Below are 72089 nucleotides of genomic sequence, written 5' to 3' on the forward strand. Positions count from 1 at the left end.
AAGGACAACACACTGCTTCCACAGCACACATTCCACTGTAACACTCCAGCATTCCTCCATCCATATTCAACTGTGCTAACCCAGGATTCCAATTACCCACACAACACTGATACTTTCAGTAATTCCAGTGTGCACATTCCACACTGCCCACACAGGCATAACACTAACCACATTTCACTGTGCCACATACATGACTCCCCCTGCAACACACTACTGGGACACTTTGGGTCTCCAAATGAACACACTACTCTGTCACCACTTAGCTCACAGGCTGCACATTCTAATGTGACACTACATAGCCACACATTCCCATAGTCCCATATGACATTGTATGGCTCTCACTTCCCACTCACCACTGTGACACTCCCATGGCTCACACTCTACGTTTTTTAATCTGCTGGGCTCCCAATACCTACTTGCTACTGTAATACCCCAGTGCTCACACTACATGAAACCATTTGTGGCACTTTCAGGCTTTCTAGATCACTCAATACACTGTGAGAACACATGGCTCCCAATGCTAACAAGTCATTGTCTCACCAGGTGGAGAAGATAAAGGATAAGAGACTGGCAGTACAGAAATTGAAGACAGAAAGACAGTGGCTGAAGAACAGAAAAAATGACCCACTCTCTTGGCTATTTCATCATGGGCACAGGGCATCAGTGTGAAAATTAATGGAGTGGAGTCTAAACAGCAGGAGCCCAGGAGGAGGTTATACCTGGAAAAGCAACACATGCAAGTTTAGAAGATGAGCCTCCTCAGGATTGTTTGAGCCCACTGTGAGGAAAATATAACATGGGACTGAATGAGGGGAGGCTTTGAATAGTGACAACCATTGTCATCTCACTGATGGGAAGAGGTGTTTCATGAGGCAAGTACGGAAAACAAAGCTATGGACTAGATCAGCACTGAATTGTTTTTGCTCACTTCAAAAATGATTACACACAAGTGCAGAGATACAAAGCACAACAAAGCAAAGACCAAGATGCAGACACTGGTAAGTATGCTCAATGAACTCCACATGCTCTCCAACCCTGTAATTGCACCACATTCTTCTTGGAACCACCATGTTCAGGACGAGGATCACGTAGCAGGTCAGGCTGTGTTTGGAGACAGCGGAGCTCCTCAGGCTCCTTGGGTCATCTGAATGCCACTAGGGGGCCTTCTGGGGGTAGAAATCCTCCAGCCACCCAGGGCACCACAGGCTGATTGCTCCTTAGAGGTTGGGGCAACTGGGATGGCCCAGGATGCATTTATTTCCACATTGATACAGAAAGTGATGCCCTGGTTGTAAGAGCCGAGACTGTAGTGAGAGCGAAGCTAGGTCTGGATTGGAGGAAATAATGCAGACGGTGGCATTTTTCACAAGGGACAGTAGTTGGCTACTGATGAGGTGATTTGGTGATAACTGGAATTGGGGAAGGCTCCTCCCCTCCTATGGGACACACTCCTCTGGGCCACCAATTCCACCTCCTGGCCCTCCTCCTTTGCCTCCTGGTGATCCTCACACTCTGCCCACTGCTGCATGTCACTCTAGTTATCCTGCCAAAACTGCTCTTCTGTAAGCACATCCTCCTCCCTACCCAACTCAAGATATGGCCATTCCTCCTCACGGGAAGCAAAAATGTGATCCGAGCCACAATCTCCACCACTTGCATAAAATCTCCTATATTCATCCACAGCTCTGTACTCAGCAAAGCCTCTGCCCTTACCTCCTGGGCATCATCACCTTCCTGCACCAACATGAACATAAGAGCATCCTGAGCCATCCCACATGCTCTATCCTGCAGAGAGTAAAACCCTGCAGTACACTTGGTTGCCAGAACTTCCATAGCCTGTGAAGGAATTCTAGCAGCAAATTGAGGACCCAAGAGGCCTGATGAGCCCAGCTCTCTCCAAATCTCCTTGCCTTTCTACCAGGCCTGGACCCTGAACCAGGTGGTGTGAAGAAGCAGGTGGTGCAAGCACAGGGACTGCAAAGCTTGTGGAGTACAGTTTGCATGCTGTCCCCAAGTGCCTGATCGGGGTCCTAGTTGTGGAAAGTTCCCTCACACTGGGCCTCTGTAAATGTGCCAGTGATCTGTGCACCAGGTACCCAAACAGCTGCTCATCACTACCCTAAAGCCCCTGAGCTGGTGGGCGCCTGAAATGTCTTCCAATCAGTGAGAAGACAGTGGGCAACACCCTACACTGCTCTGACCCTCACTGGACGCCCTGGTGTATAGGCTTGTTACCTTGAGACAAATATGCCCAAGGAAATCCACGTTCTGTCTTCACATCTGCTGCTTCCCTGCCTTTGCTGCCCGCTGTGCTCCTGCTCAAGGCTAATCACATTTGCTACTTCCGAATCTGTTTTCTGTACCAATTTCCCACTTTTCCCCAGTGACCCCTGGTGAAACTCACAGGGACCAATGCCCGAGTGCAGTATAAGCTCTCTGGGTAAGTGGAATATCTGAAATGAAGCTACAAGCAAAGGGGAGCACTGAGGCTGGAGGGGACTCTGGCCTTCATTCTGGCAGAGTTGAATGCTCAGCAGAGCATTGACCAAGAAAGTGGCTCATTCCAATTTTTTTAGGAAGAGTCATTTTCTTTCAGTTTCCCATTATCATGTTCTCTCTGTCCTTCCCTCTTTCAAACTCCCTCTACCATCCTCATCTTGACATTCAGTGATCAGTAGGAAGGATGATGTGACATTGCTTAAGGATAACTTTGTTGCTCAAAAAGGATTTGTTCTGAAAGAACCCAGTAAATGAACGATCGAGTTCAAAGGCGCCTTTTTTTATTTATTCATATTTTATTGATCTGAAATTGTGGAAGGGAAAGGAAGACAGAGAGATTAAATCATCAATTATGAGTTATTGACCAGATTTCTGCCATAAGGCCCGCTGTGGAGATCAACCTGCAAGACAGGCATGTGCCCTGAAGGGGAATTCAAAAACAGTTTTCTGAATCATTGGTTGAAGCTCAACAACTCATCCAATCTGGCCAGGCCACAGGAGGCGATTTGCATTTTTTGTAAAAATGTCACTAATGTGCAAGTTGTACTGGCTGGACGAAATAGTTCAATGATTTCCCAACACAACTTCAAACACATGTCTGTGCTTGTGTGTTTGTGTGTGTAGGTGTGGTTGCTGTGTGTGATTGTTGTCTGTGGCTTACTCTACTTCTCATTGTCCTCCTGGTCATTTGCCCTTTTAGGAGGGCATTCTTCCCAGAATGTACATAATATCCCCACTCACTTCCCACGTCTTAGCTCTCTTTCTGACAGTATTTTTCCACCAAATGATTTTATTATGGATGCTGGAAATGCAATCTAACATTTGTCTAAAAGGGGGAAGCATTGTATTCACATATGATGTTTTGGAGATGTTGGGAATGCATTGCCACTGCCAAACACCAGGTGCAGCGCCATTTTTTAGCAATGATTTTATTGCGGATGTCCACAACGCATTTGCACGAATTTCCACCAGGTGGCAGCGTTTTACCACCATATCAGATTATTGGGCATGCTGACAATGCATTCTCAGCCTTATCCTAAAGATGTCAGCATGATCTCACAAGTGATTTATTAGGGAGATTCTGGCAATGCGTCCCTACAAATGTCCATGTTGATGTAGCATTTCACTCCACGTGATTTTATTGTAATTCCTGGTGACTCATTCTCTCAACTGTGCAGCAAATGGCACCATAATCTCACCAGTGAAAGTATTGGGGATGCTGGCAATGCATTCTCCTATTTGTCTATCTGGAGCCAGCACTCTTCCATGAAATTATTGTATCGGAGATGCTGGCAGTGCATTCTCAACTTGTGCACAAGGTGCCAGTATTTGTCCACCAAATGATTTGATTTGATTCTCTGCTTTTCTTTACAAATAAAGTGACTGAGAAGGCTGGCAATGCATATCCACACATGTCCACGAGATGGCAGCATGGCTTCACATGGTATTTCACTGGGAATGATAGCACTGCATTCTCTCGTTTCTCCACCAGGTGGCAGCACTTTTCCACCAAATGATTTCATTGGGCATGCACGGTAGGCATGCTCAGGTATGCCCAAAATGTCATTTACCTCAAAATGTCATTTACCTCAAAATGTCATTTCTTTCGTGATGCTGGTAATGGATTCTCATGCTTAACCAGTCACAACATGCACTTATGTCCCAACCTTCCAAAAGGCTGATTCTAACAGAAAAATGCAGTATGCTCATACTTCTAGAGAGGACACTAGGTTCAACTGTGAAATTCACGCAAGGCCCCCGACCTGGTAGCCTCCTGTCAATGTGCGAGCTGACTTCCTAAAGTGAGGTTGTTGCAAACGCATCATCCTTTAGAACCGAGCACTGCTAATTCCAGCCCTTGCACACAAGGTCTTTCATTGAACTCCCTTCTATCCCAAGGGAAAACGGTAAACTCAATTTATTGAACTTTCACTGATTTCTCAATCCTCCACAGCTTCCAGGACACACAGGAGAATTCTGGCTTCTGATAGCATCACAAAACACAACTTAGCCACTTCTGGAACTATAAGGCCAGGAAGGCCAGCGATACAATTCAGGAAATACATGGTGGTTGTGATGATCAATAGAGGGAAGTTGTGGAACAGTAGCCTCAGTATTTGCATGAAGAGAAATCGTAGAAAATTATGAAGAGTGCTGTAGGAAGCACATAATGGGAGCCTCTGTTTAATGCATAGTAGGTGGTCCTGAGAGTGGGGCTGGTGGCCTGGGTTTCAGGATGAGAGGAGTCTGTCCATGAATCTATTTTCATTCTGAGTGACAGTGGAAATTCACATGACTTCATCATCCCTCAGCCTCCCCCAAGTGAAAAAGATTAGCACTGCATTGCTCTGAAATTCCAGTCTCATCCTGATACCCTGATGACCTGATGTCACAGGTTGTATTCCTCCCAACTTCAGTGTGTTCATGTGAGAAAATAATGTCCCAGGCACCTGGCAATTGAAAGGAGAGAAGTTGATTTCTCTTCATCTGTCCTCACCTATGTCCCCTCTTCTGATACCAACATCCACACATAGTTTTCACTGTTAATCTGGTAAGGAAAAAAGGGATCCACAGGAGAGGGTAGGGATCGAACATGAAACCCAAAAAACAGGGGAACACACCAAACTCTCTAATGACATTTCCTGGAAAGACCCACCTAAGCAATCCTGTCAGATCCCACAACATTGTGGTCAGAGAAGCAGTTGAAGAAGTGAATGCTGTGGTTCTCGTGCCTGCAGTTGCAGGCCTGTCATTCATACTGTGGGTAGCACTGAAAGTGAGTGGAAGGGTCATCCTGTATCCTGCAGCTTGAGGAGTGTGTGGAAAGGTACCACTGAAAGTGAGTGGAATGGGTCACCCTGTATCTTGCAGCTTTAAGAGTATGTGGAAAGGAACCTTTCACCTTCCAACCTTGACTCACTTCTTGCTACAGGCCATGCAGGGAGCCTCCTCTCTCCTGTGATGGTTATGAGAGGGTCCTTCACATTCACAGTATCATGGATTAGGGGTTCTGAAAGAGAGCACAGTCTTGCAGCCACTACTGGCATACCTGGCTTCCTTCACCTGGAAAAAAAATGTGGATGCAGTTGGCGGTGATAAATTATTCCAGACACATGCCTTTTCCTTCCTACAGGGATAGGTTTTCTTCACAAACCCCGTGCCTTCCCAGGCATGTCTGCACAGCCTGACAGTCAAATTGATCATATGACTGAACATGGTTTCATCTTTGTCACTGATCATGGAAGACAATTCCAGATGGTTGAAAAACTGCAATGGGTCAAAAAGCCTGCACATTGCAAGCTGAACATGAAACGGCTAAAAAAAGGAGCAGATCCTTAAAACAGCTTGGCCTGGTCACACCCCTCTCTCCTCTAGCCCCACTCCTCCATAAGATGCAGAAAAAGAGCAGAGTAGCTCTTGAGGCCTTCATGTGTCTATACACACACAGGCACACGCTCTTTCCTGACATCCTTTGACCTCCCCTGCATGCTTGCCTGCTGAAGGGTTAACTGGAACCTTTGTTTCTGGACATGACTTATTCCTCTAAGTGACTTGGATATACAAAGGACTTGGGCATGCAGACCTTCTAGAGTGCAGTATTACCCCACGAAGAACCTGTGTGATGTAGAGCTGTGTAGAGTCAATGGCCCTTGTTCTTCGCATGAGTCTGATTTGAGACTGTGCTCCTGAAGCCCCAGAAAGGGTTTTTGTGGTACTGGTGAGATAAAAGGGTGTCTCTGAGATTTTGAATCAGACTGTTGTCACTATCCTGAACTTCACTCCAATGTGTCTATTTGTTTCTGAGCTACCTATCTCCACTGATACATTTCTCATGCACTAGGGCAGGCATATTGCGTTCCCTTCTGTCCAGGATACACCATTGACCCAGCATCTGGCAATGAACTGAATGTTTGTGCTTTTCAGTTCTAAACAGGGCTGCTGCGTCTTCCAGGTACTGGGCTTGAGCCAGCAGGAGGCTCTGCTAACTTCCAAGTTCACGGGCTACATCTCTAAGTGAAGGGCCTGGAGAACCTCCAGTGGTGCACTTCCCACTTCGCCTGTCTTCTTCAGGTATCTGCTCCACTGGCACTTCTTTGCATGTTTTGTGTCTGCCTGTGCCTCAGGCCCAACATCAACCACCACTGTCACAACCTTTATGACATCCTCTCACCCAGGACAAACTGCTCCCTGCCAATTAATTCCCCCTCAGTCAATTCCTTCTCCTCCCACTGCACCCAGCCTGGCTCTTGTAGAAACTCATGATAGTTTTCCCCCACCAACAGCTCTTCCTTCAGTCTACTTCACATTGTCCCCCTGATAATTTACCCTAAAAACAGGGGATTCTTCCCCAAATGAGCTTAATAGCCTTCCCACATGCCTTTGCTCCTTCCCCACAGTTCCTCCCTGCACTTTATTCCCCCACTTGCTAAATGTGGTTCACAACATGAAGCTCAGGGGCTGATTCTCTCAGCAAACTACAGTGTACTCCTACTTCCAGAGAGGGCATTTTGTTCAACTGTGAAACACACTCTGAAGTCTCCCAATGAAGTCTCCCAGGTCCCCTGCTGTCAGTGTGTGAGCTGACTTCCTACAGGGAGGATTCTTGCAAATCCATCATCCTTTAGTAGTGAGCATTGGACATGTAGGCCCTTGCTCCCAAGGGCCTTGAACTACCTTATCTCCCTAGGTATATCCGTAAGACCCAATTGAATGGGTTTCCTTTTACTTCTTCCCCCTCCCCAACCTCCAACACACAGGAAGGATTCTGGCTTCTGATACCATCCCAAAGCATAACTTACCCACTTCTGCAACTATAAGGCCCAGCCCTCCCATGGACTGGTCAGTCCCGGGCAGGCAATTGTAAAGCTCAGACCAACGCACAAACGACAGATAGACAGACACTGTTGATTCTCTTGATTTATCTTTCCATTTCATTCCATCCAAATGTCTCTGTGTCTCTATGCCTTGCCACAGGGAAATTCTGCAGTTATTTGCTGTGCAGGAAAACAATGTTTGCTTGAAAACACATATTTATCTGAAAAAGCTTCTCATGTGCACTAGTCTTATTGGAAGTAAAACGGACAATCCCTCCTCATCATCTCACAGTGTGGGAGTGTCCCTCAACATAACAAACCTTGTATCATCTACTCTAAGTATTACTAATGAATCTGAATAATCCTGAATCTGTGAAATGGGTCACTGCCACCATTGGGATCTCTTAAGTTTCCTCCAGCCCTGTGTTCAACATGTGCAGCACAACCCATTTATAATGGGCAGTGTTCTCAGGATGGCCTTGCAGGAATAAGGAGACACTTCAGGAAATATATGGTGGTTGTGATGATTAATAGAGGCAAGTGATGACAGAGCAGCCTCAGCCTTTGCATTCTCATGCTCAAACAGCATTTTGTGCTCAAATGATATTGTTGCAGATGCTCACTCTCAATTCTTACTTTTGTCCAGAGGGGGTAGACATTTTATTACAAGTGATTGTTTTGGGGATGCTGGCCATGAATTCTCATCCTGAAACACCAGCGGGAGCATTTGTCCACCAAATGGTTTTATCCGGGTTGGTGGCAATGGGTTCTCACGCTTTTCCAGGACATAACAGCATATTTCCAACAAACGACCTTAGTGGGGAGGCTGGCAATGCATTCTCCCCTTTTTCCACCTGATGGAAGCTGTTTCCATCACCTAATTTTATTAGCGATTCCTACACTTGTCAATTGGTGTCATCATCTTTCAACCAAATCATCTTACATAAAAACCTAGCGATGAACTCTCATGCTCGTCTAACAGATAGCAGCACAAACTCTCAGGTATTTTGGGGGCAGGATGCTGGCAATGCACTCTCACATTTGTCCAGCAGTGTTGTACCACCAAATGATTCCATTTTGTATGATCACAGAGCATTCTCAGGTTTGTCGCCAGATGGCAGCATTTTTCCACCAAAAGATTTTATTGTGGATGCTGTCAAATCATTCACGCGTGTATCCGCCCAGTGGCAGAATTTTCCGTCCAAATGATTGGGGATGCGGACAATGTATTCTATGCTTGTCCAGCAGATGGCAGCAATATATCACAGGAGATTTTATTGGGATGCTGGAAATCCATTTTCACGCTTACCCAATAGATGGCAATATTTCCTTACAGATGATGTGCTGAGGATGTTGCCGATGCATTTTCACCTTTGTCTAAGAGGTGGCAGCAATTTTCCACCATGGGATTTTACCGAGAATGTTAACAATGCATTCTCAAGCGTTTTCAATAGATGACAGCGGTTTTCTTTATAAATAAAGTTATTGACAATACTGACAATACATACTCATACTTTTCCACCATGCGTCGGAATAATTTCACAAATAATTTTTTGGAGATGCTGGGAATGCTTTCACACCCTCCTTCACAACCTAGAAACATTTTCAACCAAGTGAATCTTGTTGAACTTGGAAGTGAATTCTCATGTTTGTCCTCCAGGTGGCAGTATTTTACCAACTGGTGATACTGAATGGGATGCTGGAAAGTCATTCTTATGCTTGTTGAATACTTGGAAGCATTTCCTTCCAAGTGATGTTTGTGGATATGCAAAAAAAAAATGCACTTTCCGTTTGTCCAACAGGGGGCGGCATTTATCCACCAAGAGATTTTCTTGGCGATGCTTACAATGCATGCTGACGTTCGCCAACCAGGCGGCAGAATGATTTTACCAATGATTTCGTTGCAGATGCTTGCAATGGTTTTGTATTTGTTTACCAGTTCCACCGGTTTTCCACTAGTGAATACTGGGAATGTTCTGGGAATGCATTCTTACGTTTTTTTCCACCAGGTTACTGCATTTTTCCACCCCTTACTTTTATTGATGATGATGGCAAGGCATTCTCACGTTTATTCAACAGTTGGCCTCATTTTCCCTCTACTGTCACATTTTGGGAATATTGACAATGCATTCTGGTGCTAGAACATGAAATGGCTGCATTTTTCCACCAATGATTCTACTGGGGATGCTGACACTCCTTTCCCATGCTTGTCTAACAGGTGGAAGCATTTTTACTACCAAATTATATTATTGGGGATGTTGGAAATTCAGTCTCAAGTTTATACAAGACTTGGCACCATTTTCCACAAATATGATTATTTTGTGGATGTTCACAAAGCATTCTCATGTTTTAACAGCCTTTGGCTTCACTTTCCACAACATGATTATATTGGGAATACTGGCACTGCATTTTCACTTTTGTCCAATAGGTGGCAATACTTTCACAACAAATTATTGTTTGGGGAATGCTGGAAGTATATTTTCACAGTCCAGCACCCAGTGGAAGTACTTTTCCACAAAGTGATTTTATTGGGGATGCTGGCAATGCATTCTTCAAACAAGAGGCCACATTTTCCACCAAATGATTACTTTGGTTATGCTGACAATGCATTCCCACGTTTGTCCACCAGGTGGTCACACTTTTTTTACCAACTAATTTTACTGAGAATTCTGGCAATGCATTCCCACGTTTGTCCAACTATTGGCAGTAGTTTTGCCCAAAAGTGATTTTTGTGTGTGGGGGGGGGTAGGTGTTGTTTTTGCATTCTCACACGTGGACATTGGGTATCAGAATTTTCTGCCCAAATGACTTTATTGTGATTCCAGGAGATTCATTCTCACCCTTGCCCACCTAATGGCAGCCTGATCTCATTAGGGATTTCACTGGGGATGCTGGCAAATCATTAAAACCTTTGTCTAGCACCTGGTGGCCTTTTTCTCAAAAAGTGATTTTATTGGGGATGCAATCGATGCATTCTTAGTCTTGTCCACCTGGCGATAGAATATTTCCACTGAGTGTTTTCATTGGAGATGCGATCAATGCTATCTCACATTTGTACAACAGGTGGCAGCAGTTTTAAACCAAAGGATTTTACTGGGGATACAGGGAATGCTTTCCTATGCTTGTCAACAATGTTGCGTAATTTTTTCATTCAAACTTTCTTCGGGGGGATGCTAGAAATGCATTCTCACCCTTGTACACGAGGTGGCAGCATTTTTTCTTCGAATAAATTTACAGGGCATGCTGCAATGGATTTTCGCGTTTGTCCTACAGTTGGCAGCATTTGCCCCAAAGAAAGGTTTTTGCGGGGATGCTGGCAATGCATTCCCACATTCGAAGACAACGTGGCAGCGTTTCGCCCCAAATGATTTTATTGAGGATGCTTGCAATGCAGTCTCAGGTCCCTTTAAGAGGTGGCAGTATTTTTCAATCAAATGATTGGATTCGGGGTGCTCTCAGTGCATTGTCATCCTCGTTCACCGGGTGACAGAATTTTGTCGACAAATAGGTTTACTGGTGATTCTCACAATACATTCTCCCGCTTCTCTGAGAGTTGGCAGTATTTCCTTAGAAATTATCTTAATGGGGATGTTAGCAATGCATTCCCACATTTGTCCACAGATGACAGCATTTTTAATCAAATAATTTTATAGGGGATGCTGCCGAGGCATTCTTACACATGTCAACCAGAAGGCAGCATTTACGTCAGAATGATTTTATTTTTATTGGGCATGCTCGCACAGCATTCTCATGACTTTCCATTAGGAGGCAGCATTTTTTCACAAAATGATTTAATTGGGGAAGCTGGCACTGCATTCTTACATTTTCCCACATAGGTGGAAAAGTTTTCCCCAAAAAACTATTGTTTGGGGGATGCTGGCAATGAATTGTGATTCTCGAGCATCCATTGTCAGCATTTTTTTTAATCTAATGATTATATTTGGGATTCCAGCAATGTCTTCTACCATTTGTGCACCAGTTGCCAAGAGGCTCTTGCGAGTGAATATATTGTTGTTGCTGGAAATGCATTCTCACGTTTGTCTAAAAGGTGGAAGCACTGGTCAAACAACGATTTTACTGGGGGGAATGGCAAGGCATTCTTACACTTGTCCACCAGGGAGAAGCATAGTTCTAGCAAACAATTTTTTGGGGCATGATGGCATTGGTTTCCAAGGTTTGAACATAATGTGGCAGTGAGATCTCACAGTGATTCTATTGAGAAGGTTGCCAATGCAGTCCCAAGGTTTTCATTTTCATCATCCCCAAAAGAATCATTTATAAAAATAAAAATAAAAAAATCCAGCCACCTTTAGACAAAAGAGAGAAGGCACTGCCACCACATCATATCACTTGAGGAGAAAATGCTGCCAAACGGTATTCAAGCCTGAGAATGCATTGCCAGTATACCTAGAGCAATAAATTGTGGCAGCAATTTTGCCACCTAATGTACAAATGTGAGAATGCCTTCGAAGCATCCTCAAAGTAATCACTTTTGGGGAAAATGCGGCCAATGTTTGCAGGGACATGAGAATGTATTACCAGAATCCCCAATAAAATCACTTGGAGGAAAAAGGCTGACACTTGTTTGACCAGCATTAGAGAGCAATGCCAGTATCTCCAGTAAATTGATTTGATGGGGAAATGCTGCCACTTGTGGACAAATGAGAGAACCCAATCCCATCACCCCCAGTAACCTTATTTTGTGGGAAAATGCTGCCCCTGTTGTTTGAGCGTGAGAATTCATAGCCAGCATTTCTAAAAGGATAATTTCTGGAGAAAACATGGCCACCTATTTTACAAAAGTGAGAATACAGTGCCAGCATCCCTGATAAGTTCGGGGAGTGTGTGTAGAAATATCTTGCCATCCGATGGAAAAACATGTGAATGCATTCCCAGCAGCCCAATAAAATCATTCCTCGGAAAAATGATGCCAACTGGTTTTCAAGCATGAGAATGCGTTCCTAGCATTCCTAAAAGAATCACTTTCCGGTGAAAGAGATGTGAAAAACTGTACAAGCTTTAGAACGGGTGCAGTCACCTTCAAGGAATTAATTTGATGGAACACTGCCACTGGTGGACAAACAGGAGACTGCGTGCCAAGTATACCCAATGAAATCATTGGCTGGAGAAATGCAGCCAATTGGTGTTCGAGGAAGAGAATGCACTGCCAGCATCCCCAAAATAATCCTTTTGGGGGAAAATTCTGGCAACTGTTGTACAAATGTGGGAATCCGATTTTAGCATTCCCTATGTATTCACGTGGTGGACTAATGCTGCTTCCTGGTGGACCAAGGTGAGAGTGCATGGACAGCCTTCCCAATAAAATCCTTATGTGGACAAATGCTGCCACCTGGTGGACAAAGTAGTAAAGCATTGCCAGTCTCAATATTATCACTTGTAAGCTCACGCTGTTAAATGGTGGACAAACCTGAGAATATATTTCCAGTATTCCCAATCAAATCATGTCATGAAATATTCTGCAACCTAACGGAAAATCTTGATAATGCATTGCCAGATTTCTCAATATAATCCCTGTGAGATCTCAGTTCCGTATTATGTTCGAACGTTGGAAGCGAATGCCAGGATCCCCAATAAAATTGTTTTGGTCAAAGATGCTGCCTCCATGTGGACAAGCATAAGACTGCCTTGACATTATTCCCAATAAAATCATTCTAGGAATAGTGCTGCCTCTTGATGGAAAATCTTGAGAATGCATTTTCAGCATCTACAAAATAATCACCACAGTGAACATATTGGCCACTGGCTGGACAAATGTAAGAATGCATTCTGAGCCTACCAAATAAACTTGCATAAATGTCCAGTGTTGGGTCCTAAAAAATGATGGATTTCTAAGTATCCTCCCTGTAGGGAGTCGGACACACATTAGGAACAAGCAACCAGGTGGGAGCCTTCAGAGTTGAACAAAAGTCCCTCTCTAGAAGAATGACTTCACAGTGTTTTGCTGAGAGAATCAGTCTCTGAGGCCCAAGATCCCAAGCGACATTTAGCAAGGGGTGGAATAAGGTGCACAGATAACTGTGGGGAATGGAGTCAAGGTTTGTGGGAAGTCAGAAGTATATTAGGTTCATTTGGGGAAGAATCCCCTGCTGGAAGAGTAAACGAGCAGAGGGACAATAAGAAGCAGAGTGTTCCACAGCCCTCACACACAACAAACACAAGCACACAGACACATGTATACACACAAAGGCAAAGGTATGGACATGAATTTGTGTTGGGCAATCTCTGGACTATGATGTCCACAGTCAGTACACCTTGCCCATTTTTGACACTTTTTACATTTCCTCAAATGGACATGGCCTCCTGTGAATATGATTGTTTATTGACTTTGTTCCTTCAGACCAAGCCCTTCTGCAACCAACTAAACCTTAAGCAATATCAAGTCATCCTTGCTACTGGTCACTGAAACCCAAGGACTGGATGAGAGAAAGTCAGAATGAGAGAAAGACCAAAAGAGCAAAAGCAATGGAAACAAATAAAAAGTTACTAATCTAAAAGGAGTCAGACTGAGACCTTATCTTGGTGGTAATAATCCTTATGATCTAACTCTACCAGAATGTAGGCTACAGTCCTCTCCAGCCACAGTTCTTCCCTTTGACTGTCACTTCAGTCTCAGATATCCCTTATACTGGAATAGCCTCTACTGCCCGGGCATTTCTCCCTGTGGATACTACCAGGGGTCCCTCTGGATCTGTGGGAAGTGTTAAAGAAAATGAATTCTGAAGTGGGAAATGTGAGTTGCCTTAAGAAAGAGTCCACTAGACACCAAACCACAGGAAACCTAAAGATGCTAAGGCAAAATAGGACTTCCTTAGGAATATTTGCCTGCAGGTACAAGGCCCATACACTGAGGCTCACAGTAAGGGGCGGGGCTGAATACGATGATGCCTGCTATAGTCTCACAGTTTGGAAGAAATGTCTCAGAAGCCCAACAGCAAAGGGGAGCGAGTGGGGTGTCCAGGAACCTTTTCCACACTAGATGTCCACATCCCAAGCCCCTGTCTGTAGGCTCAGTGTGACCACACTGAGCACAGCAAGAACCCATATCCAGACCTGGTGACAGCATGTGGAGTGCTGTCCCACTTGCTTCTTGACCCCGACCAGCTCAAGGCCAGAGCCGCAGCAAGTCAGGCTGGGGATCTAAAGGCCAAATAGTTAACCTCGGATGTTTTGTTCCATGAACGTGGGGAAGAGGTATATCCCAGGACTCTTTTATGTTCCCATTGTTGCTGGATATTGATGATCCCCAGGAGGTCAGCAAAGAGTAGTAAAGAGAGTAGAGATGCATATTGAGGGCCTCATGCAGGTGCGGGCATTTTTGACTGGGGACTAGAGCTTGTGGGCTGATGAGGATCTTTTGTTTTATATTGAGTTGGGGAAGGAAGAGGGGGTCCTGGCTGAACTGCAGCACGAGCTGAATAACCAGCATGTGCTGGTTACAGCCTTGTCCAGAAGGTGAGGAGTACCAATAGGATGGAGGAGGGACTGGAGAAGGAGTTGGAGGCACAGGAGCACTTTGTCCTTCATGGGGAGAGCCTGATGCAGACAGTGAGGCCAGTGGCAGGGTATGATATGTTTTTGGCCAGGGAGGAGATCTTCCCAGATCCGGAGGTGGGGAGGCAGGAGAAGCTGGTCGCTGAAGAGCTGTGGGTGGGAGAAGAGGATCATACCTCTCTGCAAGGGCCAGACAGGGAGGAGCTGTAGGAGGGCGTGGGGTTGCTTTTGGAGGAATTATTTGGCAGGGAGGAATTTTCCCTGATTTGGGAGGATGTCCTGAAGTTACTGGAGGTGGTCATAGAGGCTCAGCCTGAATCACAGGCAGAAGCAAAAAACCCAGAGGAAGAGCCAGTGAAGCAGGAGCAGGCAGAGCCAGGTTTTCGTGGGAGTCCACCTGGTTGCCACTGGAGGAACTCCATCCCCTTCTGCTAAAGATGGATCCCATGAACCTGTAAAATGGTGGGCCATCCGTTGGCTCAGTTGCAGGACATTGCAAAGGTACTAGCCCTACTTAGAACTGAGGAGTACCAACATTCAGCACATCCTTGCATTCTGGGCTAAAGCAGTATCTTTGATACTCTACAGGCATGAGCACAATGTGCCTGTGCTAGTGAAGGAGAGAGGTATCAGCGGGGATAGGTAGTTCAGAAAAAAAATATACACACTAGAATAAAGTTCAGGATAGCGAGCACAGTGCGATTTCAAGTTTTGCAGACACTCCTTTCTCTTGTAGGTACCACTGAACACTCCCCGAGGATCCAGAAGCACAGTCACAAATCAGAACAAGGGCACTTACTCAACACAGCTCTATGTTCCACAGGTCCTTCTTAGAGTAATACTACACACTACAGGGTGTGTGTATGACCAAGACCTCCATCAAAGTCAGGAAAGCGTGACATGCAGGTGGTTACCTGTTTCTGGTATTCCCACCCAAACCAGTAATAGTATTTGATGGGAAAATGCTGCCACCTGGTGGACCACCGTGAAAGTGCACTGCAGGACCTTTCCAAAAATCATTGGATGGAAAAATAATGCCAACTGGTTGACAAATTGAAAACATTGAAGGAATCTTCAGTGAAATCGTTTGGTAAAATTATGCTGCCACGTGGCTGACAAACGTCAGAAGTCATTGCCAGCATGGCCAGGAAAATCTCATGATGATAAAAAGCTGCCACCTGGTGGGAAAACGCGAGAATGCATTTTCAGCATCCCTGTTAACATCATTTGTAAGGAATGCTTCCATTTGTTCAACAAACGTGAGCATGCCTTTAGAACGATATCATTTGTTAGAGAAATATTGCCACCTGATGGAGACACATGAGAATGTATTTCCAGTATACCTAGCAAAATCACATCGAAAACATGCTGACATCTGGAGGAAAAGCTTGAGGATGCATTGCCAGCATCACCAATAAAAATCACTAGTTTAAAAAAAAGTTGCCACTTGGTGAATGAACCTGAGAATGCATTTCCCGCATCTCCAATAAAATTACGTGTGAAGTCAGGTCTCCACCTGGTGGACAAGTGTGAGTATGCATTGGCAGCATTCTCAGTAATTTAATTTGTGAAAAACTGCTGACATCTATGGGAAAGATTTAGAATGCATTTTCAACCACTTCAACAGAATCATTTGGTGGAAAAATGCTGCCACGTGTTAAAGAACATTGTAAACGCACTTCCAACATCCTCAGCAACATCCTCTGTTAGCAAAGGTTGCTATTAGAGGAACGTGAGAATGTATTTCCAGCATCCCTCTGACATCACCATCTGCTGGACAAACTTTAGAATACACAGCCAGAACTCACAAGAATATCATTTGTTGGAAAAATTCTGCTACCTGACGTTCAAAGATGAGAATGCAAAGGGTGAGGCTGACCCTTCACAACTTCTCTCTGACATCACAAAAATCGCTGACTTTTTAAAGTTTTAATTTAGTTCTAACCCAGCGATCCTAAGAACACAGCTCGTCATAAAGAAATTGTAGTGGGACTTATTGAGCTCAGGACTGGGGCAAATTTAAGTAATCCCATTTCCAACAGTGATGCACTTTCTACTTTAGGGCCTTTATTGTTTATTGAATATTCCTTAGGAATGATCAGAGAGGAATATACAAGGTTTGTTGTGTGTCACTGAGCTCCCACAGTGCAAGATAAATAGGATGGATTGTCCACTTCACTTCAAATAAGAGTAGAACTAATGAGAAAATTTTTCAATCAAATCTCTTTCTGGATGTGAAACAGGTGCAGAATGTCCCTGTGGAAAGGCAATCAAACAAGGAAACATCCAGAGCATGGAAAGAAATGGAAAGTTAAAGCAGGATGATCAAATGAGTTTGGCTGTGTGTTTGTTCCTTAAGAAAGAGAAATCCAGAGCATTAACTGTCTACCTGAGAGTTCTTTGTGGGTTGGATGGAGCCTTACAATTGGTTGACCAGGAACGACTAGTCGCTGTGAGAGCTAATCATATACAGTTGCAGAAGTGGGTGGGTTATGCTTTGGGATGGTATCAGAAGTCAAAATTCTTTCTGTGGGGTGGAGCCTTGGGTGGAGGAAGAAATAAGAAAAGTCCACTCAATTATTTCCTACTGTTTTACATAAGGATATAAAGTAGTTCAAAGAAAGGGCCTTGGGAGAAGTGTCCACTGCTCATCATAAAGGATGATGGATTTGCAGGTATTCTCCCTGCAGAAAATCTGCTCACACATTGACAGCAGTCAACCAGCTGGATGAATAGATATTTGTTTCACAGTGAAACAAAAGCCCTATTGAAAATATGAGAGCACTGTATTTTGCTGATAGAATCAACCAACAAGGCTTTGGATTCTGAACCATATCTAGAAAGTGGGGGAGGGACTATGGGGCCAGGAGCAAAGGCATGTGGGAAGACAGCCAGGATATTAGGTTCATTTGAAGAAGAATCTTATGCTGTAAGGGTAAATAAGCAGAGGGACAATAAGAATAAGTGTGTACCATATACCTCACACACAACACACACACAGAGGAACACAACACAGAGGCACAGGCATGTACACGAAGTTGTGTTGGTCAGTCTCTGAACCACGTTGTAAACAGTCAGTACACCATGCCCATTTTTGAAGCTTTTACATGTCCTCCAATGGAAATGCCTTTCTGTGAACATGATTGTTTCTTTACTACGTTCTTTGGGACCAGTCCTTCTGCAACCAAGTAATCTTTAAATAATATCAAGTCATCCTTGTTACTGGTCACTGAAGCCCCAGGCATGGTTAGAAGACTGAGTATGATTGAGGGAAAGACAAACTGAACAAGAACCCTGGGAAACAAATAGAAAATAATTAATCTAAAGGCAGTCAGAGTGAGCACGTATCTTGGTCACTGTTATCCTGATCATTCAATTACACCAGAAAGGAGGCTACAGAATCCTCCAGCCACAGTCATTCCCTTTGTCTCAGATATCCCATATCCCACTAAAGACTGTAGCTAGAGACTCTGCTGCAAAAACGGTTTGTCCCAATAAATTTTACCAAGGGTCACTGTGGATCAATGGAAAAGTGGTACAGTAAACGGATTTTGTAGTGGGCAATGGCATTAGGTGTGAGGGAGCCTTGCAGTCAGTGAACCACAGGAAATCGGCAGATTAGAGGACATTAGTCGGGCTTCCTGATGAGTGTTGGCCTCCAGGTGCAGGACCCACACACAGGGCACACAGTGAAAGGCAAAAATGTGCCAGGTGATAGTCACAGTGGTCTCACTGATTGGAAGAAATATTTCAGTGGCCCAACAGCTAAGGGGCTTGTTGGACGTGGCCAGGAGCTACTTCCCTGTGACATGCCGATGTCTCCAGAACCTCCATGTAGGCCAAGTGTGTGGGCACTGTGCACACCAAGGAACCGTATTGGAACATGGCCACAGGGAGAGCAGTGGTGTTCACAGTTCCTGAAGTCACCATGATTGTCCCACATGGTTCTCGACACCACCTGGTTCAAGGCAAGGCCCCCATAGAAATCAGGCTGTATTTAAAGGCAGCAGAGCTCAGGCCTCTTGGGTGCCACTCGGGGACCTTGAGGTGCTCAGGATCCTCTGGCCAGCCAACATACGATGGGCCCTTTAATCCACACAATATGGGGCATGTAGGATGACCCAGGATGCTTTTATGTTCACTTTGGTGCAGGAAGGTGATGGTGCCAAGCAGGTAAAGGCAGAGGCAGTTCTGAGATAAAGCTCGGGCTAGAGATGGTGGACCAGAGCAGGTGGTGGAATTTGTGACTTGGGATCAAAAGCTGGAGGCCTTCAATGAGTTTTGGCCTAATACTGAATTGTCGAGGGAGAAGGAGGTGCTGCTTGAAGAGTAGTTTGTGCCAAATGACCAGAATGTGGTGGAGCACGGGTGGAGAGCACCAAGAGGAGGAGGAGGAGGAGGGCCTAAAGGGAAAATTGTGGAAAAGGAGCACTTTGACCTGAAGGGACATAGCCTCCTAGAGGTAGTGCAGGCGGTGGGACGCTATGGCATGTTTTTGGCCATGGAGGAGGCCACCTGAGGTATGGTGGTGGGGAGTCAGGAGGAGCTGGTGGATAAAGGATCATGAGTTTCTGCATGGCCAGACAGGGAGGAGCTGTGAGGGGAGAAGGAGTTGATTGAGAAGAAATAAATTGGGGGGTCGGGGGGAGGGAGGGAATTTCTCTGGAGAAAGAGGACATCCTGAATGTAGTGGAGGTGCTGGGTGAGGCTGAGCCTAATGAGGCAGAAGCAAAGCATCCAGAAGAAGAGTCAGTGGGGCAGGAGCAGTTATTGTCAGGGCACAGTGGGAGGTGCACCTTGTTGCCACTGGAGGTGCACACAAAGACAAGTAGGACTGGTCCCTCTGCCATGTCCTCCACCTGATTCAACAGAAGTCTCTGCTTGCTTGCAAGTCCATATTCTCCATCTCTAACTTATGTGCCTGGAGCACCTCCAGTGGGCACCAGGTGCACTGGTCAACAAATATGAAAATGCATGGCGAGCATTCCCAACAAAATCATTAGCTATAAAATGATGCCAACGGATGCTTGAACATGACAATTCATTGCCAGTATCCCCCAAATAATAAGTTTTTGGGAAAGTTTTGCCACCTATGAAAAAAATTAAGAATGCAGTGCCATCATGCCCAATAAAATCATCCTGGGGAAATCCTGCCTTCTGGTTGACAAGTGCAAGAATGGCTGTGTAGCATCTCCCATAAAATTATTTGATTAAAAATGCTGTCCTCTGTGGACAATCGTGAGAATACATTGCCAACATCCCCAGTAAGGTAATTTGTACAGAAATACTGCCAATTCTCAGAGAAGCCTGAGAATGTATTATCAGAATCACCAATAAACCTCTCTGTTGGCAAAATGTAAAAGGGTGAGAATGCATTGATAGTATCCCCAATCCAATCATGTGGTTGAAAACTACTGCGACATCATGTAGAGACCTGAGACTGCCTTGCAGGCATTCTCAAATAAATCATTTGGGGCGAAACGCTGCCACGCATCCCCGGAAAAATCTTTCTCTGGGGACAAATGCTAACTGTGGGACAAATGTGAGCATCCATTTTCAGCCCCTGTAAAATTATTTGGTTGAAAAACTGCTGCCCCTTTGAGTACAAGGTGATAATGTATTTCTAGCATCTCCCGAAAAAACGTTTGATGAGAAATTACCTGACATTGTGTACAAACGTGAGAGAGCATTCCCTGCATTCCCAATAAAAACATTTGTTTTAAAAATGCTGCCACCTTGTGGAGGTAAGTGAGAGAGCATTAAACATATTCCCTTTAAAAAATCATTTAGTGGAAATATTCTGCCCCCTGGTGGACAAGGTGAAGCATGCATTGAGTGCATCCCCAACAAAATCACTCTTTGAGAAAAAGGCCTCCAGGTGTTAACGACTATATGAATGATTTCCCAGAATCCCCAATGAAACCCCTACTGAGATCAAGATGCCAACTGGTGGACAAGAGTGAGAATGCATGTTCTGGAATCACAATAAAGTGATTTGGGCAGAAAATTCTGATAGGCAATGTCCACGTGTGAGAATTCCAAACCAACATCCACACCCTCACACACAATATCACTTTAGGGGAAAACTGCGGTGAATAGTTGGACAAACGTGAGAATGTACAGCCAGCAGCAATAAAGTCACTTGGTGGAAAAATTCCGCAACTGGCTGAACAAACGTAAAAATGCATTCTCAGCTTACCAAACAAAATCACTTCTGATGTCAAGGTGCCAACAGGTGGACAAGCAGGAGAAACCATTGCCTTTATGTGCAATAACAACATTTGGTGGAAAAATGTGGGCTTGTTGTAAACAGGCTTCACAATGCATTGCCAGCAGCCCCAATAATATCAGTTGTTGGAAAAAGGCTGCCACATGTTTGACAAGTGTGAGAATGCATTGCCAGCATCCTCATGAAAATCCCTTCTGAGATGATGCTGGCTGCCAAATGGCGGACACATTTGAAAATACATTGCAAAGATTCACAATGAAAATCTCTTGTGGCAAAATGCCCTTATCTTGTCGACTTGTGTGAGTGTTCACTGCCAGCATCCCCAGTGAAATCACTTGTGGGAAAATGCTTCCACCTATTGGACAAAAGTGAAAATGCATCGCCAGAAGCCCCAGTGAAGTTACATGGTGGAAAATTGCTGCCACTTGTTCTCCAAGGAGGAGCATGCAGTGCCAGGATCCTCAATAATATCATTTGGTGGGAAAATACTGCACCTGGTGTTTGAGTGTCAGAAGGAATTGCCAGCAGCCTTAAAACAATCATTTGTAAATAAGAAATCAGTCACCTTTCTACAAATGTGAGAATGCAGTTAAAGCATCTCCAATAAGATCACTTGTGGAGAAAATGCTGTCACCTGGTATTCGGGCATGAGAATGCATTGCCAGTGTTCTCAGGAAAATCCCTTGGTAAAAAAAAGTGGCCACCTTGTGGACAGATGTGGGAATGCATTACCAGCACAACCAAAGTAATCGTTTGGTGGAAAAATGTGGCCTCTTGCTTGAGAAACTGAATAATGCATTCCCAGCATCCGCAATAAAATAATTTTGTGGAAAAGTACTTCTACCAGGTATTGGACGAATGTGCTTCCAGCATTCCCCAAACAATACCTTTTGATGAAAATATTGCCACCTATTGGACAAAAGTGAAAGTGCCACACCAGTATTCCCAATAGAATCATTTTTGGGAAAGTAGGTTCAATGGCTGTTAAAACATGAGAATGCCTTGTCAACATCCACAAAATAATCACATTTGTGGAAAACGTAGTCAAGTCTTGTACAAACTTGAGACTGAATTTTCAACACCCCCAAAAATATAATTTGGTAGTAAAAATGCTTCCGCAAAGGTGCTAGACAAACGTGGGAAAGCATTGCCAGCATCCCAAACAGAATCGTTGGTGGAAAAATGCTGCCATCTCATGTTTCAGCTCCAAAATGCATTGCCAATTTCCCCAAAATGGGACAGTGGAGGGAAAATGTAGACAGCTGTAGGAAAAAACCTGGGAATGAATGCCTTGCCAGTATCCTCAGTTAAAGTACTTTGTGGGAAAATTCTGCCACCTAGTGGAAAAGCATGAGAATGCACTTCCAGAACATTCCCGATATTCACTAGTGGAATATTGATTGCAACTGATAAATATAGAACCATTGCAAGCATCTCCAACGAAATCATGCGGTAAAGTAATTCTGCCTCCTGCTTGACGCACTTTAGCTTCCATTGTCAGCATCGCCAATAAAATCTCGAGCTGTAAAAATGCCGCCACCTGGTGGACAAACGAGAGAATTCACCTCCAAAACTATCCCAAATATTATCCTCTGTTCGAACATTACTGCCACCTGGTGGGTAAACGTGAGAATGCATCCACAAGTTCATCAATAGATTCATTCTGTTGAAAATGTTTCCACCTGCTGAATGCAAGTGTGATTGCTTTTCCAGCATCCCCAATAAAATTACTCGTGAAATCATGCCGACACCTGGTGGAAAAGTGTGAGAATGCATTGCCAGCATCCCCAGAACAATCGTTTGTAAGAAACTTTCTGCCGCCTCTGGACAAAAGTAAGAATTCAGAGTGAGCATCTGCAATAATACCATTTGAGGAGAAAATGCTGCCACGTGGTGTTTCAGCATGAGAATGCAAAGGCTGAGGCTGCTCTGGAACCACTTGCCTCTATTGATCATCACAACCACCATATATTTCCTTAAGTGTCTCCTCATTGTCCACAGGTCATCCTGAGTACAGTGCCAGTTAAAAACGGGTTGTGGCGGCACATGTTGAACACAGGGCTGGTGGAAACTTAAGAGATCCCAATAGCGGCAATGACATATTTTACAGATTGGGGATTATTCAGTATTCTTTAGTAATAGTCAGAGGAGATGATAGGAGGTTTGTTGTGTTCAGGGGATCTCACACACTGTGAGATAAATAGGAGGGACTGTCCATTTCACTTCAAAGAACAGTAGTGCACATGAGAAGCTTTCTCAGCAAAATATGTGTTTTCAAGCAAACATTGTTTCCCTGCACAGGAAATAGATGCAGAACGTCCCTGTGGGATGCCATTGAGATGCGGAGACATCCAGAGCATGGCATGAAGTTAGAAAGATAAATTAAGAACAAGTACCGTTTCTGTGTGTGTGTCTGTCTGTTGTTTGTGCATTGGAATGAGCCTTACGATTGGCTGCCTTGGAATAAATGACCAGTCCCTGGGAGGGCTGGACATTACAGTTGCAGAAGTGGGTAAGTTATGCTTTGGGATGGTATCAGAAGTCAGAACCATTCCTGTGTGTTGGAGGTTGGGGAGGGAGAAGAAATAAGAGAAAATCCATTAAGTTGGGTCTTACTGATATACTTAGGGAGATACGGTAGTTCAAGGAATGGACCTTGGAGCAAGGCCTACATGTCCAATGCTCACTACTAAAGGATGATGGATTTGCAAGAATCCTCCCTGCAGGAAGTCAGCTCACACACTGACAGCGGGGAACCTAGTGGGAGATTCAGAGCGTGTTTCACAGTTGAACAAAATGCCCTTTCTGGAAGTAGGAGTATACTATAGTTTGCTGAGAGAATCAGCCCCTGAGCTTCAGGTTGTGAACCACATTTAGCAAGTTTGGGAATAAGGTGCAGGGAGGCACTGTGTGTAAGGAGCCAAGGCATGTGGGAAGGCTATTATGCTCATTTGGGGAAGAATCCCCTGTTTGTAGGGTAAGTTACCAGGGGGACAATGAGAAGCCGACTGCACCATAGCCCTCACACACAACACAACACACACACACACACACACACAGGCATGTATGTGAAGTTGTTTTGGGCAATCTCTGAACCATGTTGTCTGCAGACAGTATACCTTGCCCATTAGGGACCCTTTTAGTTTTCGTTTTCCTTATATCCAAATAGCATCCTGTGAACACATCTTTTATTTTACTGGGGTTTTTGACACCACATCCTTCTTACACAACCAAGTAATTATGTAGCAATAGTAAGTCCTCCTTGCTACGGGTCACTGAAACTCAAGGGGTGGAGTGAAGGGAAATGCGGGATGAGGAAAAGACAGAGAGAAGAAGAGAAATGGGAAACAGAGACCATGACTGACCTTAAGTCAGTCAGGAGGGGCCCGTTTCCTGGCGGTTCTCCTGAGCATTCACCTGTGCCGGAGTGGAGGCTCAAGTCCCCTCCAGTCACAGTCCTCCCTTTGGCTGTAGCTTCTATCTCAGATATCCCATATCCGGGATAGCCTCTACTTCCGGGGACGTTTGTCACTGTGGTTTCTACTGGGGGTCATGCTGCATCAGTGGGAAATGAATCCTGAAGTGGGAAAGGTGATTAGACTTGAGGAGGAGCCCAGCAGGCTGTGAACCCCAGGAGATCCTCAGATAAGAAGACAGAGGGGGGGGTCCTGAGGAATGTTTGGCTGCAGCTGCGAGGCTCATACCCTAGATGACCAGTGACGGGCTGGGCTGTGTAGTGTGAAGGCCACTGTTGTCTCACTGATTGGAACAGATGTTTCAGAAGCCCACCACCTAAGGGGGAGGCAGGGCTTGGCCAGTAGTGACTTTCCTACTGCATGCCCAGGTCACAAGAACCTTAGCTTAGTCTTAGTGTGATGGCACTTTGCACAGCAAGGACCCATATCCAGACCTGGCAATGGCATGCCCCATGAACTCTGCAAGCTCTGCAGTCCCAGTGCTAGACCACCTGCTTCTTGACAGCACCCCGATCACGGTCAGGGGCCCATAGTGAATCAGGCTGTGTTTGGAGACAACAGGGCTCCTCAGGCCCCTTGCATGCTCCCAGTGCCACTAGGTGCCTTGAGGTGTTAGGCATCTTCCAATCATTGAGTGCACCAGGAGCATTTGCTCCTCACAGGACAGGGCAAGTGGGATTTCCCAGGAAGTTTGAGATTCACCTTTTGAGGCAGGTGATGAAGCCCAGGCAGTAAGGGCAGAGGAGGTAGTGAGACTAGACATGGGGCCGCAGATCGAGGACCTAATGCAAGTTGTGGCATTTATGACTGGGGACCAGGGGCTGGCGACTGGTGAAGAGGTTTGGCCACATCACTTAGTGGAGAGAGGAGGATGTGCTGGCTGAAGGGCAGATTGTGCAGGATCACCAGAGTGGGGTGTGGCAGTGGGCAGAGGATGAGCAGAATCTGGAGGAGGACGAGGGCCTGGAAGGAGAGTTGGTGTCACAGGAACAGTTTGTCTCACAGGGAGACAGCCTCACTCACCTAGGCGCTTCAGATGACATGTTTTGGGCAGTGGAGGAGGTGTTCCCAGATCTGGAGGAGGGGAGGCAGGAGTAGGTGGTGGATGAAGAGCTGGTGGCAGAGGAAAAGTATCATGAGTTTCTACAAGGGCCAGACAGGGTGGAGCAGTGAGAGGGGAAGGAATTGATTGAGGAGGAATTAATTGGCAGGGAGCAGTTTGTCCTGGGTGAGAGGACGTTATATAAGTCATGAAAGTTGTGGTTGATGTTGAGCCTGAGGCACAGGCAGAAACAAAACATCCACAAGAAGAGCCAGTCGAGCAGGAGCACGAAGAGGATAGGCTCAGTGGGCAGTGCACCTGGTCCCCACTGGATGTGCTCCGGGCACTTAAGTTAGGAATGTAGCCCGTGAACTTACAAGTGAGCAGATCCTTCTGCTGGCTCAAGCCCAGTACCTGGCAGCGGCAGCAGCCCTGTTTAGAACTGAAAAGCACAAACGTTCAGTGCATTGCCAGATGCTGAGTCAATAGTGTATCCTTGACTCTACAGAAGGGAACGCAATATGCCTGCCCTTGTGCATGAGAAATGTATCAGTGGGGATAGGTAGCTCAGAAACAAATAGACACATTGGAGTGAAGCTCAGGATAGTGAGAACAGTGTGATCCAAAATCTCAGAGACACCCTTTTATCTCACCAGTACCACAAAAACGCTCCCTGGGCTTCAGGAGCATTGTCCCAGATCAGACTCATGCGCAGAACAAGGGCCATTGCCTCCACACTGCTCTGTGTCACTCAGGTTCTTCTTGGGGTAATGCTGCACTCGAGGGGGGCTGCATGTCCAAGTCCTCTGTATATCCAAGTCAGTGAGAGGCAGGAATGAGTGATGTCCACAAATAAAGGTATCCTGTTAAGCACTCAGCAGGCAAGTATGTAGGCGAGGTCAAAGTCTGTCAGGAAAACAGTGTGCCCGTGTGTGTATAAACACATGGAGTCCACAAGAACCACTGTGCTCTCCTATTGCATCTTATGGAGAAGGAGCTGGGCTAGGGGTTAGAGAGGTGGGAGCAATCCAAGCTGCTTTAAGGATCTGCTCATTTTTGTAGCTGTTTTATGTTCAGCTTGCAGCGTGCAGGCATTTTGACCTGCTGCAATTTTATAACAATCTGGAATTGTCAGCCATTGTCAGTGACCAAGATGAAACCATGCTCAGCCACATGATCAGTCTGAAGGTCAGGCTGTGCAGACCACGGCTGGGGAGGGAGAGCTTGTGAAAAAATCCTATCCCTGCAGGAAGAAATAGGCGGGAGTTCTGGAATAGGTTATCACCCCAAACTGGATCCACTTTTCTTTTGCAGGTGAAGGAAGCCTGGCATGGCAGCAAAGGCTGCAAAACTGTGCTGCTCTTTCACAACAACCCCTCCATCCACGATACTGTGATTGTGAAGGATCCTCTCATTACCATCACAGGAGGGAGGAGGATCCCTGCATGGCATGCAGCAAGAAGTGTGTCAAAGTTGGAAGGTGACAGGTTCTTCTCCACACACTCCTCAAGCTGCAGGATACAGGGTCACCCATTTGACTCACATTCAGTGGTACCTGCAGTATGAATGACAGGCCACAACTGCAGGCAGGAGAACCACAGCATTCACTTCTTCAACTGCTTCTCTGACCACAATGTTGTGGAATCTGAAAGGATTGCTTAGGTGGGTCTTTCCAGGAAATGTCATTAGAGAGCTTGTTTTTTGGGTTTGCTGTTTAGACGCCTGCCCTCTCCTGTGGAGCCATTTTTTCCTTACCAGATCAACAGTGAAAACTGTGTGGATGTTGGTATCAGGAGAGGGGACATAGGTGAGGACAGATGAAGAGAAATCAACTTCTCTCCTTTCAATTGCCAGGTGCCTGGGACATTATTTTCTCACATGAACACACTGAAGTTGGGAGGAATACAACCTGTGACATCAGGTCATCAGGGTATCAGGATGAGACTGGAATTTCAGAGCAATGCAGTGCTAATCTTTTTCACTTGGGGGAGGCTGAGGGATGATGAAGTCATGTGAATTTCCACTGTCACTCAGAATGAAAATAGATTCATGGACAGACTCCTCTCATCCTGAAACCCAGGCCACCAACCCCACCCTCAGGACTACCTACTATGCATTACATGGAGGCTCCCATTATGTGCTTCCTACAGCACTCATCATAATTTTCTAGGACTTCTCTTCATGCAAATACTGAGGCTGCTGTTCCACAACTTCCCTCTATTGATCATCACAACCACCATGTATTTCCTGAATTGTATCGCCGGCCTTCCTGGGTATACAGTCCAGGACAGCATTGTTGAGGTGGGAATTATTGAATGCATAGCTGGAGGAAACAGAAGGGATTCCAGTTGTGACAGGTTTTGGCTTGACATGATTATTAAATACTTTTTGTTAATGCTCAGAGGAGATGACACCAGATTTGTTGTCTTAAGTGCACGTATTCAGTGTGTGAGAAATATCGGAGCTGCCTTCCAACATAAGTAGTGCACATGAGAAGCTTTTGGAGATTAAAAGGTGTTTCAAGCAAAGATGCTTTTCCTGCGTAAGAGTTAGGTGCAGAATGTCCCTGTGGGAAGGCATTCAGCCATGGATACATGCAGCACATGGAATAAATGGCAAGATAAAGCAAGAGCATCTAATGTGCCTGTTTATGTATTGTTTGCCTTGACAATGGACTCTGAATTACCTGTCCCTGTGAATTCATGGCCTTTACAATTGCAGAAGTGGCTAAGTTGTGTTTTGTGATGGTATCAGAAGCCAGAATTCTCCTGTGTGTGCTGGAGGCTGTGGTGGATTGAGAAATCAGTGAAAGTCCAATAAATTGAGTTTACCGTTTTCCCTTGGGATAGAAGGGAGTTCAAGGAAAGGCCTTGTGTGTAAGGGCCAGAATTAGCAGTGCTGGGTTCCAAAGGATGATGTGTTTGCAACAACCTCTCTTTAGGAAGTCAGCTCGCACATTGACAGCAGGCTACCAGGTCAGGGTCTTCCGTGCATTTCACAGTTGAACCCATTGCCCTCCCTAGAAGTGTACTGCATTTTTGTGTCAGCTTCTTGGTTCCAAAATCTCATCCACTTTTATCATGTGGGGACAGAGGTGCATGTTGTGACCGTTCAAGCATGAGAGAGCATTGCCAGCATCACGAAAGAAATGATTTTTTAAATTAATGTAGATTGTTGGACATACCTGAGCATGCATACCCAGCATGCACAATGAAATCATTTGGTAGGAAAGTGCTGCCACCTGTTGGTGAAATGAGAGAATGCAGCGCTACCATCCTCAATAAAATAATCTGTGAAACCGTGCTGCCATCTCCTGGACAAGTGAGGATAGGCATTGCCAGCCTGATGAGTAACTTTATATGTAAGGAAAAGCTGCCATGTATTGACAAGCGTGAGAATGAATTGCCAACATCCCCAAAAACATGATTTGAAAGGAAATGTTGCCATCTATTGGATAAGCGTGAGAATGCCTTTCTAGCATTCCCAACATTGTTATTGGCTAGAAAAGTGCTGAGACCTGGTGGACAGGCAGTAGAATACATTGTCAGTATCCCCAAGAAAATTCTTTGTAAGAAAAAGACTGCCACTTGTTGGACTAACTTCAGAGTTCATTGCCAGAATCCCCAATAATACTATTTGGTGGTAAAATGCAGCCAGCTTGTGGAAAAGCGTTAGGATGTATTGCCAACATGACCAAAACAATCATTCATGGAGGTGCACGAGCATGAGAAAGCATTTCCAGCATCCCTACTAAAATCGTTTGTTGAAAAATTCTGTGACCTGGCGTTGGAGGGTGAGAATGCATTAACACCATATGTGAGGAAATGCTACCATCTATTGGGCAAGCATATGAATGTGTTTCAGCCCACTCAATAATATCCCTGTGAAATATTGCTGCCACCTGCTGGACAAACGTGAGAATGTATTTCCAGGCAACCCAATAAAATCATTTGGTGGGAAGATGCTGCCACCATGTGTTCCAGCCTGCAAATGCATTGCCAGCATCCCCTTTAAAATGACTTGGTAAAATGTTGGGGCTACTGGTATACAAACGAGAGAATGCACTGCCATCATCCGCAGTAAAATCCCTTGTGAGGTCATGCTGCCATTATTGGACACGCAAGTGTGACATGCATTGCCAACATTCTCAACAACTATTGTAAGCAAAAGTTGTCATCATATGACAAGCGTGAGAATATATTGCCAACATCCCCAATAACACCAATTGAAACAAAATGCTGCCATCTAATGGACAAGCGTGGGAATGCCTTTCCAGTATCCCTAATAATCTTATTTATACAAAAATGCTGCCAGTTGTTGCACAAAGGTGAGAAATCATTGCCAGCATCCTCAATAATGTCATTAGGTGGTTAAATGCTGCCTGCTCATGGACAAGGCGTAGACTGATTTGCCAGCATTAACGAAAACAATCATTTGTGGGGACATTCCTGCCAACTAATGGAGCTGCACAAGAAAGGATTTCTAGCATCCCTTTAAAAATCATTTGGAGAAAAACGGCTGCCCCTTGCTGTTCGAGCATGAGACTGCATTTCCAGGATGCCTAATAACATCATTTGTAAGGAAATTCTGCCATCTATTGGACAAGAGTAAGAATGCATTTCGAACATCGCCAATTATATCACTTGAAAGATCTTGCTTCCACCATCTGGACAAATATGAGAATGCATTCCCTGCATACCCAATAAAAACAATTTGATGGGAAAAAATGCGGCCACCTGATGTTCGAGAAGGAGAAAGAATTGCCAGCATCCCAAATAAAATTATGCCTTGGAAAAAAGTTGCTATCTGGTGGACTAATGTGGGAATGTTTTACCAGCATTTCCAACACTATTGCTTGGTGGGAAATGCTGCCACCTGGTGGATAAGCGTAAGTGTTTTTGCCAGCATCCCCAATAAAGTTATTTGATGTGAAAATGCTCCCACCTAGCAGACAAATGTGAGAATGCATTGCCAGCATCCCCATAAGATACTTTTAAAGGAACTAATGCCAACTATTTGATAATAGTGAGAATACTTTGTCAGAATTACCGATAAACTACTTTGTTTGAAAAATGCTGCCACCTGTTGGGCAAGTGTTAGAATGCATTGCCAGCATCGTGAGAAAAATCATTTTTGTGAAAAAATGTTGACAACACATGGACAAACATGACAATGTGTTGCCAGCATTTCCCCAAATACCATTTGCTTGGAAAATGTTGCCATCTGTTGAGTAGATGTGAGAATGCTTTGCCAGCATCTCCAAAACAATCACTTGTGAAATCATGCTGACATTTGACAGACAGATTTAAGAATGCATTGCCAGCATTCTCGGGATCCTCATTTGTAAGGAAATTCTGCCACTGATTGGACAAGCATGAGAAAGCATTGTCAGCATGGCCAGTAGAGTGATTTGGTGGGAAAATACTGCCAGATGTCACACAAACGTGAGAATGCATTGCCAGGATCCCCAATAAAATAACTTGTGAGATCAAGCAGCCATCTAGTGGAAAAGCGTGAGAATGCATTGCTGGACATCAAATAAAGTCATTTTGTGCAAATATACTGCCGCCTAGTGGACAATCATGGGAGTGTAATGCCAGCATTCTCAAGAAAATCACTCTGAGATCACACTGCCATCTAATGGACAAATGACAGAATCCCTAGCCAACAAACCCAATAAAATAATTTTTCAGAAAACACTTCCAATTATTGGACAATCATGAGAATGCATTGTCAGAAACACTAATAATATCATTTGATGGGTAACTGTTGCCATCTCATAGATAAGCATGAGAATGCATGGCCAGCATCACTTGTTAAATTTATTTGTTTGAAAATTGTTGCCCCCTTGTGGACAAGCGTGAGAATACATTGCCAACAACCCTTTTAAAACTCATTATTTGGGAAATTGGTGCCAACTTTTGGAAAACCGAGAGAATGCATTGCCAGAATCCCCAATAAAATTATTTGTTGGACAAATCTTGGTACATGTTCTACAATGTTGAGAATGCACTGCCTGAATCCCCAATAAAATCATTTGTGGGACAAATGCTGCCACCTGATGGTCAAGCATGAAAATGTTTTGCCAGTGCTAGTACAGGAGAAAGGTATAAGTGGGGATAGGTAGTTCAGAATAAAAATAGAAACAATGGAGTAAAGCTAGGGGTAGTGATCACAGTCAGATCCAAAATCTTGGAGACCTTCTTATAGCTTATAGCTAAAACTGAAACACAACCTGGAGGTAGTAGCATAGTCCAAAATCAAATTCATGCACAGAATAATAGCTGTTTACTGCACACAACTCTATGTTTCACAGGTTCTCCTCAGAGTATACCGCTTCACTAGATGCGGTACATATATCCAGGTTCTCAGTCTAAGGCAGGAGTGTGTAATGTCTAGGAGTCAGGGTATCCTGTCAAGCTCTCAGCATGCAAGGATGTCGGGAGATCAGACTCGTCAGGAAACAGAGTTTTCCACTGTGGCTCCACACATCTGCATGCCTCAAGAGACACGGTACCCTTTTTTGCTTCCTATAAAGAAGGGCTGAGGTTAGGGTATTAAGAGGTCAAGTAAAGTCAGGTTATTGCCTAGATCTACTCCATTTTCAAGGCATTCCATGTCAGCTTCCAGGAGGTGGTGGAGGAAGAGCTGATGGTGGAGAAAACGATCATGAGTTCCTGCATGAGCCACAGAGGTTGGAGTAGGGGGAGGAGGGGGAGTTGAGTAAAGAGGAATCCATTGGTGGGGAGCAGTCTGTCCTGGATTGGGAGGGCCTCCTGAAGGTAGTGGAAGTGGTGAGTGAGGTTGAGCCTGAGCCTGAGCCTGAGCCTGAATCAGAGGCAGAAGCAAACATCCAGAGATGAGCCAGCGGATCAGGAGCAAGCAAAGTCAGGGCACAGTGGAAGTGCACTTGGTCCTCACTGGAGGTGCTCCAGGCATGTAAGTTAGAGATGGAGCCCATGGACTTGCAAGTAAGCAGAGCCTTCTGTTGAATCAGGTGGAGGACATAGCAGAGGCACCAGCCCTATTTAGAACTGAGAAGCACCAACCTTCGGTGTATCCCTGGATTTGGGCCAAAACTGTAACCTTGATGCTGTACAGGCAGAACCACGATGTGCCTGCCCTTGTGCAGGAAAAAGGTATCAGCAGGGACAGGTAATACAGGAAGAAAATAAACATTTTCCAAGTAAACCTTAAAGTAGTGACCAGAGTCAGATCCAATGTCTTAGAGACACACTTGTATCTAATAGGTATGACTGAAACACTACCTGTGGGTCCCGGATCACAGCCGAAAATCAGACCCACGCAAAGAACAAGGACTGTTTTCTCCACACAGCGATATGTCGCACAGGTTCTTAAAGTAATGCTGCAGTAGAGGGGTCTGTATGTCCAAGTCCTTCAGTCCTAGGCAGGAATGTGAGATGTGCAGAAATCAAGGTATCCTGTCAAGCCCAAAGCAGGCAAGGATATGGGGTAGATCAAAGTCTGTCAGGAAAGAGAGTCTACCTTTAGGGTGCAGACACCTACAAGCCTCAAGAGCCACTATGCTCCTATTTGATTCTTTGGAAAAGAAAGGGTGGTGGGGGAGAGTGGTCAGGTGAAGACAGGCTGTGGTTTAGATATGCTCCATTTTCTATCCATTTCCTGTTCATCTTGCAGCTTGCAGGATCCTTGACCCACAGAAGTTTGTAAACCATATGGAATAGTCAGCCATGATCAGTGACCAAGATGAAACCATGCTCAGCCATAGCATCAGGCTGGATAGACCATGACTGTGGAGGGAGGAGGTGTAGGAAAATGACCTATACTTGCAGACAGGAATAGGTGGGTGTCATGGAGTGAGCTATCACTACCAACTTCGATCAACATATCTTATGCAGGTTAAAAAGTCAGGCATGTCAGGCAGGGCTGGAAGATTATGCTGTTCTTTCACAGCAAACCCTACTTCTACAATACTGTGATTGTGCAGGAAGTCTCATAATCATCACAGGTGAGAGGAGGATCCTCTCCTGGGTGTCAGCAGGTGGTGGGTAAAAGGTGAAAGGTGATGTGTCCCTGCCCACATACTCCTCATCCTGCAGGGTACATGGTGTCCCATTCCAAACACACTCAGTGGTATCAGCATTATGGACACTGGGACTACACATGCAGGCACCAGAACAACAGCCTTAATTTCTTCAGCTGGTTCTCTGACCACAACCTGGCATGATATGGCAGGGTATTGAGGTTGGGCCTCCCTGGCAATGCAGAAAGAGAGCTCTGAATTCCCCTGACCCTTGGATTCATAATGAGATCCCTGTCTTGTCCTGATGAGCCTTGTTTGCCCTACCCTAACATCTGCAAGAAAGGGTGGCCTAATCACTTCAAGTACTATATGAGGAGGTTGGCACCAGGAGAGTGAATGTAGAGGAGTGCAGGTGAGGAGTGCTGGGCACTCCCCCTAGATTGCCAGGTACCTGGGTCATTTTTACTCTCTGGACACTCTGAGGCTAAGAGAAATAGAGCCTGTGACACCAGGTACTCAGGGCATCAGGATGAGAGAGGGAGACTGGAGCACTGCAGTGGGAATCACATTCAGGCAAGGAAGGCAGATGGAGAATGAAGAAGTGTGCATGTCCACAATCACTCAGAATCAAGGCAGGTTCATTGACCCACTCCTCTGAACTCTTACTCGGGGCCACCCACCACTCTCTTAGGCCTGTCTACTATTCCTTAAATGGAGGCTCCCATGATGTTCTTCCAACAACCATTCCCACGGTTGTCCAGGAGTGTTCTTCATGAAAAGGCTGAGGCTGCTGTGCCACCACTTCTTTTTATGGGTCATCGCAACCATCAAATGTTTCCTTAGGTGTCCCCAGATTCCTTACTGGGTGACCCTGAGATAACTGCTCATTTTAAAGGCGCTGTGGTCTGATGCGTCCAACACAAGGCAGCAGGAAATTTAAGAGATCCTAATTTCTGCAATGACCCACTTTCCAGGTTAGGGCCACCAATAATTACACAATACTCTTTAGTAATGCTCATAGGAGATGATTGGCAGTTAGTTGTGTTCAGGGGATCTCCCACAGTGTGAGTTAAATAGGAGGGACCGCCCATTTCACTTCAAATCGAGAAGAGCACATGAGGAGTGTTTGATAGAAGTATGTGTTTTCAAGCAAACATTATTTTCCTGCACAGGACATTGGTGCAGAATGTTTGTGTGACCAGGTATTCAGTCACAGAGAGATCCAGAGCATGGTATGAAATGGAGAATTAAAGCAGAGGCATCAACTCTGTTTGTCTGTGGTGTCACATTAGAATGTGCACTCTGGGAACTGTAGTTGTGACAGAGTAGTGTGTTCATTTGGAGACCTGAGGTGTCACAGTAGTGTGTTGCAGTGGGAGTCATGTATGTGACACTGTGAAATGCAGTTAGTGTTAGACCTGTGTGAGAAGTATGGAATGTGGGCATGGAAATCCTGAAGATATCAGAGTGTTGTGTGGGTAATCAGAACCCTGGGTTCACACAATTGAGAATGGATGGAGCAATGCTGGGGTGTTGCAGTGGAATGTGTGCTGTTGAAGCAGTGTGTTGTCCTTGTGGAGTCTGGATAGGATGCACCCTCGATTGTCATTGTGGAATTTAGACTTTGGAGCACAAGAGAGATCATAGTAGGAAGAAGGCAGTGGGAACCCAGAAGGACACACATGAGTCTTATGCATGAGAGCCCTGAACATTTCATAGTGGAAGGATGACAGTGAGACAACTCAAAAGTAATAGTTGTTTGTTCATGTCAGTAAACTTGGGTGACCCATTGGAGAATGTGCAGTGGGATCAAAAAGGGCAAAGGGGAATATAGGCTGTGAGAAAACAGCAGTATAATGTTGGAGAGTAGATTTTGTGAGCTCTGGAGTGTTACAGTGAAGTGTTGGCTATGGAAGCAATAGGAAGCTCTGGGTGTTACAATGGAGTATGGGAATTGGGAGGGATGGGGTATCACAGTGGAACATGTTTAGTGATACCCTAGGACCCTAGGTTATCAAAGTTGATTTGGTCACTGGAATTTCTGGTGTGTCAAATTAGAGTGTATGTAGCGGGAGTGTGGTAGGTATCACAGTGGAGTGTGGGTAGTGGTAACTCTGTGCCTCTGTCTGTTATGAGATATGGGAAACCTAGGAGTCAGAATGCAACATGGGCTGTAGAATCCTGAAAGTTCAAAATCATATTTTCCCAGTGGGATTGCTCATGGTGTGAGAGTGAAATGCGGACAGTTTTCACCCTGATGTGTCAAGGTAGTGTGTGAGCCTGGGAGATTTACATATGGGAGTGTCCCATAGAGATTGGAAGTGGAATCCTGGGGTATCAAATGGATTCTGGACAGTGGGAACACACAAGTGTCAAAGAAGAGTGTTATCAGCGAGAAGTCTAAGGCTATCACCCTGAAATATGGCTTGTGGTATAATTACAGTTTTAGAGTAAAGAGAGGGTGGTGGGAGCAACGTGATGTTACAGTGAAGAATGGGTCGTGTGAGAGTTGGTGTTGTCAGACTGGAGTGTGGGCAGTGGGAGCCATGGGTTGACACAGCGAAATGTGTGCCCTGGAAGTCTGGAAGGTGTCAATAAAGAGTTTGTGTAGTGTAACAGCTGGGGTATGACAGTGGAATGTGTGTATTTGTATGCCTGCATATTCACAGTGGAGTGTGAGCTCTGGGATACCTTGGGTGTCACAGTGGTGTGTGTTAAGAGAGATCCCTAAAATGTCATACTTGATTGTGGACAGTAGGTGCTCTGGGTGTCACAATGGAGTGTGGCCTGTAGGAGCCACGACACTGGGACAGAGAGTATTGAGGGACACTGGAGCCCTCTGGTGTCATAGCGGTGTGTTGGCAGTGAGAACCTTGGTTTGGCACAGTGGAGGTTTGACAGTGGGAGCCCTAGGCCGGCATAGTGGAATGTGAGCATTGTGAGCTCTGATGTATTACAGTGGAGTGTGGGCCTTGGAAGATTTGGGGTGTCGTGAAAGATAATGGAACGTTGAAAATTTTTGGTGTTCCACTGGTGTGTGGGCATTGGGAGGTGTCACGGTCATTGTGGAATGTGAGCGTGAAAGCCCTATCATGTAGAGTGTGGGTAGCGGAATCCAAGAGATTCACAATACACTATGGTCTTTGGGAAACCTGAAGCACTAAGGGAGGCATGAGGACATTCAGAGCCCTGGGGTATAACATTACAGTATGGGCATCAGTAGCAATTGTGAGTGAGTATGTGCCCTAGTATGTCCAACTGAAATTAAGCAGAGGAATTTCTGGCATATCATAGTAGAGTGTAGTTAGTTGGAGTGAAAAAGGTATCACAGTGGAGTGATGAGAGGTAGAACTGAGGTGTGTTACCAGTGGAAGAATGGAATGTATCACAGTGTAATATCGTCTGTAGTATCACCGTGGTCCCCCAGTATAGAGTGGGATTGGTGTCACAATCAAGACTGTGTAATGGAAGAACCTGAGTTGGCACAGCGTAGTTTGAGCAATGGGAGCCCTGGTTGTTTGGTGTAAAGAGAGGTTACTGGGAGACCAAGCATCGTCACAACAAAGGCTGGGCAATGAGCTGCATTCCTTTGCACAGTGGAATGTGTTCCCTGGAAGTCCTGAAGGTATGACAAATTCTTTTGGTAGTGGACAACCTGCAGTAACATGGTGGAAAGTGGGTATCAAAAGCACAGCAGATTTCCACTAGGCTCTGGGCCCTGGGAGAATAACATGTAACAGTGCAGTGTGGGAAGTGAAATTTCTAAAATATCATTCTTGATTGTGGGCTCTGTGGGCTCTGGCATGTCAAGGGAGATTGTGACCGGTGGGAGCCATGAAGTTCTAACAGATTAATTTGTAGTGTGAGACCAGGGGTGTCACAGGCTTTTGTGAAGACTGAGAGCCTTCCTGTGTCATAGTGGATGGTTGGACCTTGGTGACACACTGGAGTATTGGCAATGGGAGTTCTCTGGTGACAGAATGGTGTTTGTCCACTGAAAGAAACCTCTGCTGTGGCCCAACGCATTTGGGGCCGTGGGAACCCGAGGGTACCACAGTGGACTGTGGGCTTTGTGAGTTGTTTATGGAAGCCAATGGATGCCCTGGAGAACATGGACTTGCAAGCAAGCAGAGCCTTATGTTGAATCAGGTGGAGGACATGGCAGAGGGACCAGCCCTACTTGTCTGTGTGCACCTCCAGTAGCAACAAGGTGCACCTCCCACTGTGCCCTGACAATGACTGCTCCTGCCCCACTGGCTCTTCTTCTGGATGCTTTGCTTCTGCCTCATTCAGGCTCAGTCTTGCCCAGCACCTCCACTACATTCAGGATGTCCTCTTTCTCCAGAAAAACTCCCGCCGCGCCCCCCCCCCCCCCAATTCATTCCTCCTCAATCAACTCCTTCTTCTCTCACTGCTCCTCCCTGTCTGGCCCTTGTAGAAACTCATGATCCTTTATCCACCAGCTCCTCATGACTCCCCACCTCCGTACCTCAGGAGGCCTCCTCCATGGCCAAAAACATGCCATAGCCTCCCACTGCCTGCACTACCTGTATGAGGCTATCTCCCTTCAGGACAAAGTGCTCCTTTTCCACAATTTTCCCTTCAGGCCTTCCTCCTCCTCCTCCTCCACCTCCTCCTCCTCCTCTTGGTTCTCCCCACACTTGTCCCATGCTGCACCACACTCTGGTCATTTGGCACAAACTAATCTTCAACCAGCACCTCCTCCTCCCTCCACAATTCAGTATTAGGCCAAAACTCATTTTTTAATTTGATTGTTTATCTTCCTCTTGCTGAGTTATACGATATCTTGGTATATTTTGGAAAAAAGCACGCATCAGATGCATCCTTGCAAATAAGTTCTCCCAAATCGTGGTTTCCTTTGCATTTTGAAGATTGTCTTTTTTGATGTGCAGAAGTTCTTTAGTTTGATGTAGTCCTATTTGTTTATTTGTTTCCCTTGCCCTATGGGATGTGTCCACAAAACTCTGCTATATGAGATATATGTGACTTTATTGCCTATGTTTTGTCTTAGGGGCTTTGTGACTTACATTTAATTCTTTCTTCCACTTTGAATGTATTTTTGTGAATGATGTAAGTCGCTGGTCTAGTTTCATTGAATTTCATGTATTTGTCGAATTTTCCTAGCACCGTGTATTTAAGGGTCTGTCTTTACTGTATTGTTTATTCTTGCCTCCTTGGTCAAATATTAATTGACCGTAAAGGTGTGGCTGACCATCTGGGGTCTCTGTACTTTTTTATTGATTTGTGTGCCTGTTCCTGTGCCAGAAGCAGGTTGTTGTTTTTTTATTACAGTGGCTTTGTAGTATAGCTGGTTATGCGGTATAGTGATCCTACCACTCTGTTCTTTCTGAAGATTGCTGTGGTTACATGGGCCTTTTTTGGTTCCCTATAAATTTTTGAAATATTTTTTCCAATTCTGTCAAATATAGTATCAGTATTTTAATGACAACTGTGTTGAATGTATGGATTATTTTCGGTAGTATGGACATTTTAATGATGTTAATTGTTTCAATCCATAAACAGGGTACATCCTTCCACTTCTTTGTATCTTCCTCTATTTCTTTTTTCAATGTCCTGTAGTTTTCTAAGTGCACGTCTTTTACATCCTTCTTTGATTTTACTCCTGTGTGTCTTATTTTTTCAGTTGCAATGATAAATGGTATAGTTTTTTCTGAGAGTTATTGATTGGTGTAAAAAAATGCCATCAATGTGTTGATGTTAATTTTGCATCCTGTTTCCTTGCCAAATTCATTAATTATATCCACAAGTACTCAGTGGACTCTTTAGGGGTTTTTTTGTACAATATCATGTCATCTGCAAATGAGGACAACTTACTTTCTCTTTTCCAATATGGATGTCTTTTTTGTTCTCTTTTTGTCTGCTCACTGTGGCTAGGACTTACAGTACTGCACTGAGTAACAGCGGTGAAAGGGGCAACCCTGTCTTATTCCTCTTCTTAGGGGATATAGTTTTAGCTTATGCCCATTGAGTATGATGTTGGCTCTAGGTATGATGTATATGGCCTTTATTATGTTGAGATATATTCACTCTATTCCCATGTTGCTCAGAGTTTTTAAACAAATGGGTGATGGATTTTGTAGAATGACTTTTTGTATCTATTGATATAATCATAAGATTTTTGTCCTTCATTTTGTTTATCTGTCACATTTCTTGATTTGCAAATATTATACCAGCCTTACGTCTCCAGAATAAATCACTCGTGGTCATGGTGTATGATCTTATTTAATGCATTGCTGGATATAATTTGGTAATATATTTTTTGAGGATTTTGGCATCTATGTTCATGAGGGATATTGGTCTGTGATATCCTTTATTTGAAGTATCGTCATCTGGTTTTGGGATTATTATAATATTGGCCTCATAAAAATATCTTCCTCCTCTGGAATTTTCTAAAATATTTTGAGGAGAATGGATTTTAATTCTTCTTTAAATGTTTAATTAAGCTTGACTGTAAATCCATCTGACCCCAGACTCCTGTTACTGAATTTTTTTTTATTACTTTCTCAATTGCATCCGTTGTTACTGGCCTATCCAGGTTTTCTGATTCTTTTTGATTGAGTTTTGGAAGATTGTATGTTTCTAGGATTTTGTCCATTTTACCCAGCTTCCTCACTTTAGTGTTGTGCATAGCATTTTCTTAGGATTCTTCTGTTTCAGTTATGTCAGTTGTTATATTGCCTCTTCCACATCTGATTTTATTTATTTGGGTCTTCACTCTTGTTTTGTGGTGAGTCTGGCTAAAGATTCATCAATCTTATTTCTTTCAAAGAACTAGTTCTTGCTTTCATTGATATTTTGAGGGATTTTTGTGTTTTTATTTTTTAGTCTTCATGCCATTTATCTGCTCTGATCTATATTATTTTCTTTCTAATACATCTCCTGGAATTTTCTTTTTTTCGTTTTTGTTAATTTTCATCCAGAAAATTGTCAACGGGACATTTTTTCCTGTTACTTCTCAGAGAGGGTGGAAGAGAGAGAGATAGAGGGAGAGACACTTCATTGTGGGAGTGACACATTTATTGGTTGTTTCCCATATATCCCCTGACCAGGACCAGAAATCCAGTCTGCGGCTGAGATACTTACTCTTGACTGGAACTGAATCTCAGTCCATTCTATCCAAGGATCAATGTCCTAAACAATGTGCAAATCCTGCCAAGGACTAGCTGCTCTCCTTCTAGTTGTTTAATTCATAATTTTAGGTAATTTATTACAGCTTTACACTTTTCTCTCTTTCTTACTATTTTTATTTATTTATTTATTTGTTTGTTTATTTATTTTATTTTATTTTATTTTTTAATATTACAGATGTCCCTTTTTCTCCCCAATGACCCGCTCCACCTCATCCCTTCCACCTTCCCAATTCCTCTCCCCATCATTGTCTGTGTCCTTGGGTTGTGCACATATGGATATAAATTCTTTGGTTACTCTCTCCCCCTCCACCCACCCGCCTTCCTCCATCCCTCTGATGGTCGTCAGTCTCATCTATGCTTCCATGACATTGAATCTATTCTGCTCATCAGTTTATAAAGTTCTTTAGATTCCCTGTATTAGCGAGATCATGTGATATTTGTCTTTCGCTGCCTGGCTTATTTCACTTAGCATAATATTCTCCAGGACCATCCATACTATCCCAAAGGGTACGAGATTCTTCTTCTTTACAGCTGCGAAGTATTCCATGGTGTAAATGTCCCACAGCTTTTTTATCCTCTCATCAACTGATGGGCACTTGGGCTGTTTCCAGATCTTAGTATTGTAAACTGTGCTGCTATGAACATCGGGGTACATATTTTCTTCCTGATTAATGTTTTAGGATTCTTGGGATACATTCCTAGGAGTGGAATCAGTGGGTCAAAAAGCAGCTCCATTTCTTTTTTGAGGAACCTCCATACTGTTTTCCATAGTGGTTGCACCAGTCTGCATTCCCACCAGCACTGTACTAGGGTTCCCCTTTCTCCATACCCTTACCAGCACATGTCATTTGTTGATTTTTGATGGCAGCCATTCTGACAGGTGCGAAGTGATACCTTATTGTGGTTTTAATTTGCATCTCTCTGATGATTAGCGACGTTGAGCATTTTCTCATGTGTCTCTTGACCATCCGAATGTCCTTTTTGGAGAAGTGTCTTTTTAAGTCCTTTGCCCATTTCTTGACTGGGTTGTTTGTCTTCTCTTGCTGAGTACTATGAGCTCTTTGTACACTTTGGAAATTAGCCACTTATCAGATACATCCTTCGCAAATATGTTTTCCCAGACCATGGGGTTCCTTTGAATTTTGAGGCTGTTTTCTTTTGCTGTCCAGAAGCTTTTTAGTTTGATGTAGTCCCATATGTTTATTTTTTCTTTTGTTTCTCTTGCCCTAGGAGATGTAGAAGTGAAAATCCACTACACGGGATGTCTGTGACTTTATTGCCTATGTTTTCTTCCAGGATTTTTATGGTTTCGTGACTAACATTTAAGTCTTTTATCCATTTTGAGTTTATTTTTGTGTATGGTGAAAGTTGGTGGTCGAGTTTCATTCTTTTGCGTGTATCTGTCCAGTTTTTCCAGCACCATTTATTGAAGAGACTGTCTTTACTCCATTGGATACTCTTGCCTCCTTTGTGAAATATTAACTGACCATAATGGCGTGGGTCCATTTCTGGGGTCTCTGTTCTGTTCCACTGATCTATATGCCTGTTGTTGTACCAATACCAGGGTGTTTTGAGTACAGTGACTTTGCAATACAGTTTGAAGTCTGGTAAAGTGATCCCTCCCACTCTATTACTTTTTCTAAAGATGGCTGCACTTATTTGGGGTCCTTTTTGGTTCCATATAAATTTTTGAAATGTTTGTTCTAGGTCTGTGAATTATGCTGTTGGTATTTAAATAAGAATTGCATTAAATTTATAAATTGCTTTGGGTAGTATGGACATTTTAATGATATTAATTCTTTCAATCCATGAGCATGGTATATTCTTTCACTTGTTTAGATCTTCCTCTATTTCTTTCTTCAGCGTCACGTAGGTTTTCTGAGTACATTGTCTTTTACATCCTTGGTTAAGTTTATTTCTAGGTATCTTATTTTTTTAGTTGCAATGGTAAATGGTACTGCTTTTTTAGTTTCTCTCTCTGAAAATTCATTGTTGGTATATAAGAATGCCATTGATTTCTGGATGTTGATTTTGTATCCAGCTACCTTGCCAAATTTGTTTATCAAATCTAGTAGTACTTTGATGGAGTCTTTAGCGTTTTCTATGTACAATATCATGTCATCTGCAAATAATGACAGTTTTACTTCCTCCTTTCCAATTTGGATACCTTTTATGATTTCTTCCTGTCGGATGGCTAGGGGGAGGACTTCCAGTACTATGTTGAATAAGAGTGGTGAAAGTGGACATCCCTGTCTTGTTCTGGTTTTTAATAGAAATGGTTTTAGTGTTTCCCCATTGAGTATGATGTTGGCTGTAGGTCTATCATATATGGCCTTTATTATGTTGAGGTATGATCCCTCTATTCCCACTTTGCTAAGAATTTTTATCAGAAGTGGGTGCTGGATTTTGTTGAATGCTTTTTCTGCATCTATTGATATGATCATATGATTTTTGTCCTTCACTTTCTTTATGTGATGTATCACATTTATTGATTTGCGGATGTTGTACCCGCCTTGCATCCCCAGAATAAATCCCACTTGGTCATGATGTATGATCTTTTTAATGTATTGCTGTGTCAGGAACCAGCCTGAAGAAGAACAAACCTGAATTCGAGTGGTGGGAATTAAAGACAAACACAGTTATGGGATCAGGAGGGCTGCTCTCTGATGAGGTGCAGCCTCAAATGGCTTCAATGCCTTTATTATATAGTGAGTAACAAACAACTGGTAAGAAAGTGAGGGTGATACAAAGTAGTTCTTCCCAGGCTGCACAAACACACTTTCAGTGTAAACATCCTGCCTCCTGCACCAGCTCAGACCTTTGTAACTATCTTAATTTCAGCTCCCCACAGGAACCTGTGGGGAAGGTTGAGTCCTTGGCTCCAGAGCCTCAGGCTACATGGATCATGTCCAGACACATAGCGGGCTCTCAATATCAAGGGTCATTGTGGGGAGGATCAAGTCCCTGACTCCAGACCCTCAGGTGGCGTGTACCATGCCCAGGCAAGTCACCGGCTCCCAACATCTCCCCCTTCTTTACTTTTTAATTTGAGCCAGTAGACTCCTGTCTGCAGCTCTGAGAGGCTTTGTGTTTTTGTTTGGACACAGACTGGGAATTAACAGGAATATTAACACTACAGCCATTAACATAATGCCAGAATGAAATGATGAAGATAAACTATGTCTAGAGATAATATCAGAAAACTTGTCAAACAGTTCTTTTGCTAAGTGTGCAGGTGAGATATCTAGAGGAGCAGACTCTATAGCATTTATATCAGCATGTAACATCAATAGATACATTTTCTTGACTCCATATCCCCATAAGATGGTCTTTACCCTATCCCACCCCCATTCAGAGTGATTATATGGTTTCTTAGTCTGGTCCCATGTTGGTACAGCTGCCTGTTGAGTCCCTCTTGCTCTTGGGGGTCTTCTCTGGGGGTACGGGCTAGGATTGTGAATATTCAGCTTCTACATTCTTCCAGTTAGATTGATTGGCTCCATGATGTTTTATAAGCCGCTCCAGTAACCACCTAGGTCCGTTCTGATTCCTAGGAAACACACAGACATGACCCCACCCACAGACAAGCACGGGATCTGGTCCATTCCATTCATTGGTGAGTGGATCTCTCCACTTAACCTCAGCATATTTTCCACTGGGGGGTCTCCACTGCCGCTCAGCTGCTGAGAAACCTTCTGCATCTGAATTTAGAAAACTAAGGGTAAATAGAGATTAAGTATATTACTAGGAGAATGGCAGGTATATTCCCCCTTCTTTACTTTTGCAATTTGAGCCTTTAAGGTCCTGTGGGCTCGCTCAATTATTCCCTGGCCCTGAGGATTATAAGGAGTGCCTGTGATATGAGTAATTTGGAAAGTTGCACAAAATTTTGTAGAAGTTTTGCTAGCATATGCAGGCCCATTGTCAGTTTTTATAATTTTTGGAATGCCCAAGATGGCAAAACATGATAATACATGTCAAATAACCTGTTTTGTATTTTCCCCAGTATGTGCGGTTTCCACTAATAATCCAGAATAAGTATGTACTGTGACATGCACAAATGATTGGCAACCGAGTTCAGCTATATGAGTAACATCCATTTGCCAAATATGGCCTGGGAGCAATCCCCATGGATTAACACCATACTGAGGTACCAGGAGCATACGCTCAGGACAGTTCTGACATTCCTTTACTATTTGTCGGGTGGCTTCACGAGTAATGTTAAATTGTTTTCTTAAACCCAAAGCATTTTGATCACGCAGAGCATGTGAGGCTCATGCTTGTTCAATAGAGGAAATAACTAAGAAAGTGCCACAAGTCAACATGTCTGCTTGTGCATTTCCTTCTGCTAAAGGTCCAGGGAGAATTGAGTGAGCTCTAATATGTCCCACAAAACAGGGTGAGGTTCGTTGCTGAATCAGTTGCTGTAAAGACAAGAGAGCAGTTATTACTGTAGAGAGATCACTGTCAGTCAGGGTAGCCGTCTCCAAACCTTGAAGGATAGATACAATGTATTTAGAATCTGTGTACAAATTAAATTTGACATCTTGCAAGCATATAAATACTGCAATGACAGCTACCAACTCTACTCTCTGTACAGAGGTTTCCTTAGTATTCAATGTATGGCCCTGATTATTGATGACATAGCTGGCAATTCCAGACGTAGACCCATCAGTAAACACTAAAAGAGCATTAGACAGAGGTTCTTTAGAGATAATTTTTGGAAATATCGCAGGGGTTTGAATGAATAATTGTAATAATTTATTTGATGGATAATGGCAGTCGATCAGTCCAGTGTAATCTGCAAAAGTGATCTGCCATTAAGTTTCATTTTTCCGCAACCACTGGTGCTGCACAGAAGTGTAAGGCCACCATAATAGTGGCAGGCTGTTTCCCAAACAGCTCTATAGCTCTTTTTCTACCCTGCAGTATTAATTGGGCCACTGATGTGGCATAAGGTGTGATAACCTTTTTTCTGGAGGAAGATAAATGAATCCATTCTATTGGAGCTTCTTGCCAAAACAACCCAGTAGGCAAATAATTGGTAGGTATGATGATTAGTTGCCAGGCTTTTGTGTAATCAACTCTAATTACCTGTTGTTGTGAGATAGCTTTCTCTACCATCTCTAGAGCTCGTTGTCCCTCAATGGTTAATTCTCAAGGACTACAGGGGTCAGAGTCACCACTGAGTATGTTAAATAGTGGTTTTAATTCACCCGTGGTTAAGCCTAAAGAAGGCCTTTTCCAATTAATGTCCCCCAAAAGTTTTTGGAAATCATTCAATGTGGATAGATTGTCTATTCTGAACTGAAATTTTTGTGGCCTTACTTTCCGCCCTTTTATCAATTTCCCTAAGTAATTACAAGGTGTGGTCTGTTGAACATTTTCGGGGGCTATGACAAGGCCAAATCTATTTAGTTGAATTTCTAACTCTGAGTAAATCACTTTTAAGTTTTGTAGATCATGATGAGCCACTAAAACATCATCCATATAATGGATTATATAGGCTTCTGGATGTATCTTTCAATCTCTTTAATAGCTGTAGCCACAAATTTTTGACACAATGTGGGACTATTCGCCATGTCCTGGGGCAAAACTCTCCAGTGATATCTCTGCATTGGTTCCTTAAAATTGGTTGAAGGAACACTGAAGGCAAATCTTTTACAATCTGCATGGTACAATGGGATGGTGAAAAATCAGTCTTTCAAGTCTAATGCTATTAAATGGTATCCTGCAGGAATGGCCACTGGAGAGGGCAAGCCTGGTTGTAAAGACCCCATAATTTCCATAGTCTTATTTACTGCTCTTAAATCCTGCAATAGCCTCCACTTCCCAGATTTTTTTCTTAATGACAAATATAGGTGTATTCCAAGGACTATTAGATTCCTCAATATGCCCCTGAGCTAATTGTTCCTGCACCAATTGCTGTGATGCTCGGATTTTTTCCTCTGTTAAAGGCCACTGCTCCACCCATACAGGATTGTCAGATGTCCAGGTAATAGGGCCTCCTGTAAGGGAGGCAGGAATAGCAGCGACCTTCAGGACAAATTTGAATCATAGCCAAGACCTTGTTTTGTCAGTTGGTCTTTGCAGGGAATGGGTTGTTCTATCCCCTGCCCATATTTGCCTAGTCCCTGCCCTGGCATATAACCTTGGTCTAACATATGATTAGTTACCTTAGTATTTGGGCTATACAATAATACTCCCATATCTTTGAGAACATCTTGGCCCCACAAATTACCTGGCAGAAAAGGCAATACATAAGGTTGAAATTTACCAGACTTTCCTTCTGCATCTTGCCATGTAAGAATCTCTGTGTGCTTTGCAATGGAGATTGAGTCTGTCCAATTCCCTGCAAAGAAGTCATAGCAAGTTTCACAGGCCACTGGGATGGCCAGTATAACTGACTAATTACTGAAACATCAGCTCCTGTATCCAGCAATCCATTAAATTTCTTACCATTAATCAGCAGTTCCCTTTCAGATCTCTCAGACGCCACTGTTTGAATCCAGTAGGCTCTATCAGAAGAGCCAAAGCCATGATTTCCCCTATCCTTTTGAGGTAAAACTTTTCCTGTCTTCTTAAAGGGTAATAATATCAATTGTGCAATTTTCTTTTCAGGGGTTAATGTAATGATATTAAGAGGAGCTATACACATGACCTTTAACTCCCCAGTATAGACAGGATCTATGACCCCTGGAAAAACTTGAAGTCCCTTCATTGTTAACCCGCTACATCCTAATAAGAGGCCTACAGTGTCTCTTGGCAGAGGCTCGTATACCCCTGTGGGTATAGCTTGGGGTCCCATCTCAGGTGTTAATACGTAGCGGGCGGTGGGGCCGAGGTCCAGTCCTGTGCTTCCTGTCATGGCTCTATATAGGTCCTGTATTCCCTGTTTGGTCCCTGGTAATCCTGGGGTGGGTAGACTGACATGGCCCTGATTGTTTGAGGGGGTCGAGGCTGCGCCCTCTTGTAGTTTTCCGACTGCTGTAAGGGTTTCCCATTTATGTCAATTTTTGACCTGCACACATTAGCCCAATGCTTTCCTCTTTTACATCTTGGGAACAATCCTGGTTGTTTTACTTGTTCATTGCTATTATTCCTATTTCTACATTCCTTACTGAAATGCCCTGACTTGCCACAGCTGTAGCAATTACCTCTTCCTTTTCCCTTACTTTTATATTAACTCTACCTTCTTAAGGAAACCAAGGGCAGATTGTCCTATAAATTTTAAAAACTTTAACATCTGTTCTTCAGAAACCTTTGCTCCTCTTGTTCTTAACATAGAATGGAACCTTTGAGCAAAAAGCCTCTGTTGAACTAGATTGCCCCTTATTATTTTACTCCTGACTATAAAACAAAAATGCTCCTCTTACCTCAATTCTTCTGGTGTCACCACTTACCTATAGAGGAGTTCCTCACCTTATCTTCAGCTGCGTCTCGAGTACTCAGGTCCCTGTTTGGATGCCACTTGTCAGGAACCAGCCTGAAAGACAAACAAACCTGAGTTCGAGTGGTGGGAATTAAAGACAAACACAGTTATGGGATCAGGAGGGCTGCTCTCCGATGAGGTGCAGCCTCAAATGACTTCAACACCTTTATTATATAGTGAGTAACAAACAACTGGTAAGAAAGTGAGGGTGATACAAAGTAGTTCTTCCCAGGCTGCACAAACACACTTTCAGCATAAACATCCTGCCTCCTGCATGAGCTCAGACCTTCGTAACTATCTTAATTTCGGCTCCCCACAGGAACCTGTGGGGAGGGTTGAGTCCTTGGCTCCAGAGCCTCAGGCTATGTGGACCATGTCCAGACACATAGTGGGCTCTCAAAATCACAGGTCATTGTGGGGAGGGGAGGGTCCCTGACTCCAGACCTTCAGGTGGCGTGGACCATGTCCAGGCATGTCACCGGCTCCCAACATTGCTGGATCTGGTTTGCTAGTATTTTAGTGAGGATTTTAGTATCAATGTTCATCAGGGATATTGGTCCGTAATTTCTCTCTTTGTAGTATCTTTATCTGGTTTGGGGATTAGAATAATGCTGGTCTCATAAAAAGAGTTTGGGAGTTTTCCCTCTTGAATTTTCTAGAATAGTTTGAATAGAATAGGTGTTAATTCTTCTTTGAATGTTTGGTAATATCGCCTGTAAATCCATCTGGTCCAGGACTTTCGTTTGCTGGGAGTTTTTGATTACTGCTTCAATTTCATTAGTTGTTAACAGCCTATTCAGGTTTTCTGCCTTTTCTTGATTCAACTTTGGAAGGTTGTATGTTTCTAGGAATTTGTCCATTTCCCCCATGTTTTTCAATTTGTTGGCATATAGTTGCTCATAATATTTTCTTACAATCCTTTGTATTTCTGTTGGGTCAGTTGTTATATCGCCTCTTTAATTTCTGATTTTATTTATTTGGGCCCTCTCTCTTTGTTCCCTAGTGAGTCTAACTAAAGGTGCATCAACCTTGTTTACCTTCTCAAAGAACCAGCTCTTGGTTTCATTGATTTTTTGTATTGTTTTTTTAGTCTTTATGTCATTAATCTCTGCTCTGATTTTTATTATTTCCTTCCTTCTACATCCTCGGCGCTTTTCTTGTTGTTCTCATTCTAGTTTTAGTTGTTGTGTTAGATGGTTCATTAGATTTTTTTCTTCTTTCTTGAGATAGGCTTGTAACGCTATGAATTTTCTTCTCAGGACTGCTTCTGCCCTGTCCCCTAGGTTTTGTGGTGTTGTCTGTTCATTTACATGACTTTCTGTGAAGTGTTTGATTTCTTCCTTGATCTCCTTGGTAACCCACTCATTGTTTAATAACATGCTATTTAGCCTCCATGTGTTTGAATATTTTTTAGTTTTTTTGTAGTGGTTGATTTCTAGCTTCATGGCATTGTGATCTGAGAAGATGTTTGATATGATTTCAATCTTCTTATATTTGTAGAGACTTGCCTTGTGCCCTAACATGTGGTTGACTTTTGAGAATGTTCCATGTGCCCTTGAGAAGAATGTGCATTCTGCTGCTTTGGAGTGAAATGCTCTATAAATGTCAATTAAATCCATTATGTCTAGTGATTCATTTAAGGTCTGTGTTTCCCTGTTGATTTTTTGTCTTGATGATCTGTCCAATGCTGGCAGTGGGGTGTTAAACTCCCCCACCATGATTGTGTTGCTGTCAATCTTCCCTTTAAAGTCCTCCAAGAATTTTTTTATATATTTAGGTGCTCCTTTATTGGGTGCATAAATATTTATAAGGGTTATTTCCTCCTGTTGGATTAATCCCTTTAGTAATATGTAGTGACCATCTTTATCTCTTGTTATGGTCTTTATTTTGAAGTCTGTTTTGTCTGAAATAAGAATTGCTAATCCAGCTTTCTTTTCCTTTCCATTTGCATGGAATATTTTACTCCACCCCTTCACTATTCACCTGTGTGAATCCTTTGCTCTCAGGTGGGTCTCTTGTAGACAGCATATATTTGGGTCCTGTTTTCTTATCCATTCAGCTACCCTTTGTCTTTTGATTGCACCATTTATTCCATTTACCTTTAAGGTTACTATTGATAACAATTTACTTAATGCCATTTTTTCCTTTTATGCTAATATACCTTTCTCTCACTATTCCTTCTTTTTCTATAGCATTCCTTTTAGCATTTCTTGCAATGCTGGTTTAGTGGTACTGAACTCCTTTAGCCCTTTTTTCTTTTTGTCTGGGAAGCTTTTTATTTCACCTTCAAATTTAAGTGATAGCCTTGCTGGATAAAGCAATCTTGGTAGCATGTTCTTGCTTTTCATTACTTGCAGAACTTCATGCCACTCACTTCAGGCTGGAAAAGTCTCTGTTGAGAAATCAGCTGTCAACCTTATGGGGATTCCCTGGTAGGTCACTGCTTGTCTCTCTCTTACAGCCCTTAATGTTTTCTCTTTGTCCTTGACATTTTCCATTTTAATTATGATGTGTCTTGGAGTGGGTCTCTTTGGGTCCCTCTTGTTTGAAACCCTCTGCTTCTGGAGCTTCTGTGGCTTTCTCCTTCACCAGCCTAGGGAAGTTTTCTGTAATTATTTTCTCCACCAAGTTCTCTATCCCTTGCTCTCTTGTCTCCCCCTCTGGCACTCCTATAATGCGAATGTTGTTTTGCTTCATGTTGTCCCAAATTTCCCTTCGATTGTCCTCATGCTTTTTAAGTGGTTTTTCTTTTTGCTGCTCTGACTGTGTGATTTTTTCTACCTTGTCTTCTAAGTCACTTATTCTATCCTCTGCTTCATTGAGCCTGCTTTTAATTCCTTCCAGTGCATTCTTGATATCAGATACAGCATTCTTTATCTCTGACTGAGTTTTATTTATGGTATGTATCTCTTTTTTCATGTTTTCATTAAGGTCCTCAATCTTATCATCTAGAGTCTTCTTACATTCCTTGAACACCTTCGTCATCCACACTCTGAACTCCATATCTGATAACTTGCTTAATTCTACCTCATCAAAGTCTTTTTCTGGCAATGTTTCCTTTTCTTTAATTTGGGGGTTTCTTTGTCTCCCCATTTTGGTAGGTCTTAGTGTTTGTATCTATATATTAGATATATTTGCTGTCCCCCAGTTTGTAGAACGGAATTTTGTCTTGTGGGTCCAGTGAAGCCCAGAGGTGTGTTTTCCTTATACCTCTGAGCTCTTTGCTCTATGTGTGTCCCTCTTGTGAGTGCCCCTTTTGTGGTTTCTTTATGTTCTCCTCTTATGGTTGGGTATAGATTGTTTTTCCTCAGTCCTTGGGAGGACCCTCCTCCCAGGTTGGCTAACTGTGTCTCAGCCCCAACCTCAATGTGTAAGATGTCGTACAGGTGCTGGCCAGGCAGGACAATACACAACTAAAATTCCAGGAAACAAGAGGTATCTTACAAAATATCTTGACAGTCACAATGAAATCAACCCATGTGAAAATAGAATTGGGAGAGTGAAAGGAGAATACACACACACACATGAAAAAAACTGTTTTAAAAAAGAGAGAGAGAAAGAAAAGTAATGCTTAGAGAGAGAGAGATGTATATTGTTGTTAATACTGGTGAAAATTTAGAAAATAATAATAAACTAAAATGTAAAAAATGGAGAAACTACTGGGAGATAACAGAAGCAGAGAAAAGATTCTGAAAGAAGGTCCAGCAAAAAATTAAGGGAGAGAGTAGGAATTGGATAATAGTTGAAAATGAGAAAACAAAAATACAATAAAGAGAATAAGAGAAACTAACAATCGGATAGGACGAAAGAAGGGGGTGTAATGAAAGAATGAAAGAAAAGTAGAAAAGGAAAAAAGAAAAAGAAGAAAAAAGTTATGCCAATGGATTGAGAGGAGCAAGAGAGATATAGCCCAGGCCGGGAGTTAGTCCAGTAAGAGATTTCAGGGAAACTATAGAGGAAAACAGTAAACTTGGTTATAATGATAAAGTCCCTGTCATTAAGCAGGGATAGAAAGAAAGTCTTGATATTAGAAACAAGGATAAAACAAAACAAAGCAAATGAAAACAAAACTAAAAACTAGATAAACAAGACAAAATTCTTTTATGAAAAGGCAAAAAAAAATTAGTTAAAAAAAGTTTTGAAAGAAAAGAAAAATTATTATAAAATTTAAAAAAAGAGGAAAAAACAAATATTCTCCCCTTTCTCTTTTTTCAGACTCTGTGATGTTTCTTCAGTGCTCCCCACTCACACTCCATCCACTCAGGTATGGTTTTCTGTTTTTTTCAAGCTGGTTACGTAGGATTTTAGGAGTAAATCGAGTCTGTGGCTGGGATTGGGGGGCGCTCTGCTGCTTCTCACAGTGCCACCATCTTCAAACCTCCTACATTTTTCTTGAGGTAGGACTGTTATTCTATGAATTTATCACTTGGGATTGCTTTTTGTGTGTCTCATAGTATTTGTGTTGATGTGTGTTCATTTTCATGTTTCCAAGGAGTTTTGATTTACTCCTTGATCTCATTGGTTACCCATTCATTGTTCAATAACATGCCATTTTGTCTCCATGTATATGAATACTTTTGAGTGTTTTTGTAGTGATTGACTTCTAGTTTCATTTTTCTGTGATCTGAGAAGATACTTGACATGATTTCAACCTTCTTGGACTTGTAGAAACCTGTTTTTGTCCTAACATGTTGTCTATCTTTGAGAATGTTCCATGTGGACTTGAGAAGAATGTATATCCCACTGCTTTGGGGTGAAAATGTTATGCAAATGTCAATTAAATCTATTAGATCTAGTGTGTCATTTAAGGTCTATATTTCCATCTTGACTATTTTCCTAGAAGATCTATCCTACTGTTGGATGGACCCTTTTAGTATTATGTAGTGACCTTTTTTGTCTCTTGTTATGATCTTTATTTTGAAGTCTGTTTTGTCAAAAATAAGTATTGCTACAGCTGTTGTTGTTTTTATTTGTTCCCTTTTCTTTCCATTGGAGATGTTTCTGTGTTACCCCATTTCACCTGTCGCTTTGCTTCTGTTCCTATGTGTAAGATACAACTACTATGATTCTGAGTGTTTATGGGTAACCTTAAATAGTAAGTGTTCTGTTAGACATGGTGGTAAAGTATCCGAATTCCTGAGCTGAATGCTCTGGCAGTGTCCTTTGTGTAAGTATGTGAACCCTCCTATCATAATTAGATTCCTGTTTGTTTATTCATGGGTGGGACTGGCTATCACCCCATTGAAGTGAGCTTAGCAGGGTGCGTCTAGCTGGAAATCGGAGAACAAATCCAATCCTCTTTTTGGGGTGACATAAGCACTTAGACCTCAAAAGGGGAGCTGGCTACTAGCCTTTTACTTCAGCAGGCTCATGTTAGAGACCCTGAGGTGAACCTTTGAGGGTGCTGCGCAAAATGACCCAACTCTGGTATCTCGCCTTTGCCTGCAAGGCTGCATCCACAGGGTACCCTTGGTAGCTCTTGGATAAAGAGAACAAAGTGACCTCAAACCCTCAAAATGGGGTCTTGCCTGTCCTTGGGGAGGAGAGAGCAAGCTGTTCACTTTCTCCTATATCTGCAGTGCTCTGCCAGAGGTCCTGTTGGAATGCTCCAAGTGAGTCACATCCAATTCCATAGCACTGGTTTCAACCCTCTTACACAAATGGGTATGAGATTATCATGGCAGGCCCAGCAGAATCTTGGGATGCTAATCTAATGCACACTTTGACAGAAGTGATGTTTGTTCTTAGCTTTTTAGAAGCGAGGTTGGTGCTCACTTTTAAAATCCACACCAGAGCTCTGGAAGGGAAGTTCCAAGGTGGATGCACCAGATTTTAGAGCTCTAATTTGTGACCTTTTAACCCTTTGAGGTACCACCTGCAGGACAGTGCAGGTGGGGCTTGGATTAATATACCAATGCTGACCCTCTGCTTGAGGCAGAACTGCCTCTTCTTGGGGATGAGAGAGAGATTTTAACCACATCTCTCCACCCAGGTCATTGCCAGAGGCCATGATTTGACTTCCAAAAAGATAGTTCCAGATGCCACAGTTATGACATGAAAATCTTCCCCACTTTGGGTTTGCACTCAGATGGTTGTGCCAGCTGGTTTGGGGAATGCAAATCCAGGTGACCTCTAGGGAGTGGTTCTGGTGGTGCAGGTCCTCAGCCTAAAAGAAAGCAGCTAGTCACTTGCCCTACTGCTCACTGGAGCCCTTCCAGAGCTCTTGAAGGGAACTTAGCAGGTTGCTTTTTGTGCAGTCAGGTTTTGGATGCAAATCCAGGCAGCTCCTTGTTGGGTATGGTGAAGGTCCTCAGCCCTCAAGAAGTTAGCTAGGGACTTATGGTACAGCTCATTGATACCCCCCTACAGCTCTTGAAGGGAGGCTCATAGGAAGACACACCTGATTTCATAGTTCTGATTTGAGTAACACTTTTCTTACCATTTCATGAAGTGGTCGTGCTGCTTCCCATAATGGCTATATCAGTTTACATTTTAACCAGCAGTGAATGGGGGCTTCTTTTTCTCCACAACCTCTCTAACCCTTATTAGGACATGTGATATTGAAGAGAGTTATTAAAACAGAAATGAGGTGGTATCTTGCTGTAATTTTGATTTGCATTTCCCAAAGAGCGAGTAAAATTGGGCATCTTGTTACATATCTGTTGGCCATTTCTGTGTCTCTTTGGAGAGAAATGCTCAGGTCCTCTTCCCTTTTTAATATTGTATTGTTCTTTTGTTTTATTATTTCCATAAGAAATAAAAATGCCTTTCTATTCTGAATCCTAACTGTGTTTTATTTTAATCTATGATAGCAAATTTATGCCTCTTCTGAAACTGATGTAAAATATACACAATCTAAAACTAAACATTTTAAACTGTACACTTCTGTAATTTTAAAATTGGAATAATGTACAACTGTTACAGCATAACAAGAATCTTGGAAAATTCCAGCACAAGCTGAAAGGGAAACTGAGACAGATTTTTAAACAGCAGTTTGAGTAGGACCTATCTTCCCTAAACCAAGGACACATGAGAGTAACTGGTTTATATTACATGGGCCAGATACACATAAACAGGTAAAGAAGCTGGGTACAGTAATTCACCAGAGCAGGAACTCCCAGAGGCCTAAAATAGGCAAAGAGTGGGAAGAGAAGAATTTTGTCCCCAGGGTAATCTATCCATCCATAGGATGCCACGGGTCATGTGGTTTAGACCCCCTAAGCATTCCTCCTTAAAATTATCATCTAGGCCACAGTTGTATTTCAGCTCCAGGCCCATAAAAGCATCAAGACAAGACAAGTGTCACTGGGGCTCACTCACAACCAGGTACATTGACAAGTTAAGCCCTGCCTGGTATGGACCAATCAGTGGAGATCAGGACCCTGACAGGCCTCCCCTGGGAAGCTGATGAATAATCTATTTAGAACTCCCCTTAAACCTCTTCTAAGATTTTTCACCTGCAAGAAAGATAAATATGCTCAGGCCAAAGTACCCAGTGTGAGCTCCTCAGAACCACAGAAAAGCACGGCAGTGTCAATCTCCTCCATCCTTCTGTGGGCACCCTATGATACTTTCAATCAGGGGAGCAATGGGCAGTGGCAGCTCATCCCAGGCTTACCTCCTGAAAATGTCTGCAAAGTCCCTGGACCTGTCTGCAAGGCTCACTTTTCCCACTTGTCTCTGACTTGCCAATGAATTAAGGCAGCCCAGCCTAGGCTATCTTGTTACTTTGTCTACACACCCTCCTTGTTTCACCACCCTAAGTATATTTTTATTACAGTCATTAAAGTCTTGCTTTTTTTCCTTCATTTTCTCTCTTGATTGAATCTTTCCATCAAGTGGACAAGAACCAAGGTCTTCTACTTGTCTCCCCTGTAACACAACCATCAGCTTTCTAGTTCTTAAGCCTTAGTGACACCAAAAAAGAATGCCCCATACTATTTAGAGAGCATTTCCAGTTCTACTCTAGACCATTTCCTCGTTTATACTACTGTTTTTCCCATCACTATGACTATGCTATTGTTGTTGTTGTTGTCGTTAAACCTCACTGGAGGATATTTTTTTCTTGACTTCCAGAGAGAGTGGAATGGAAGATGGGGTAGAGAGAAATAGAGATACATCGATGTGAGAGAGAAACCGACATTGGTTGCCCTCCTAATTCATTGCCCCCAAAACTGGAATGAAGAATGAACCTACAACCTTGGTATGTGCAGTTCACTGGGAATCAAACCTGAGACGCTTCAGTGTGCAGACCAACACTATACCAGTGAGCCACCCTGCCTAGGGTAGATATGCCTTCTTAAATATAAAGTGTATGGGTATATTTAACTTGTAATTGATAGAGCTTTTAAAATCATTTCTTTTGTTTTACTCTTGTTTTAATTGGTGATTTGCTAGTATTATATTACTGGCATTAATTTTGAAACAGTTTGTATGTAGTAGGGAGGAAACACTTTTAGATCAGGGTCCAAATAGAGTAGTGTATACATACTTTATTTGTTAAAAACTTCTATAGCAATGAGACTTTGTTTCTCTGTGTGTGTGTCTGTCTCTCTTTTGGGGTTACAGTATAAGTAGCAGGACTATAGTTTATTTTAAATGAATAAAATTTATGGAGGGAGGAGGAAACGCTGGCTGAATGCCACATATAATTGATAGGAGGCCATCCTTTTTGTGATGTCACAGCACCTCAGGATGAGATCCATTGTGATGGTGTGAACAGTATATGTGTGTAGATTTTTCAAGACTGTATTTGAAGGTACAGTGTTCAACATTATGCAGATGTGAAAGAAGGTGAAGAAAAGTCTACATGGAAAAAAGTTTACATGAGATTCCACAGCTTACTAATTAATTCAAGACAATTCTCCTACAGATCAAGCCCATGATTCAGAAACCATTAATAGATCTGTGTTTTGTGATCCAACAAACTCTGGGGAATAGGACTTAAGGTCTATGATGGAGGGAGAACTTTAGGGCTTTGTATGAAGAAACCTTGATAGGAAGACCATGTTACACATTTTGTGTTTCCAAATTGAATGACGATAATTATTTCTGCTCCATGACTTTTCCCAGAAAATTGTGGGAAACCATTAAAAGTGGTCAATTTATGTGTTTGGTGTACTGAGAATAAAACTGATGTAGTTATCAATGAATAATTTTTTTTAAATGCTAGAAAGAAAGGATCCCTTCATAATTTTCAAACCTCATAATATTAAAACATTGGTTCAACAGCTTAAAACTTATGGATTTAATAAAATGTGGCCAAAATTTTAAAGATTTGCTTCCCTAATGGACACTCTGGGAGAAGAAAAAGTAGTTGCACCCTGGGCCATGTGGCTTAGTGTTTAGAGAGTCAGCCTGTGAATCAGGATCAATTCCCATTAAAGGACATGACTTGGGTTGCAGGTTTGATCTCCAGACCTGGTTGGGATGAATGAGGGGGACAACCAACAAATTTGTCTCTCTCACATTGATGTTTCTCTCTCTTTCTCTTCCCCTCCCTCCTTCTCTGTCTTTAAAAGCAATGGGAAAAACATCTTGAGTGAGGTTTAATGAAAAAGAGTAAGATGTCACTGTATTTAGCAAGGTATACAGAAATTTTGTTGCAATCAGATAAGTAATATATATGACTTTATTATGTGCATCTATATCTTCATATAAACAAAATAAAACCAGAGTTTTAAAAGTATATTAAATACTGTTAAATATTTATTTTCCAAAATTTGGGATACTGTGGGCATAAACTTTCAGAAGCATGATAAGTTTTGCTAGTATCTTTCACCTTTACCCATAAACTTTAAATAAAGCCTCTGAAATCATTAGAAGTGGTATTCACAGTTACTGTTAATATACAATACATTTTTTTCTTGACAACCATAATTAAATGCCTGTACCTCTTAAGTAGACTTTTAAATATAGTAACAGCTTAGATGTATTACTTAACAACAATATGTTTATGTTATAAAAGCTAAATCATATTTTATAGACTGGATTTGTTACATTCACACATCTTTTGTTATAATTTCTGTAATAACTTTCTCTTTGGATTTAGTTACAGATTTTTCATAATGCCAATTTTTTGGGGGGAGGGGTTGCAAGGGAAGGGATGTTAATTTTTTTTAATTTTATTTTTTTACTTTTTAAATTTTATTTTTGTTTAAAATATTACAGATGTCCCTTTCTCTCCTGAATGACCCATTTCCCCCCCCCCATTCCTGCCCGCTCCCCAGTTCCTCTCCCCACCATTGTCCGTGTCCTTGGGTTGTGCATATATGCATATAAATTCTTTGGTTACTCTCTCCCCCTCCATTCACCAACCCTCCTCCATCTCTCTAAATTCATCAGTCTCATCTATGCTTCCATGTCATTGAATCTATTCTGCTCATCAGTTTATTAAGTTCTTTAGATTCCACGTATAAGCAAGATCATGTGATATTTGTTTCACTGCCTGGTTTATTTCACTTATGATAATATTCTCCAGGTCCATCCATACTGTCCCAAAGGGTATGAGATTCTTCTTCTTTACAGCTGCATAGTGCTCCATGGTGTAAATATTGCACAGCTTTTTAATCCACTCCTCTACTGATGGGCACTTGGGCTGTTTCCAGATCTTAGCTATTTTAAACTGTGCTGCTATGAACATAGGGGTGCACATATCCTTTCTGATGAATGTTGCAGGATTCTTAGGATACATTCCTAGGAGTGGAATCACTGGGTCAAATGTCAGCTCCATTTTTAATTTTTTGAGGAACCTCCATACTGTTTTCCATAGTGGCTGCACCCGTCTACATTCCCACCAGCAGTGTACTCTAGGGTTCCCCTTTCTCCACACCCTCGCCAGCACATGTTGTTTGTTGATTTGTTGATGGCAGCCATTCTGAGAGGTGCGAAGTGATACCTCATTGTGGTTTTAATTTGCATCTCTCTGATGATTAGTGATGTCAAGCAACAACAGGCATATAGATCAATGGAACAGAACAGAGGCCCCAGAAATGGACCCATGCCATTATGGTCAGTCAATATTTGACAGAGGAGGCAAGAGTATCCAATGGAGTAAGGGCAGTCTCTTCAATAAGTGGCGGTGGGAAACTTGGACAGATGCATGCAAAAGAATGAAACTACACCACCAACTTTCACCATACACAAAAATAAACTCAAAATGGATGAAAGACTTAAATGTAAGTCACAAAACCATAAAAATCCTGGAAGAAAACATAGGCAGTAAAGTCACAGACACCCCGCGTAGTGGACTTTTCACTGATACAACTCCTAGGGCAAGAGAAACAAAAGAAAAAATAAACATATGGGACTACATCAAACTAAAAACCTCTGCACAGTAAAAAAAAAAAAACAAAAAAAAACAGCCTCAAAATACAAGGGAACCCCACGGTTTGTGAAAACATATTTGCCAATGATGAATCTGATAAGGGGCTAATTTCCAAAGTGTACAAAGAACTCATAGCACTCAGCAAGAGGAAGACAAACAACCCAAATAATAAATGGGCAACAGTCTTGAATAGACACTTCTCCAAAGAGGACATGCGGATGGCCAAGAGACACATAATGCCAATTTTAAACAAGGACGTCCACAACTGCTAGTAAAAAGAGAAAGAATTGTGGGGGTTAAAAAAGCTTCTCCAACATCTTTATTATTTCAAGACTTAAACAAAAAGCACGTTGGGGCAGAGGCTCATGTGGATCCACATAAATCTGGCTTTGTTGTTGAAACAATTGGAGAAACTATACTTTGAAATAAAAAGGATTAATATCAGTCTGAAGTAAAATGGCTCCCAGCCAGATAATTGCAAAACTCACTGACAGACTTGGAAATGACTTTTCTCCTCCATCGTTCACTAGAGTTACACCATCAGAACAAATTGAAACTGATTGGTATGCTACTGCAAATGAGTTGACCACTTTTCCTGTGCATTCACATAACACTACACTCAAGCAAATACCCACATGATGCTTTTCATTACAATCAACACTTGTGCTTATAAGAGCCATATTATTTTTCCCTACAAAAAAGGTATTTTGAAAGGATGGTACAACTTCTACTTTTCCAAAAATAAATAGTTATTCATCAGTCATTGATGATCTTCCTTCTACCTGGCAACCAGCAGGCAACCCAAGCTTCCCCATGCCAATATTAGTTGTTATACCCACTGCCATTGCTTCAAGGTCAACTTCTCAACACTTTTCTTATACAAATACCATCCCAGCTACAACCCATCCACCAAAGAATAACCAGATGAAGCAAGATTGCAAAAATTACAGTCCTGAGGGAAAATATCATCAAAATGCTGGCAAACTTTTTCTGAACCATAAACATAATGTTTACCTTTATCATTGCATTGGTTTCATTTTTAAAGTAGTTAAGGATACAACACTGATTTATTTCTAAGACAGGCTATTTTTTTTATTATTAACATATGCTTTTGGTAATTAGACAGAAACACAGAACATTCCTCCTTCTGAGTATATTATACCAAATTGACTGTTTGGAAAAATAAAATCAGAGGCATTTAGGATAAAGAAGAAACTACACTTAAATATTCCCAGAAAGAGTTCAGGATGAATCAAACATATGCATAAATAAAGATGTTGTTAAATGTTAGAAACAAATAATATACAGAAAATACAATTATGCCAGATTACCATTTTCTCAATCACATTGCACTCTCTCAGTTATAAAATTTCTGTACTTATATTTTAATTGGAAGAAATTGTCTTTATTAATATACATTTCATTTCAAAAATATTACATACTAAGTGCCCAGCAAATCCCGCCGCCTCTGTGAGCAGAGCACAGCATCTGTCCCAGGCCAGCCATCTGGAGGGCATCCCACCAATCCTGCACAATGAGCATGAGCTGAGCTTGTAATTCTTTCCCCACACTCCATCAGTGTTTCACCCGACCTCCCCCTCCAGCAGCACTTGCTCTGGTCTACCCCAACTCTTCCACTAGTACAGCACATGTCCTGCCCCACCATCTTTACATATGTCTGCCTTGGCAACCAGACCATGCCTCATCTCGCACCCCTGGGAAACTGGACCCTCTACCTTGTTGTGGAGTACCTGGCACTGCTGTCATGACTCAGTGATCTCAGAAGCACACACCAGCCTCTGTGACCCATTGTGCATGACCTGGCACCCTGGAAAAATGGCCCAACTGCCTGACAATGGTCAAGTAGCCATAAAATGAAGCACCCACACAGACCTGCCTCCACAACCATGCAAGCCTGACCCATCACCCCATGAAGACCAGGCCTACTGTGACCCCAAACACCAAGACACAGGAACCTGCCACAGTGTAGCAGCATGCCTTACCTGGAGCATGCCTTACCACTGCTGCAACTTGGCATGACCAGTCATGCCTGGTCACACAGAACTGCACTCACAAACTCACCTACCACACCCAGACACCAACTAATGGACTGCTTCAGTGGGGAGACGATGAAACAATATCGAAACAAAAGAAAAGGAGTGATCACCAGAATAGGAACTAATGGGAATGGAGGCAAACAATTTGTGAAATAAAGAATTCAAAGTAATGGTTATAAAGGTGCTCAAACTGCTTAGTGAGAACTACAAGCAACTTAATAAGAACTATTAGCTTAATAAGAACTACACCAGCATGAAACAATAGGTTGAAACAATGAATAAGAAACAATAGGAAATGAAGAATGACATACCTGTAATAAAGAATACCTTGGAAGGATACAAGAGTAGATTAGATGAACCTGAGGCTGGAACCAGTGAAATAGAAGACAAAGTAGAAAAAACACCCATTCAGAGCAGCAACTGGAAAAAAAAAAAAAGCAGGACGAGAGGATAAGGGAGCTTTGGGATAACACAAAATATAAAATCTTTCACATCATAGGGGTGAGAGGAGAAGATGAGCAACCTATTTAAAGAAACTATGACAGAAAGTTCCCTGACCTGGTAAATAAAAAGCTACACTAGTCTGGAAACAAAGGGTCCCAATCAACATGAACCACAAAGGACCCACACCTACACACATCATAATTACAATGGCAGATGTAAAGGACAAAGGAGGAATCTTAAATGCTGCAAGTGAGAGACCTAAAGATACTTCTATGGCAGCTCCCATTAGACTGTCAACTGATTTCTGAATAGAAACACTTCAGGCCAGAGGGGAGTGTCATGAAATATACAAAGTAATGATTAGCAAGTGTCTTAAACCAAGACTACTTTACCCACAAAGCTACCATTCAAAATTGAAGGTGAAATCAGGAGCTTTGCAGACAAAAAAGCTAAAAGATTTCAGTATTACCAAGCCAGAACTACAAGAAATGCTAAAAAGAATGTTGTAAGAAGAAGAAATAAAAACAGAGGAGAAATAGAAAGAGAGGAATAAAATGTAGTAATGGCAACAAATATGATGCTATTGATAATAACCTAAAATGTACATGGCTTAAGTGCACCAATGAAAATACATAGGCTAGCTGATTGACCCCACAAATATGCCATCTACAAAACGCCCATCTCAGAACAAAGGACTCACACTGGATAAAAGTGAAGGGATGAAAAAAGAAAAAAAAAAAAGGTTCCATGCAAACGGAATTTTAAAAAATCTGAGATAGCCACACCCATATATCACAAATAGACTTCAAAATGAAGGCCATGGAAACAGACAATGAATGCCACTTTATAACACTAAAGGGATCAATACAGAGGGAGATATACAACCCTTGCAGACAGGTACCCACCCAATGTAGGAAAACCCAAAATATGGTAATGTATCTGAAGAACTTAAAGGGGAGAGGTTGATAGTAATACAATCACAGTAGGGAATTTCACATCCCACTAACATCACTGGAAAGATCTTCTATGCAAAAAATCAAAAAGGAAACTGTGACCATACACAACACACTAGGTCAAATTGATTTAATTGATATATTTCATCCCAAAGCTGCAGGATATACATTCTTTTCAAATGCACATGGGACATTTTTCAAGATAGACCACATGCTCAGACATACTCTTAGTTTCCATAAATTCAAGGGGATTGAAATCATATCAAGCATCTTCAAAGACCACAATGACATGAGACTGGAGATAAGCTACAGTAAAACTACTGCAAAAAAATCAAACTCATGGACGCCAAGTAGCATGTTGTTAAACAATGAATGGGGTACCAGTGAGATCAAGGAAGCAATAAAGAGCTTCCTGACAGAAAAGGAAAATGAACACACAAAACACCCACATCTCTGGGACCCAGCAAAAGCTGTCCTGACAATGCAATTCAAAGTACTTCAGACCTATCTCAAGAAACAAAAAAGCCCAGCCGGGCGTGGCTCAGCGGTTAAGCATCGACCTAGGATCCAGGAGATCAGGGTTTGATTCCGGTCAGGGCACATGCCCGAGTTGCTGGCTGCAGCTGATCAATGAGTCTCTCATCATTGATGTTTCTAGCTCTCTCTCTTCCTCTCCTTTCCTCTCTCTGAAATCAATAAAGATATATTAAAAAAAAAAAAGAAACAAGAAAAATTTCTACTAAACTATTTAACACTACAACTTAAAGATTTAGAAGGAGAACAGAAAGAAATCAAAGTCCCGGAGGAAGTAAAAGGAAGGAAATAATAAAGATCAGAGCATCAATAAATAACATAGAGACCAAAAAGAAATTACAAAAGGTCAATGCAACCAAGAGCTTGTTCTTTGGATAGATAAACAGTGTGATGAACTTTTAACCCAATTCACCAAAAACCAAAGAGAGAGGACAAAAATGAATAAAATGAGGAACGAAAGAAGTGAAGTAACACCTGACACCACAGAAATACAAAGGAGTGCAAGGAAATATTCTGAACCACTATACGCCAATAAGCTGGACAAATTGGATGAAGTGGACAAATTCCTGGAACTATACAACCTTCCAATACTCAATCAGGAAGAATTGGGTACGCTGATTAGGTTGATAAAAACGGATAAAGCTGGAGAAGTGATTAAAAAAACAAAAAGCCCAGGAAAGACAATGCCTGGCCCAGACAGTTGCAGAGGGGAAATTAGCAAACATTCAAACAATAATTCATACTGTTCCAAAAAGTCCAAGAGGAACAAATATTCACAAGCTCTTTTTATGATGCCTGTATACTCCTAATTACAAAACCAGATAAAGACCCTGCAAAGAAAGAATTACAGGACGAAATTCCGTATAAACATAGATGCTAAAATCCTCAACCAAATGTTAGCAAAGTATTCCAGCAATATATTAAACAAATCATATCCCATGGCCAAGTGTGGTTTATTCCACGGATGCAAGGCTGGTACAGTATTCACAAATCAATAAATGCGATACATCACACAAACCATTTGAAAAACAAAAATCACATGATCATATCATTAGATGTAGAAAGAGCAACAAAATCCAGTGCCCATTTTTTATAACTCTCAGCAAAGTGGAAATACAGGGATAATACCTAAACACATTAAAGGCCATATAGGACAAACTAAATCCATCATACTCAATGGACAAAAGCTAAAACCATATCTCCTGAAAAGAGGAATAAGACAGGGATGTCCACTTTCACCATCTTATTCAACAGAGTGTTGGAAGTCCTTGCCACAGCGATCAGACAAGGAGAAATCATAAAAGGCATCCAAATTGGAAAGGAGAAATAAAACTGTCACTGTTTGCAGATGACATGATATTGTATGCTGAGAACACTAAACACGTCACCAAAATACTTCCAGATTTAATAAATGAATTCAGCTATGCAGCAGGATAGAAAATTAATGCCCAGAAGTAAATGGCATTTTTATACAACAATCATGATCTCTCAGAAAGAGAAACTAAAAAAATAATCCCACTTAACTCTGCAACAATAAAATTAAGGTACTTAGGAATTAACTTAACCAAAGGGGTAAGAGACCTGTACTTGCAAAACAAATATGTTCAAAAAAGAGTTAGAGGAAGGTATAAACAAGTGCAAGCATATACCATGCTAATGGATTGCTAGAATCAAACTCATTAAGATGTCTGTACTCCCCAAAGCAATCTATAGATTCAAACTATTGATAAAATACCAATGTCCTATTTCACAGGTTGAGAGCAACAAGTGGAAAAACTTATAGGAAACCAAAAGGACCCCGAATAGCTGCAGCACTTTTGGAAATAAAAAGAGAGTGGGAGGAATTGAAATACCAAATATCAAGGTATACTAAAAAGCCATTTTAATCAAAACAGCATTGAACTGGCACAAGAACAGGCATAATGATAAATGGAACTGAACAGTCAACCTAGGAATTGACCCAACCCATTGACTCAATTAATATTTTTCAAAGGAGGCAAGAGCATACACTGGAGTAAAGACAAGTCTCCTAAACAAATGGAGTTGGGAAAATTTCAGAGGTAAATGCAATGACCAGAGTGTAGTGCAGCATGGGAAGAGGGTGGGGAGAGCCAAGAGGAGGAGGAGGAACTGAAGGGGAAATTGTGAAAAAGGAGATACTGCAGGGAGATAGCCTCATACAGGTTATGCAGGGGGTGGGAGGCTATGACATGTTCTTGTCCATGGAGGAGGCCTCCCGAGGTATGGGGGTAGGGAGGCAGGAGGAGCTGGTGGATAAAGGATCATGAGTTTATACATGGGCCAGACAGGGAGGAGCGGTGAGAGGAGAAGGAGCTGATTGAGAAGGAATTCACTGTGGGGAGCAGTTTGTCTGGAGAAAGAGGACATCCTGAATGTAGTGGAGATGGTGGGCAAGGCTGAGCCTGAATGAGGCAGAAGCAAAGCATCCAGAAGACGAGCCAGTGGGGCAGGAGCAGTCAGAGCAGGGCACAGTGGGAAGTACACTTAGTCGCCACAAGAAGTGCTCCAGAACCCTTGGTTTAGAGATGGGGCCTGTGAACATGAAACCATCAGGTCAGCTCAAGCACAAGACATGGCAGAGGTTCCAAGCAGACCTATGTCCAATTGAGAAGCACCAACCTTCAGTACATCCACAATTTCTGGACAAAACCTATTATCTTTAGCACTCTACAATGTGCCTGCCCTTGTGCAGGAGAAAGGTATGAGAGGGGATAGGTAGTTCACAAAGAAAACAGACATATTGTATTAAAGCTCTGAGGAGGGACCACAATCTGATCCAAATTTTGGAGACATGCTTTTATCTTAAAGGTACCATGGAAACACCACCTAGGATTCCAGGAGCACAGTCCCAAGTCACACTCATGCACAGAACAAGGACCATTGACCATACAGCTCTCTGTCACACAGGTTATTCCTGTAGTAATGCTGCACTTGAGGGGGTCTCTATGTCGAAGTACTCAGTCATAGGCGAAAGTTGTGATGTGTAGAAATAAAGATATCCTGTCAAGCTGTCAGCAGTCAAGAATGTGGGTGATATCAAAGTCTGTCAGGAATCAGCTTGCTGGTATAGTTTCAGACACCTGCAGTCCTCAAGAGCCACTGTGCTCCTTTTTGCATCTTATAAGGAAGGAGTTGGGCTAGAAAGAGAGGAAAGACCAAGCCGGGCTGTTCTCTAGATCTGCACCATTTTCTAGTTGTTTAATGTCCGGCTTCCAGGGAATAGCATCTTGATGCACAATAGTTTGTCAACCAGCTGGAACTGTGAGCCAACATGAGTGACTGAGATGAAAGAATACTCAGCCACAGGCATGATGAATTTGAAGGTAAGGCTGTGCAGGCCATGGACAAAGTGTGACTTGTGGAAGACCTGGGGTGTCACAGTGGTTGACAAGGTGTAATGTCAGCAATTGTAGTCCACATTCTTGACTGCTGACAGCTTGACAGGATATCTTTATTTCTACACATCACACCTTTCTGCCTATAACTGAGTACAGAGTCCTGAGGTTACAGAGGGGATTGTGTGTAATGAAAGCCTATGCATCCAGCATGGAATTCAGGATGTGGCATACCAGGGGTATGACCCTATACTTAAGTAGGTGGAGTGGTAGCCATGGGTGTCACAGTGAATTGTTGGCAGTGTAAACCAAGATGCAAAATTGAATGTGGACAGTTAGGAACATAGGTTATCAGCAGAGTGTGAGCAATGGGAGCCCTGGAATATCACTTGGAGTGTTAACAGTAGAATCCCTCAGGTGTCACTTTAGCATGTTAAGTGTGGAAAGCCTGGAAGAGTCCCAGTGTGGACAGTGGGAGCCCTGCAGTGTCACATTGCAGTGTGTGCTAAGGGAGACTTGAATATGACAGTGACATGGTCAGCTGAGGACCAATGGAGGCACAGGAGCATGTGGGCTGTGCATATCCTGGAGGTGTCATAGTGAAAGCAGTGAGATACCTAAAAATTCAGTGAAGTGTGGGCATAGAGGCCCTGGGTGTCAGACAGGAATGTGGGCAGTAAAAGGCAAGGGATCCAAAATCGTATTTTTGCAATGAAAGCCAGAAGATTGCACAGTGGAGGGAGGAAATTATGATACCTGGGTTCCCACACGTTGTGTGGGCCTTGAGATCCCTGTGTTGTTACAGTGGTGTGTGGGTACTGAAAGCACTAAATGCCATAATGGGCGGTGCAAGGTCAGGGATGTCATAGTACAATGTGGGGAGTGGGAACCGTGTGGTATCATAGTGGAGTATGGGCAGTGGGAACCCAGCACTGTCAAACTGGAGTAGAGCAAGGGAAACCCTGGCGATGAAGAGTCTGATATGGGCAGTGGGAAAGATGTTCAGTCAGTGCTGTGTAAGCTGTGTGTTCCCTGGGGTTTCACAGTGGAATTAGGGCAGTGAAAATCCTGTGGTGGCACAGAGTATTGTTGGCATTGTGAGCTCTGGGCTGTTAAAGTGAATGGTGGGCAATGAGAGCCGTCAGGTGTCATGGTAATGTGGGGGCAGTGCAAACTTTGGGTGCCATATTAGGATGTGCAGAGTGGCAGCTCTGACATTCACAATGCAGTGTCTGCAATGGGAGCCCTGGACCACCAGTTAGTATGTGTACAGTGGGATGCACAGGGTGACAGAATAGTGTGAGTGCTGTGGAAATAATGGAAGTGTCAAAGTGGATAATGGAGTGTGGATATTGGTAGTCCTAATGCGTGACAACGGAGTGTGGGCTGTGGAACCCTGGAGGCGCCACAGTAAGATGAGGGCATTGGCAACACTGTTGATGTCACTGTAATGTGCAGGCAGTTGGAGATCCGAGGTTTCACTGCAGATTTTGGTCTGTAAATTCCCAGTGTCACAGTGGAGTGCGGGTAGTGGGAACCCTGTGTTGACAAGGTACAGAGTGGGCTGTGGTGTCAGAGTGAAGCGTGGCCAGTGGAAGCCCTGTAGTGTGACAGTACAGTATGGACAGTGTGATCCCTGTGGTGTCAGAGCAGTGTGAGCACTGTGAGAATCCTGGCAGTGTCAGAGTTCATCATGGTCAATGGGAGCCCTGTTAAATAACAGGGAAGTAGACCATGGGAACTCTTATGCCTACAGAATTCACAGTGGTTATACTCTACTGTGACCGCAAGAGCCTTCATTGCTCAAAATTCAGTATGACATTAAGATCCCACATCCCAGAAATTAGTGTGACACCCATGGTCTCCCAAAGCTAAAACTCCTCAGCAAATCTATTTGACTACCGATACCTACTTTCTACTCTGATATCCCAGGGCTCTCATTACAAAAAACATATTTGTGACACCTTCAGGACCTCCACTGCACACATTCCACTGACACCCCAGGGTTCTCACTGACCATTGTCTTGTGACACACCATAGGTTTGAGATGAACGCACCACTGATAAAACACAATGGCTCTCACTGTCCTCACTCCACAGTGACACTATCATGGCTCTCATGTAGGACACTCATTTGCCAACTCTTTGGTTCCCACTGGACACTCCCAACACTGATCAATCTAGGGCTCCCAACATCAACATTACACTGTGACACTGCAGGCACCCACTGCATACACTTGTTATGATCCCCAAGGTTTGCACTCGCCTAAATCATTTTGACACGCCAGTGATCACACTGCCCACATTCTACTGTGACACCCATGGTACCTTGCAGATCACATTACTCTGTGAACCCTATAGACCTATCACTGGCCACACGCTACAATGAAACATGTAGTTTCCCAATGCACAGAAAACACTCTGTCTCCTCAGGACTCACAGTGCCACATTCCAATCAAACACATTCCAGACCTCCACTGTTTATACTCCATTTTGACATCCATGGCTTTGAACTGTCCAAATCCACTTTGAGAACCAAGAACTCTCAATTCTTATGTCCATTCTGACACGCTAGAGCTCCCAGGCTCATGCCCTACTTTGACATTGCATGGCCGTCACTGCCCCCACTCCACTTTCACACCATAAGTACTCTCCTAGTTCCCACACCATTGTGAAAACCTGGGCTCCAATGCCAACAGTCCACTTTGACACCCCAGGGATATCACAGTGAACACTCTGTTGAAACACCCCCGTACTGCCACAGCGCACGTTATACTATGAACCCTCACACTTCCCACATGCTACACTCTACATTAAAACCCATAGCTTTCCTCTGCCCAGAAAGCCCTTTGACACCCCACTGCTTACACTGACACAGTCCACTGAGACACATTCAGGACACACACTGGTTACAACCTACTGTGACACCCAAGGGTCAATGGGAGCCCTGTTAAGTCACAGCCTAGTGGACTATGGGAACCCTGGGATGTCTCTGGCAAATGTGAGGTTCAAAAGAAAATGTGAGCTGTTGAATCTCTAGGATGTCAAAATGGTGTGTCAGAAGCATCAGAACTGCAGAACAAAGTGGAGGGTGGGCAGTGGAGCACTGTGGTGTCACAATGGTGTGAGGAGTGGGAAGGCCAAGTCTGTCAAATTGGATTGTTGGCAGTGGGATTTCTAGGGTGTCTCAGTGGATTGTGGATGCGGGGGTTCAGGGATGTACCGCCGTTGAATGTGGGCAGTGGGAGCCATAAAGTGTCACAGTGGATTGTGGGCTGTGGGAACCTGTCATGTCTCTATGGCATATGGGTAGTAGGAGCCCTATGAAGTGACAAGGTGGTGTTGGCAATGGAGGCACTATGGTGCCACAGGGAAGTGTGTAAGTGGTGCCCTGTGGTTTCACCGTTCAGGGTGGCCATGGGGAGCCATGGATTTTCACTGTGGAGTGTGAGCAGTGAGAACTCTGGGGTGTGAGAGTCTTTGGTGTGCAGTGGGAATTCTAAAGGTTTCAAAGTGGAGTGTGGGTCGTGAAACATGGACAGTGGGAGCTCAGTGGTAACACCATTGAAGTTGGGCTGTGGGAGCCATAGGATTTTACAGTGCATCGCTGGCAGTGGGAGCCCTGGGCTGTCAGAGTGGAGTGAAGGCTTTGGTAGCTCAGGTGTCATATTGACGTTTGCAGACTTTGTGGTGTGGCAGTGTAGTGTGGCCTTTGGAGCTTTTGGGTGTCATTGTGGACAATGGGCAGTTTGAATCAAGGGGTGTTACTGTGAAGTTTGGGCCATGGGAACCCTGTGTTTTCCTTCACATGTTGACATTGAGAATCACGTGCGGCAATATGTGGAGCGTGAGGTCGGGGAGCCCTGTGTTTAGCATGGTCCATGCAGGCTTTTAGGCCGCATAGGCTGTGCGAGACCTTGGGTATGGGCAGCAGACATTGGCAGTGGGCAACAAGGGGTGTCAAAGTACCTTCTGGACAGTGGGAATCTTTGGAAGTCACAGAAGTGTGTGGCCAGTGGGAATCCTGAAGGTGTCAGCGGGAGTGGCAGTGTGACCCTGCAGTGTCTGTGTAGATTCTGGGCGTGGGAACACTCAGGTGTGACAATGGCGTGTGGCAAATGGTAGTTCTGAAGGTATTCTTGGGTAGTGTGGGCAGTGGAAGCCCTGGGATGTGAGAGTTTGCGGGGAGTGGAAGACTCAAATGTGCAATAATTTAGAGTGGGCAGTGAGAGTCATCATGGGTCATAGAAAATCTTCAGAGGGCGATATCTTGGGGTTTCACTGTCCAATGTGGGCAGTAGAAACCCTGCGAGTGTCACAGTCTGTTGGGGGATGTGGGAGTCCTGAGCTGCCACAGTAGAGTGTAGGCAGTAGGAGCCATAGAGGTGACATGGTAGAGTGTTGACAGTGGGATCCCTGGGTGTCGGAGTGGGTTCTGGGCCATAGCAGCCCTTAGAGGCACAGTAAAACATGTTGAATGAATGAAAGAACAATAAGCATAAACTTGGCACCTTAAACCTGAGGGCCTTTGAAGTGCTCTAGGAAGGATGCTCTTGTCAAGCATGGAATGATGCCTCGGGTTCACTAAGGAAGTTTGTTTGCAGTGCTGGCTGGGATGGGAATTTGTGCAAAGGTTGGTGGGTAGGTGGAGGTGTTGAGGGAGCTTTCAGGGGTAGGTGTCTCACCAGGGATGGCAAGCGTAGGGAGTCCTTACCATCCCTGAGCCTGAAGGTAGAGGAAGTTTTGGTATCATATACCCAGCAGGAGAAAGAGCTGTGTGCAAAGGGCTGCCCATCTGGCACTGTGGCTCAGAGGGCCCAGAAGAGCAGGACAGGGGCACTGAATACAGACCAGCCACTCCTTCCTTTTCATCTCTTGTCATGCCTGGGCTTCCCACTGGCCCCAACCAAAAGGAGATCAAGGACAGGGCAGCCTAATAATCCCTGCCATGGACCTGGAGCAGAACAGAGAATCAATCTGCAGGGCATGTGCAGAGAAACTGGTCCACATGTGCAGAATTCTTTGTCGTGGGGAAAGGGAAAGCTCTTAGGCTTTCTCGCCACCTTCTCCCGGTAAAGGGCCGTTATGTAAACATGACAGAGCACAGTCAACAGATGCCAGGTTAGCTGACTATTTGCGATCCAGCCTTGGCTGAGAGCCACTATTGTCTTGGGTCCTGTAAGACTGGCCCAGGAGCTTCAGAGGTGTCCTTTTGTCTCCTATGGTGCAGTTTTCCCCC

This window comes from Miniopterus schreibersii, assembly GCF_964146895.1.
Source record: "Miniopterus schreibersii genome assembly, chromosome: Y".
NCBI lineage: Eukaryota > Metazoa > Chordata > Mammalia > Chiroptera > Miniopteridae > Miniopterus > Miniopterus schreibersii.